General features: G+C 43.8%; 2 protein-coding genes across 2 annotated transcripts; both read right to left on the bottom strand.

Moving 5' to 3' along the window:
- Positions 1-16,630: 16,630 nt before the first annotated feature.
- On the bottom strand, positions 16,631-20,170 carry RPL37A (ribosomal protein L37a). The gene is made up of 4 exons (XM_059820470.1): positions 20,134-20,170; positions 19,320-19,448; positions 18,023-18,105; positions 16,631-16,779 (listed from the first exon to the last, which is right to left on the bottom strand). Exons 1-4 carry the CDS (start codon positions 20,134-20,136, stop codon positions 16,716-16,718), a joined length of 279 nt encoding a protein of 92 aa, XP_059676453.1. The 5' UTR covers positions 20,137-20,170; the 3' UTR covers positions 16,631-16,715.
- Positions 20,171-24,875: 4,705 nt separating this feature from the next.
- SMARCAL1 (SWI/SNF related, matrix associated, actin dependent regulator of chromatin, subfamily a like 1) lies at positions 24,876-63,131 on the bottom strand. Its single transcript, XM_059820363.1, has 16 exons — positions 62,178-63,131; positions 61,453-61,503; positions 58,193-58,453; positions 56,924-56,974; positions 52,861-53,041; positions 51,756-51,906; positions 48,818-48,976; positions 46,964-47,029; positions 39,601-39,741; positions 33,768-33,986; positions 32,896-32,966; positions 29,242-29,344; positions 27,944-28,126; positions 27,341-27,441; positions 25,704-25,800; positions 24,876-25,299 (listed from the first exon to the last, which is right to left on the bottom strand). The coding sequence occupies exons 1-16, from the start codon at positions 63,046-63,048 to the stop codon at positions 25,096-25,098; spliced, it is 2,910 nt and encodes a 969-aa protein (XP_059676346.1). The 5' UTR covers positions 63,049-63,131; the 3' UTR covers positions 24,876-25,095.
- Between the last annotated feature and the right edge of the window lie 234 nt (positions 63,132-63,365).

Below are 63,365 nucleotides of genomic sequence, written 5' to 3'. Positions count from 1 at the left end.
GAGGTTAAAGCCTTGGAGGCCTGTGCATGGGACGGCTGGCCTCCGTCCCTGGCTCACTGCAGCCCGGGCACCCCTTTTACCCTTTCCATCCCTCTGAGCCCGACAGAGAGAACCTGGCAGCAGCAGAGTGACCTGGCCCGTGGTGTTTGCGGGAGGGGGAATTACCAGTACACGGGCACATTTGTGTGTATCTGATATTCTCACTTCTTCACTGATAACCCAAAGCATGATGGCAGCAGTGAAGCCAAGCACAATGCCATCTCAGCCAGCCGTGTCCAACACTTGTGAAGCTTTACTGCAAGACCTGAAAGTGAGAGAGATCAGGCTGCTTTGTCCAATAAATGAAGGGATAAACCCAGCTTTTGACACAACTCTAATTATTTAAAGATGGCCACAAGCCCAAATGGAGCTTTGTCTTCAAGGTCTGAAAGGGGAAAGACATAAGAGTCTTTTTCATGGGATTTGTCTGAATTTTTCTTTGCAGAAATAATTTGGTCCAGGGGTCAGGGAGAGTCTGCAAGCAGAGCCAGAGATAGCAAACCCAAGCCCATGTGCTCAACAAAAACCAAGCCCTGAGAAGCAGGCATGGCGATGACCTTCAATGCCTTCTGTGGGAGGAAGATGCACAGAGTAGATGAGGACCAGAGTCCAGCCCCTGCTCCATGCACTCCTAGTGGCTTCCCAGCCCATCTCCCAGGACACCCCTCCTCACGCCCTTTCCCTTGGAGGTGAGGAAAAACTGGAGCTCGTGCACAAGCTGGGGTTTCTAACCTCTGTGCGAGTGAATCCCACTGCGGTCAAAACCCCAAGGCTTGGGTCACAGGAGCTGGCAACTAAATGAGTTGGGCTGTCCCGCTTATGGTAAGGTTGTGGCACCATCACAAGGCTGCTTGAGAGGGACCCTCCAGGCACCTGGCTTTGCTGCCACCTAAGCATGGAGGTTTTGTTCCTCTCTAAGGCTTTTAGCAGTGGTTTAATCAAGAATTAGCCAAGCTGGTCAGAAAGAAAGGTTGTTAAAATGTTGTTGTTTTTCCCTACTAAAAAATGTCATTATCCTTAACCTCTTTTTAACATGTTTCTCAGGTTTAGGATGAAGAAACAAAACCTCCAAGGCTTTCAGCAAAGGCCCATAAATTTGTTTAAAAAGAAAATAACCTCAGAGTTGGGGTTATTTGGTCAGCTTCCCACGAAAAATCTAGGAAAAAAGTCCTCAGAGAGAGATGTGTCCTGTTGAAATGCTCAGTTTCACAAAAAGAACTGGTTTTCATCGTAGATAAACAATTCATGTAAGAAAATTAGAAGCATGTCTGATGAGATAGTTCATACGGGTTTGGTTCAATAGGAGCTACTGGATCTGGTACTCTTATATTCTTACCCTGTCACACTCTTTCTGAAACTGTCAGTAAAAGAACCTGCATCCTATAACCAGGTAACTAAACAAGGTTGACACGTCTTTGCTCTTTTCATTATCGACAGGAATTTGTTGTTGTTCTTGAAGGCTTTAATTTGCAGTATTCAGTAGCTTAACAATTTCCCCACTCCTTCTGCTCATTAATTGCATCAATGAAAGGAATGCATTTGATTTGTATCCATCTACGTCAAAAACCATCATGAGTGACACTTTTTAATAGGAACAATGTATTCAGCAATAAGAGAAATGTCACAGTGCTTTCCAGGGTGACAACAAACTGATAGATCTTAGAGTTTTTAAAGCAAGGATAAGGTAAATTAATTTGGATTGTTCCTCCTGGTGCCAAGTCTGAAGCTGACGCCTTGCCAAATCTACTTTAGAAGTGGAAATTGGTGAGGAAAAGCAATGAAAGATATGAACGTGTCACTTACTTTCCTGGTACTCCAGACTGGATCTCAAACTACCTTCTCCAAAACAGCTGGCTCCATGGCACACACATCCTACCCAAAGAGAAATCCTTGATGAAAGTCTTTCACCACGGTCCACCCAAACACCCCTTTTTTCCTCAGCTCCCTTCAAGGGAGCGAGTACAGGTCTCTCCTGAGTGTGAGCTGCACATGGTGACCTCAAGGACCTTACCTATGGGTAGGAGAGTGAGAAAGGAGGAATTGGAAAGGATATCGATGCTTCTGCAGGCCAAATGAAACCTTTCAAAAGCCCAGAGATGCAGATAAAGTGACTTACTGCTATCCAAAATGTAGAGCACCCCTCCTGACGCCACATTTAAGGAAAGGACCAGAGGTGGCATTAGGTAGACAATGTCTGGTTCAAATGAACTATCTGACCATGCTTTTAGCAATCAGTCAGCCAACAAGATACCCAGATCTGCTTGCCTTTCTTTCCATAAATATTGTCACGCAGATCTGGTCACTGCAAACAGTTCCACACTGGTGGCTCTGGAAACTTCATCCACTTGTGCCCAGAGGAGAAGCTGGCCAGCTGAGCCAGCACAAGCTTCAGTCCAGCCAGGAACAGAGAAAGAGGAGGCTGTATTTTACCAGTGCCCTCTGCAGACACGTTTGTTGGGCTGCGTTTTGGAGCTAGGGCTGAAGTATATGGGAAAGAAAATGACTGAGAACAAAAGATGGAGGAGGAAGACAGGTTCAGAGATGGAACTTTAAATCTGAAAGCGTGACATGAACCATTCAGCCCGTCAAGGACACAACCCCAGGGTGACTTGGTTGAGGCAATAATTATGCACGTGGAGAAGAGAACTGGTATGACAGGGGCTCTTCAGCCTGGCAGACAGAAGCATGATGCAATCCACGGTATAGCAGCAAAACTGGCCAAATTCAGCCTAGAAATAAGCTTGGTAGAAGGAATTGCCCATTGGCACAACTCACCGACGGCTGTGATGGCTTGTGCATCACTGATGGTTAAGAACAGCTCTGCTCTTGCAGTCCTGAAAACTTCTAGCACTGTTCAGGAGACTGGATGATCAGCGTCCCCTTCATCTTACCTGAGCCACTGCTAAGCTATGTGCTGGGGACCACTTGACATGTCAGTTCATCAAAATGAACTGATGACCTACATTTCGGTGAAGGACTCTGCTTCAGCACCAGGCTCCTGAGCGATGCAGCCTGCTGGCCAGATATTTCTCTGCCTCTGCCCAGCCCATTAGCTCAGAACCTAGCCAGAAGAGACCAAAATGATCACTCAGTCTGAACTCTTGCACAAAACAGACCACAGAGCCCACCCCAGTAATTCCTGCATGAATACACTGCAGTCCTCCAGAGCCACTGGGAATACAAGGTTGGAAACAATAGCTTCGAAAAAGCAAATCGAACTTATAAAATGGAAAAAAAAAGGGGGGTGGGCAATAAAAGTCACAATGAGTCAAGGAAGTAATTATGTGTGATAGCAGGGTTTCTTTGGCTGGGGACCAGCAAGAGACACTGTCTGCATCCCACCTCAGGATGAGCATGACAGAGCAGTTTGTGCTGCAGAGAATTAAGTGTCTTCAGACAGGAGAAAGGTGAGGGAAAAGGCAGCAATCTGAGATGGGGCCGGGCCTAACTCAGACACGCACAAGTCATTAAGCTAATGTTTCTTGGCTAATTGCACACACAGAGACATATCCTGCAAGGAAAACAGCCTGAGAAACAGCCTCATGGAATGGGCATTAAACAAACGCATTAAGCAGGGGAACAGTAATCCTTTTTAGACGCCAGCAGGGTGTGAGGCATTTCTCATCCACAGGACCGCAGCCATTCAGTCACGCTCAGCCCATGGGAATCCCACAGAAGCAAGAAAATGCAAGAAGCTGCAGGCCACCCCATCATTGCTTTGTGTACAAAGGCTCAGGGCAAAGAGGAAGAGATCTGGCTGACGATACATGCGTGCTGTTAAACATACCTCACTGGAAAAGACTGCAAGCCCCAGGTTTAGATTTAGTAATAAAATCGTAAAATGGGAGCTGGGGAAGGAGGCCAAGACTTCTGGGTATTGTTTGCAGCTCTGCCTGCGTTTGCTCTGTGATTCAACCCAGTGTTACTGGGTCTTTTAGAAACAGGCCATGAGTCATCCACACCATTGGTTCCTTCCCTCTCCAGAAAACCCCCAACGCAGGAGGGTGGACACAGAGGAACAGCCTTTTTCTTGATGAAACCGTTCAGCCTCCCAGGTTCCCCTATCTTTTGTCATGCCAGGTATCTGTAAGCCTCAAGCTCCTCCAAGAAGAAATGGAGGATGCATAGCCTGATGCCCTCAGACATCAGTGCTTGAAAGATAGGACCTGCTGTTTTTTAAAGCCAAAGCAAGAAGGGACCTCAGGAGGACAGTCTGCTTTCACTCCTCCAAAGAGTGTCAGCTCTACCCGAGCCAATTCTGACAAGTGTTCGCCTAACCTCCAACTTGAAACTTCCAGAGTTGACATTACTACCATCTCATTTCATCACTATGAGGCCATCCTTATTGCGGGGAAGTTGTTCCTATCACAGAATTATAGAATGCTGAAGTTGGAAAGGACCTCTGGAGGTCTCTGCTCCAACCCCAACTCAAAGGAAGGCTAACCAGATCTACTTGGCCAAATTTGGCCAACCAACATCTAACCTGTATCTCTCTTGCTGCAGTTTCAACCATCACTTGTTGTCAGGACTGCCATGGATTCAGAGAACCTTTCACTTTACATCAAAATTGTTTGTGTATTTAAAAACAGCCTTTCCTCATAGGTCACATTTTTGAGACTGCTGATCTTTTATGCCTGCCTCCCACAGACAATTGCTAGTCGCCAGCCACTCACATCCTGGAGCTGCCAACCTCATGAAGACTACTGCAGCTGTAAACGGGAAGAGTTAGAAGCACGTGCCTCCACAGGCTTCCTCCATGGAGATGAGAAGACAGAAGAAAGGCAGGCAAAGCAGAAACAGCTCATCAGATGCTCTGAACACCAGCCTTCCCTTGGGCCTCTTCTCCTCACGTCTCCACAACCTCGAGCGTGAAGACACATAAAAACCCCAAGTGCTCAGTTCAGCTGTTGATAGCTGTGGTACTTGTTTCTGTGCCAACAATGTTGCATGCCCCAGCTCTTCCCCAGGGCTAGCAGCATGAAAGAGTGGAAAACCTAACTCATCAGATATTCCTGTTACTGTTTTCTAACAGCGCTATGCCAAAAAACCCTCCACCCAGAGGAAAGCCCTTTTGTGCCATGAACAAGCCAAACACAGTCCGACTGCTGACCGGCAGACTAGGAGGAGAGGCTGATGGTGAGATGTGTTCTTCAAGATCCAGAAAAGTTAGGACCTGGTCTCCCTTGGCTGTAAGCTCACTCTTGGATATCCTCTGCTCTGCAAATCCCTTAGCTGCATCAGCCCATCCTCTTCCTAGCTCTGCCCTGGGAGCCCTGCTTCACCATCCTTCCTTACCCATCCCCATCCCCCAGAGCATTTGTCACCTCCCCAACCACAAGAAAAACCTTCATTCGACTTCTCTTCATACTGCCCCTGTCCTGCATTCTCCCCACGTCCTCCCCCTCCCCAAACACACGCGCATTTTAGGGCTGAGGAACTCCAGTCAACAGGAGGTACTTTAGTAGAGCAGGGCTTTGAAGAGAAAGGGCCTTGCCATGTTAACTAGAAGCGCCTGCCAGCCAACAGCCCAGCCCCTGAATGCGCAAAGAATTTTGACCTCACATAATGAAATTTCCTAGAACTTTAAACCTTTGTTGTTGTTGTTGTCGTTGTCGTCGTTTCTTTGGCTCTCTCTTGCTTTTCAATTTTCCACTTGGCAACTGTGTTGAAATGATGCAAGGAAGTAGCCACTGCTTAACTGCAAATTATTAATTAGATGCCAAGGAGTCTGTGCATGACTGCACGCAGAGCAAGGGGTGCTGCGTCCTACATTGCAAAATCAATGGACCGGCTTGGCACTGCTTTTCTGCCCTGAGATATAATTTAGTGGCGAGTCTCCATTTGCTCCAGAACTGATGCCTAAAAGAGAAGGCACTTGCACAGTCTACTGAGGTGGAGAAGGGGAGGGAAAAACAAAAAAAAACCCCAGCCTTGGTGACCAAGGGCTGATCCTTTAGCTGTTGAAACTCTTTCCTAAGAGCCTCAATCACTGTTAAAACAAATACTAATTGTTCTTAGCTAGGGGCTGGCTAGGAATAGTCTGACTGAAGATGTTCTGTTGTAAAATACCAATCTGATGAAATTGAGAAAGACTTCAGGCGCTCAGGGCTACCCAGCTCTCCAGGTTTTCCTAAGACTTACTGCCACCCCAGCGGGAGCTGACACCCCTCTGCTGAGACAGCGTGTCTGGCCACACGCGTCTTCCCAGACGGCTGCAGCGCAACTGAAAGTAGGTTTGCACAAGCTGTGGCTGAAGGCGCTGCGGTTTTTGGTGCTGTACGTACACTTTGCCCTAGACACATCTCTGCTCAGAGGACCTCATAGTTTAAATACTCAAGACCAACAAACATCCCAGGGGGGATCTGTTCCAATGGGTAATTACCCTCATTGTTAAAAATTAACAACAAAACAATAATCGTAGACAGCTGGGTCTTTCGTGCCTTTTATAGCTACATTCCCACAGCTCCGCAAGAGACATTGGGATTCACAAATAAATCTTCACCCCAATTCAGGATAAATCCTTAGTCGACTGTTTCAGATGCTTTCCCAGGAGGGAATGGCCACTTCCCATGTGGCTCTAGCCATGGCATATCTTCCTGGCATGCATATCCTGAGCAGCGGGGCTGGGGGGCTTCGACGCTTGTAGGAGCTAAGCTCCAGACTGTGCTTGTGCACCCGGAGTTGCTGTATCCCTCATTTTCTGTGTGTTTTAACTCACAGCATTGCCTGGCCTTGGCACTGATGGAGGTTTGGTAGCCTTTGGTTGCATCCTTCCCTCCAAGAGAGGTTAGCTGGTGACACATGGCCCAAGGCAAAGGGATGCTCAAGGAGAAGTTTAAGCATGTAAAAAGCTGCAGCCAGCTCATCTTCAAGGAGGTAGGCAGAGGTGACCTAGTGATGGAGCAGAGAAACACCCCAGCTCCTGCAAGCCAAGCTGATAACCTAGAAGAAGACTGGCAGAGGCCTGACGGGAAGGGTGGAGGGAGGTTGGTCGGCTGTGCTGAGGTGCATCCTACGAAGCCAGAAGAGCATGCTTGACTTGGAGTTCTTCGAGTGCCAAATCCTGAGTGGTCTTGGGACTGTCATTTGAAGGCAGACCTCAGCTGCACCCTGCTCATCTTAGGCTTGGATGCCCCCTCCCTCTACCACCCGTAACAATTCGTATTTCTGTATGCCGGGAAATGCTAACCAAGATCAAGGGCGCAGGCTTGCAAGTGGCAAGAAAAACCTTCTGCAGCTCCCCTAGATGGTGCGGCTGATCGCCGTTGCTCCGCAGCCTGATGCAAAATCAAAGCAAGATAACGCAAACCATCACGTAGACCCTGTCAGGGTTAGCAGAAACAGCCAGTGCTTGGTCCTGGCCATGAGAATCAGAAAGCCTTGGTAGTCCAGACCGAGAAACATCCCTGGGGAATCTGCTTCAATGGTTAATCACCATCACCCTGTAAAATTAATAACAAAACAATAGTAGTAGACAGCTGTGCTCTTCCTGCCTTTTATAGCAACATTCTCACAGCAGAGTGAGGGACATTGTTTTGGGTTCACAAACAGCTTTTGGGCCATGTTCATGCCCTCATCTCTTTTTCCATGGGTTACCTCTCACCTGCTGGCAGCCAGCCTGCCACTTCCACTGCAATAAAACCAAGCAGCCGGCAGAAAAGCACACACATGCATGCAGAAAGCTTGGTTCTAGCCTGGGTGAAGCTTAGCATTCCTTCACATTCTGGGTTGCGGAAAGAGTTGTTCAAACCAGGCTCATGGCAACATTTTAGACATCACACTCAGAGTTATGTAAAATATTTTCCCTGCTTTGGTAGTTGGCAAACTTTGTTTTATAAGACAAATGGAATTTATTAATGCAAAATATTTATCAAGTCTTTGGTGTTTTTTTTCCAAGGGATAAAAAGAGGTTGACCAGGACTCTCATCTTTGTTGGCTTCTGTGTGTTAAAAATGCAGCTGATTTAGGGCAAGACCACAAGCCAGAGCCTCTCTCATTTCCATGCAACCCCTTTGACAAAGGTACCATCTTCCTGCAGTGATGGCAGGGAATGCTCCTGAAATGTATTCTCAAAGGCTTGGGTGATCTCCATGCTACAGATGAACAACAGAGGTAGAAGGCAGCAGGGAGGGTCCTCTGTGCTCAGCTCTCCACAGGTGGGTAAAACAAGAAGATACTCCATGCCTCAAGGACCTCACATCCTCCAGGAAGGTGCATGTAAGGTGAGAACACACCAAAAAAGGAAATATTGGGAAAGGGGAGGATAGTACAGTGGCCAAATGAAGTAGCCTGATCCCTATGTACAACCACTCTTTGGAAATGAAAGAAGTAATGTAACTGGCAGCTCTACTGCCATGTCTAATGCCTTGGATTCTCCAAGTGAGGAATGTGGAATGAGTTATCACTGCTTAAGGTTCACACTGTAAAAACCATCACTGTCTTAAGCTGCTAAGCACTGATTTGGTAATAGTAATCCAAACCAAAGCTCTTGGCAATGGCCAGACTGCTGATGGGCTTAGATCACAAACCAGCTTCTTTAGGCTTCCATACCTGTCTGACTGTTTATAGTCTTCTATCTTTTCCTTTGACTATTTTCTTCTTTGTTTTGATAGGTACCAGCATAGTCTTCATCTGAGGTTCATATGGACTACCATGGCATATAAAACAATTTTGTCAGAGGTGGACCTACTTTGGAATAAACACCTCTGCTTACTACAGGAAGTTGCATTTCTTTCTTTCTTATTCATGCACAAAGAAGAATACATCTTCAGCTGACTAAGGTTAAAGATCAGTTGTTTAATGATTATTTATTTGTTCCCCTTCTTCCCTTGCATGACTTGGGTGTACTCTGCATTTAAGGGTTTTTTAAATGTTCCCTCTACAGATTTGCCTTTTAATCTCAACTCCAATCCATTACAGTAAAAGCAGTTTCACATCCAACAGCTTGAATGGAAACAGACATGATTGATAGAGACCAAGATCCTATCTTCAAGCAATCAATTTGGCCTCACAGCCAGGGTACTGGAGACAATCTTGTTCTGCATCAAAAATTCTCCCTTCAAAGGCAAGGCCCAGTAGTAGGTGGTGACTTGTGAGAACTTTATTCAGTGAAAAAGGCAAGTGCCCTCTTGGTCCACCACTTAGCATATCCCATGAAAGATTATTTATTTGGAGGAATCGGGTCCTCTCTCCACACTTGCAAAGAACTGGAGGCATTCCAGAACTGCCTGAAGGAGAGAGCAAAGCAGCAACTTTCAGGGCATTTGTCTCAGGGTGGGAAAGGGCTGCAGAATAATATGTTCCTCTTACAAGATGAGATTTAATCAAAGAAATGGAGAGGGCTCACAGAGCAAATTCCTGGAACTAAACTCATGAGTTATAAAGAAATATTCCCTGGTGTGGACAGAGGTCTCTTTGGAAAAGCCCACTGAATCAAGGCTGAAAATACTCCATTTTGATGAACAAAAACCAAAAAAGAAGTCATCATTAACAGGAGAGCTACAAGATCCATGAAGAGCAGTTCTCCACTCTCCAGGTCAATGGGCCCATTTCACGGGAGTGGGGCAAAGTCACAACGCTTCAAGCAGAGAGAGTGTGAACAAGAAGCACCTTAGTGGAAAAGTAAGGAGTCATCACACGGCTTGGACTACCCTTCCGGTTGTCTCAAGTATGGCCTCTTCTGTGCAAAGGTCTACCCTTGGCTTTCCAGCCATTTGCTCATCCCAGGCCGTAACATGATGAATGCAGGCTCTGTGGCCCTGCAACTCAATTTCCCCTGCAGCAGCTTCCCCGCGTCCCCCGCTGAGCTCTTTCCATGAAGAGCAGGTAGGACTCTGAGCACGGGGCGGGGAATCTAACATCCCAACCCGAACCCAAACGCTCGCTCCCAAGGTGTGTCCATCAGATGACCGAAGGCCAGGAGAGTATGTCGGAGGCAGAGCAAAGCCCAGGGAATCTTTTAAAAGCACAGCCCAAAGCCTCAGCTGGTGTAATCTAGCAATATTGTGCTTGTAATTGCATAAAAATAAGAAACCCAGGCCAGCTCTCCCTCTGCTGCCACAGGGGCAAGGGGCAGCCGTGACCATGCACACCGCGGCAGAGCTGGTGAGGGCAGCTCCAACCCGTTTTGCCTCCTGAGAAAGCAGATGGAGGCACACTGCCAGCAAAGCCCCAGATATGCAGCCCCGCGGGGCTGACCGTGCTCTTCCCCCGGCTGCACACTGGGAAGCTCGGACATGTTCCCACAGAGCCACTGCTCACACTCTGGGTCAGGAGGTGAGTAAGAGAGGACAAGAGAAGACACAAGAGGTGGTCAAAGGTCAAGGGAAAGCCGGCCCTTTGGCTCTCCAAATGCTTATGCAAGATTGTCTCCCGTGAAGCTCAAGGGAGGTTTGTAGCCTGACATACCGATGGATGCCAGAGTCCTAGGAGAAGGTTCCTTTTAGGGAGACATTGGGGTTTCGGCAATGCTGCACTGGCTTCTCCCCCCTTTCTTTGCTTTTGCAAAATGCCAGAGCGGCACTGCCCTTTGCCTGGGGCAGAGGCAGAGAGGCAGCTTGGGCCTAAAGCTCTGACCTGCAGGTCTGCGGGTCCCTGCCTGGCTGTAGGCAGGGCTCCAGGGCTGCTTCTACACCAGTATAAATACTGGGGGGGAACAGGACAGCCTCATTCACTTGCTAATAGGCTACTGAAAGAAAGACATCAAATCTATGATTGCCATGCAAGGATACAGTCCAACTTGCTAAAAACAGGAAAAAGCAAGACAGGGTGAAATAGGAGAAGAAATGGATTAGGTGTTCCAGAAGCACCCCAAAACCCAAACTTCCAACTCAACAGGAGCCCCAGGAGACTGAGCAGGGCAGTGACACCAAACTGCTGAACACCAAACAAGCACTTTTTTTTAGCTCTGGTTAGAAAAATCCTTTCTTACAGAGCTGCCATAGTTCATATACTCAGAGCAACGCTGTACAGAAAGGAGAAGGATTGGGGTTTTTTTGGGAAGGGGGTGGGGGGAAAAAAAAGCACACAAACCCTGCGCTGGGAAAGCCACACCGATGAGCTTGTTAACATTTGAAGAGACTGCTTGGCGTGATTCCTTGCAAAGATTCCTGCCAAGAATTTGCAAGAGGAAAGTATATTTAGCAACCCAAGGCATGCCAAAGCCTTGTCAAGAGAAAAAAACACTTTGAATATGTGGAATAGCAATTAGATATTTTCTAAGCAGCCATTTTCAAAATGCATCCAGGCATCTAATAAGGGCACCTGAGGCATATCCACAACTCCGCCACACTCCATGCCTCAAAAGACATCCGCTAAGGATCGAATACTGGGAGGAAGGATATGTTACTGATGGCAACTGCCCACTTCCAAAGCACTGGGGCTGGTTTCAAGCAGGCGATTCTCTGTCACCCTGAGCCACTGGAAATACAGAGTCTCACGCCACTGCATATCACTTTGTAGCATCCTTTAAGGAATAATTTCTCCAAGAAAAGCTGAGCGCCATGCTGCATAGCTGGGAAGCAGAGAGGTGTTGCCTGCCCACTTCTTTCATGGCAACTGCACCACCAGCCCTGCGATGCTCTGCTTCCCCAAGCGGAGCTGCTGAACATCTAGGTGAGATGAGCAGCAGGTGGAAGCTAGGACAATATGTAAAATCAGATGGTAACTTGCAGCCCATTGAAGTGGTGCTCACATCATACCCCAGCTCTGGCTGATTGTCTCCTCCAAAGCTCTGAGCTGCAAAGCAATAAACTTCATCACTAAAGCTCCTTTCTTTCTAGGGAGAGACCTAGAAAATCTTCCTAGGACAGGGTATATCTGCCCCAGGAAGGTAACTCACCTGCATCAGTCACTGTTGTTTCTGAAGTGCCATTGGGAATCTCCCTGGGATGCAGCATGGAGGAAGAGGCATGAAGGAGCTCAGGAAGGCAATGGGCGGCACTTGATCTTGCACAGGGACAAAGGCAGCCGACGATACAGTAAGGTCAAGACATTTGCTGTTCATGTAAGTTAGAAGTCACACTAGGATATGCTCCTTAAAACATGGTGCCCATTACTTATACCTTTCAGGCTCCATTACAGTCAAATCGCCAAGAAAAACACAAAGCCAAAAGGGAGTACCTGCACATGGGCTGAGTCCACACCACCTTTAAGTCAGGATGCACAGAAAGGACAACCAACGCCTGTGGGTGAGGTTTCTCATCCCCATGAGCCCCAGGCCCCAACAGTCTTTAACACGAGGCACAACACAAACACAAATGGTGTCCCCAAGGCTTAGTATCATGATCCCCTACAGACCAAAAAGGCTGTCAGTGAGCAGGAGGGAGCAGGAAGCACAAACAGGGAAAAGCCAAAGCAATTATTTTATTTTCAAAGCAGATAAATGCTTAACAGAGAAATCAGAATGAGGAAAGTTTCCCTGAGCTCTTTCAATCTTTGGTTTCCAAGTTCCTTTGGGCTCCTAAAACACATTTGGGCACCTGAAATGCCATTTTGATTACAGCCACCATCCCCTTGGGTTATATCCCCTATCCTGAAAAAGATCCCATGGAACTCACAGATTGCTCTGAGAAAGAGGTCCCCTTCCCACCTGCTCTTCAAAAGCAACCAACATCAACCAACCTGCTCAGCCACATCTACAGAACAGTCAGTCAGATTCAAAGTCTCTGTTGTCATTAAACCCTCCTCCAATTCCCATAGCTGTAGCAATCCACATGGGTCAGACACTGCTGTAAGCTCATACCCTCCAAGACAGGTGCCAGCACTTTGCTTTCTGCTTCTGCATCACCTAAGACAACTCTATCCAAATACCTGACTAAGGCCCAACAACAAGTAGACTGAAAGCAGTAGGTAAAATTTCTAAGAATTCCTGTTTTCACCCTAGATTCCCAGAGAAAACAACAAATTTTGAGGATCACCTGGCCAAATTGTGTAGTTGCGATACAACAAAATCTCCAAGAATATATACTGGGTTCGGACAGAGCAACAACATAAATTCCGCTCTGTTACAGGCGACAAGTGACCGCAAAACCCCCGTCTCCAACCTCCCCGTTCCTATTCCTACCTCCTGATCTCTTTCGGCACAGACCCCTGTTCCAGTCTGAAACAACTCGTAGTCTATTTTAGGGGGAAAAGCATGAAATGCTACAGTAGGCGTACAGGTGAGCAGAGCCTTTCTCCTGGGTGGGAAAGGAGGCTGAGAAGATGCAGCCAAGCAGCAGCCTTGCATCACCGAGCAGCAGAGCGGCAGTGTCGCCCGCTGGCCGCTCGCAGCATTGCCAGCTGACAGTGCCCTGAGCACCCTTCCTCATTCCTGCTCTCGCTTTGGGGAAACATGCCCAATTGGCAGACCTGAAGGTTCACGGGCACAAAACGCCTCTGCTCAGGGGCAGACCAGGGTACCACAGTGCTCCTGGGAGAAAACAAGCAGCCCAGGAGCTCTGTGGGTGCAGCCCACACGGGGATGCAGGCAGGACCACACAGTCCAGATAAAAAAAAAAAAAAATAATCAACACACATCCTTATCTTCTCTTCCTATTTCCACCCTGCCCAGCTTCCACTCTCTGCAAATGTTAAACCCAAAGGTAATTCATAACCTCCTCAGCAGAAGTCACCTTAGATAAGATACCTGTGCAATCACCCTGGGATATCAACATAGCAAAACATATCCTCTGCACCCATTAAAGAATGGCTACTTCAGAGCAGTGGAGTGGGCTTTCATCAGAAACTTGCACTTTAATTACAACCTCTGCATTAATGAAGAGAGCACAGAGGTGTGCAGAGTCTTATCTCAGCACCCAGAACTGGGAGGAGAGGGGGACATGGAAACATGACCCAAGCATACTGAGTCCAGAATAAAAAGCAATATGCAGAACACCACTACCCTGCTTCTAAAGGCAGGGAGAGCCAGTAACACACACCTCCATGGCCCCTGTATCACTGCAAATCCCTGTGAAGTTTTGCTCCAGTAGGAACACCTCATGAAGGTGGTGCTGGAGTTTTGGACCTCTTCTGCAGCTTCACTGAAAACAGCATTTCCACCTCCCATCCTCAAGTCCACCACCCAGGAATCTGGGCTGCTGTTTGCAAGCTGTCAGGCCTCCCCTGCCTCAACTGGTTGCACGGTACCTCCTTGTAGAGACATGGACCACCTGAGAACAAGCCAAGCCCCTCCGAGCCCCTTCTAGAGGCAGAGCTGTACAGCCACAGCACCAGAGGAACCCACCCCCAAGCACATGGAGTGTTTTACTAAAAAAGGCTTTCGCACAATGAAGTAGCAAACAAAGTAATCAGCGCTCACGTGGTTTCATCACAATTTCCCAACAAAAGGGCTCACATGAAGACACCTTTAGCATAATGGAAGTAGTCTTTATTTTGATGCAGTTTAAGAAGTGTTGTCATTGCTCAGAAACTTTCTCGAAAGCACTTTCCCATGCACAGATGCATGGCCAGTACCTCCTGAGCTCACTCATCTCCACATGAGCTGGCAACAGGAGCGGCTCCCCTCATTTGCTTCACCCCTTTTCCTGGAGGTCCAAGCAGGACCCAGAGCTGTTTCTGGATATCCAGTCTACAGCAGCTCCCCAACCCTTCCTTCTTGCTGAGGTTTCCCTAAAGGATGGCTCAGTTACCTGCAAAGCAGCTCCAGGACTGCAGCACTTCATAAACCTACGTAGGAAGGTAAGCCAAAGTCAGGGGCAGTGACCCTTAATAAACTCACTGAGGCACGTCAGCAGCTCTTTCAGGCAGCAGCAATACCCTCATGGCAGTGTAAGCCATCTTCACGCACCATTCACCCTATCTTCAGTGGGAGCAGCAGCCAGCAGGAGAAAAGCTGGCTCCTTCAGCTGTTCCAGCTATCCACACACCAGTATGCAAGGCATCCCCAAGGGAGCAGAAACAACTTAACTGGAAAGAAAGTTCAAGGCAGCTTGGAGATGGCATCCCAAGACAGCTGGTCAGCAGTACCCAGGACTAAGCTGGGAGGTCCGACAAGTACCTAGAGAAAGCTGCTGTGGGCATGTCACGTAAGAAAAGCAGCAGCAAAAAGGAAATGGAGTTGAGGTAAGTTTCTTGAATCCACAGGTTTCCTTCATAACCCTGCTGTAACAGAAGACGCATCTGCAGAAGGCCATGATGGTGTTCACCAACATATACAATAATGAGCCATTGCTTCTAAGGAGAGTCACTCACTACCACCTCCACTTCAAGCCTGTCACACAGCTCTTTCACTCTGCACTACAGGCAGAACAACATGTGTCAACGGAGAAAGTGTGCAGTGATCTCTCTCCCAGAAAGCAGATTGTCTGAGTCCCAGGGAGTGACCCTCATCACTGGTGGGAGGTGACATGAAGGCTATGCAGGTTGGCACGAATGACACTGGATACCTGAATACATGGATTTACTTTAGTAAGGGAAGTTTAGAGCACTGAATTAAAACAAAAAACAACAAAAAAGGTTAGGAAACAAGTTCAGGGACACTGCAGTCAAACTTCTGAGCCACAGACTTTTTGCAGTTTGGGACAAGGTTCCCACTTAGGTCCAGTTTCCAAATCTTTCACAGATGTCAGGCTCATTAATGACATTATTGCCGTAGCTCATTACCACCCAAATCCATTTAAAGCTTAAGCTGGAGCAAGAGCAAGCCACCACTATGTTACCTGCTTACTATTTTTCCTCTAGCAACTATCAAGGTTACTACCAAGACTTGTCTTTTCTGCCCTGTACTAAGGACAGGAAAGGTGCTGCAGTCACCAAAAAGCCCAGACAAAAACAAACCTCAAACCAAATCAAAACTCATCTGACAGACCACAAAAAATGTTGTTGCATCTTAAGCTTGGTAGTCTAAAGGGATGATATGGAGGCAATTATTAACTCAAACAGCAGCTTTTCCTCCAACACTGAACATTCCAGGAGTTGGCTCAACATGGAAATTTATTGTTGCAACTCAGTACGGATTAGGGAGCTTGACCATACAGACATGGGAGCCTGCTATCAGACCTAGGAAGAGCAAGCCATAGAGAGCATTTGGGCAGACTAACCTCGAGATCTGCAGACAACAGAACACGCTACGGGCTGTAGTGAGCGATCTGTAGCTGGTGCTGGAAAATTAGCAGCACCAGCCAGCATCAGAGGATGATAGCTGCTCTTTTACCATTCCAATCTTGGCTCCCAAGCCAGTCATGATACTTTTTCTCTCCATCTTGCAGCACACACCCTACTCCCCTGAGCCCTCCTCAAAGGCAAATGGGAAGAGGCAGGGTGATGTTTTCCATGTTCTCTCCTTCCCCCCTTACATCCGTTCATTCCTCCACTCATGGAGCTCTACGCTATTCCTCAAGGCACAGACATGAAGGACATCTCAAGATGCGCCACGCTTCTTCAAGCTATTTAAGCTTTCCTCAGATTCACCTCAGTACATTCAAGCAACGAAATATGCAATTAACTGGAAAGGAAAAGTGGTTTTTAATGGCTTCACCGGTTAAGACGAGACACTCAACTAGTGGGTAGCACTACTAATGTCTCCATAGTTATAAATACAGCACAGCAAGACAGACAGGATTTTTTTGCAAAAAGACAAATATGATTCCACTCCATTATCACCTTTTTATTGTTAAAAGGACAGATCTTGACAGCGGAAAAAAAGGATGTTTCACAAGGAGAACAGGATGTAGCTTCTACTGGTCCTTCAATTCCTTCAGTCTTCTGATTGCAGATTTGACTGTCACTGCAGAGGTGGTACTGGAAGAAGAAGCAGAGTTATCTGCACATGGCAGCAAGAGAACAATCCGTGCCTATGTTATTTTTTGAATAAAGCACTAATCATTTCAAATAGTTATTGCCTGATTGCATTGTCAACAGGGGGCTAATTCCACTTAGATTTTCATGACCACAAAGCATAGGCCTTTGTCTACAGAAGCACACGCAACTTCACAAGCTACATCTCAACCCAAATTATCCAGTCATGCATCAACTACATGCACAAGCGCATGGGCTCAGATTCCTAGCAACTGTTACACGTGGGGCAACAGTGTCTTCTACCAGAACTGGGGGGGGGGGGGGGGGGGGGAAGTAAAGAAAGGGAGTAAGCAAGGGCACGATCACAATAAGGATTATAATCATTAAATGCTTTTAAAACAAAAGCAAAACATGGAAATCATTTTCCTTGGAGTAAACTTGGTTTTGCCTATTGCATCTGTGTCTCTGAACTGAAAAGGCTGGGGTAGTAACCACAAAAAAATGCTGCTTAGGGTTTGAAAGAAGAGGTATCCCTTAACACAATTAACATTTTTATACAGTCAGAAGAATCAAGGAAGGAAAAATAATCCCCAGCTCAGAGGCATAATTTATTAGAAGCTGTTGAAGCTCTTTTAAGAATAGGTCGGAGGGGCATCTGTCAGGTGTCATCCACACATTTGATTGTAACCTGAGATGGCTGGATGAACCAGCCATCCTCTCTGCTCCTTTTCTTCCAACATCACCAAAAAACTGGCCCAAGCACAATTCCTTGTACAAGTAACAACTGTAATTCACATCACACAGTAAGAAATGTTACTACAGCCAAGGCATGAAAGAGACTACTTAACAAATATTTGTTTCAGCATTTGCAGATGTTTCAACTTAACTTGAAAATATGCAGAGCTTGCATTTTTGAAGAATAAAACAACAGCTTTGATAAAGCCCAGAGAGATAAAGAATTTTTGGAGGGACCCATCAAAACGAGCAGCAGTAGTATGATGGATGAAATGCAATATTCTCAGAAGCTGCAGAAGAGATACTGGAAAGAACAGCAATCAAATCCAATTTGATCCATTCCAATTGAATTTTAACAATGACTGCAGAAAACCCCCCCACATACCACTAACTCGAGCCAGATCTACTTAATGGTTAATAGATTAAAATTAAAAAAAAAAAAAAAAAAAAGCTGTATTATGCCTCAGCTATGTGAGAATAAATGCTGATAGGAGCTTCTTTATTTCCTTACTTATAAGTCCACGCACCACCAGCAACTGTCTTCATGCAGGATCCACAGTGCCAGATACCCACAGCCTTCCTCTTCATTTTGGTCTGTAATAAAAGGTAAAATAAATAAACAAAAATTGGCACTCTCCATCAGCTGAAAAAGTGAAGAGAACTTCTACTATCCAAAACAACAAACTTCAGGTGAGGACATCAGCATCACACCACAGCATTACCTATGAGCCTACTTAAGACACACAAGGATCAGGGAATGTTTTTATTCAGGTTTTTCGCAACAGGGAAAGTCCTGCTGAAATACTTTCTCATTCAGATATACAGTGGATAATTTCTAAGCACATCGTCCAAAATTCAGCTCCTTTTGAAGGAAAAAAATAGTAAGGAGTTATACTGGTCATAATAACGGATATTCTCACCTGGTTTGATGACCAAGGTAACACTGCTGTTATTAGCGCTCCCTGGACATCCCAAGATTGCTCCAAATGGGACTCCCTTTGAACAGTATCTAAAGAGTGAGTGGTGGGTACTGAGCTCCTTTTACCCAGGCAAGTCTCCATCATCTTGTGAAGATGACAATGGGTTTGCCTAGACCTATACCGGATTTAGACAGCTCTGCAAATGGGGTTATCAACATTCTCACTTCACGTGAGAAAGACACGAAATATAAAAAAAAAAACCTACCAGATGGAAATCTTTTAAAATTTCCAGCCACTTAAAGATACCTAATTTTACAGATATGAATAAAAATTATCTGGGCAAAGCACAAGCTGATAGACCTCTCAAACTGTCAAAAACCAGATTTAAGAGTGAACTTTAATTATGTACACAAGCAGGTAAGACTACTTCTTATCAGTAATTCTTCCCCATCCAGAGTTATACAGCACACAAATCCAAGTAAGCACCTGCAATCAAAAGTTATAAGTGGGAAAAGCAAGCTCTCTTCCTCCCCCAGGTAAACTGTAAAATTACTGAAAGAGAGGAGGAAAAAAAAAAGGCCAAGCCATGCCTTAATTATCAGGATAACAAGTGTGTTGTTTTATTTCTGTCAGGTCTTTGTGTGGAAAGAAATACAATTTACGTTCATTTTCATTTAACTACCACTTAACATACACGTGAAATGACTACCAACTCTTTATTTTACAAGGTATTCTGACAGTAGCCTAAAGCTCACAAAAAACTAATCACTGTCTCAAAACCAGTCAAGTTATCTCTTCAGTAGAAAAATAACTGAATCATCAAATTGCATTTCTAGCATCAATAACAAAATTATTTTTAAAGGCTGTTTAGGGAAGGAGGTCTCTCACCTTGCCACAAAAGGAGCAAGTATACTTGGCATGCTGGCTAATTTCGATCTTCTTCACCATTTTCCTAAGGGACGCACCGTAACGGGTACCATATTTACCCACAATCCCAACCTTCTTGGTGCGCTTAGCCTGTTGGGAGGCAAAACAGAATGAACTTCACCTTTACCGAGATCGCTATCTCTCCGGCAGCTCTCCTGACACACGACAGCAAAGCGCTCAGCACTCAAAAGCGGCGCCGCAGCCGACCAACGCCTCTCCCGGACGGTGTAAATAGAGCGTTAGTTACGAAACGGCCAGAGGCTCACGCTGCCGCAGCCTCCCAGCTGCTGCTGGGGCACTCCGGGCGGAGTGCCGTAGTCTAGCAGCCAAGCACCAGCAAAGCCACAGCCCTCCTCAGGGGCAGCCCGCTCTCACACCAAACGCTGCAGCCGGCAGAGCCGCCCACCAGGCACCGCCACCCCCTTACCGCGCAGTCCGCTCGGAACCTGGGCCCGGCCCCTTCCTGGGACGTCTATTCGGACTTCTGGCGTCTCTCCGCCAACACCTCCCGGCCCGCCATTCCCCTCACTCGGGCCATCTCCCACAGGCTCTCCCGGGAACGAGCCCCTCTCGCAGCCGCCTCCCCCAGCGCAGGGACGGGGCCTGCGCGGGGACAGAGCCTACACAGAGCACCGGCTCGGCCCGCAGACCCTCCCCGGTCCATGCCCCGCCCGCAGCAGGCTCCGCACTGTCCCCCGCCGTGCCCCGCGGCCTCAGGGCAGTGGCCCCGGCGCGGATGGCAGCGGATGGGCCGCAGCGCCCCAGCCCCACTCACCATCTTCCTGCTCGACACCGACGATAAGAGAGGAAGTCCGCACTGCGCAGGCGCAGTATGAGCCGTCGCCGCCGGAAGTCGGGGACAGAGACGACCGAGCGTGGAGAGGAGGGGACTCGGAGCGGGTACGTCTGCACCGTGGTGGTGCGTAGCTCTATGGTCGCACTGTCTATTCTGTACATTTATCCCACAACAGTCGCTATCTAAAGCCTAAAGCACACGAACCGGAACGCAGTTGCAGCTGGATGCTGGAAGATGTATGGCTCAGGAAACTCCGTGTATCAGTGTGAAACCCAAGCAGTGCATCAGCCCCAGCAGCGCCGGACAGGAGATGCAGTGCCAGAGCTCAGGCTCCTGGATTTCCGCCCAAGGAGGTCCCATCACACCAGGAAAGGAGATGGAAGAGTTACAGTCACTCACCTAATTTTTGAAGGGAATAAGTAGTAGGTAGATGTCAGAATTACACAAGGAACAGCAAACCCCACTGGAGCTGCAGAAGGGGTAAAAAAAATAATATATATATATGTAAATCAATGTGGATGAATACTAATCTTAAAACATACCAGCCCTTAACCCAGAGGTTTCAAGATAACCCGATCCGGTGCAACCACAACATCTGCCTGATTTATTTGGGGTCATCCAGTGTTGAGACAACCAGCCATAAAAGCCTCCGTGTGCCACCGCAGAGGTGGACTCCTGGCACCCAGACGGTGCCCCCGGGCACTGGAGCCACCTCCGCCACCAGCACTGAAGTGCAGGGCCAGGGCCCGGCAGAGGCGAGAGAAACGCGTACCAACGCCACTGAGCTGCAATGCTTGTAACGGGATTAACAGCTCATTAACCTCTATTAAGAAATGTAATCCAGTTAGCCCAAGAGCTTTTTAATGTGCAGAGCCAGCTGCAGCTCATCCCCTCCCGCCAGGAGGGAGCCGGGGCTGCCCAGCCCACCTGCACAAACCATCCCTGCGTACAGTTTTGCAGGTGCTTTTCCTCCCATGACAGCCCCATACCCACCCCAGCTGCCTCAACCCACGACAGGCCTCCTCTTCATTTGCAGTCTATTTAATTAATAGGGAATTAACGACCGGAGTTTAGCTTGCTGCTATGTTATCCTTTCCCTGGCTGGGGTCTGCACTTTCAGAGATGCTCACGGACAGACGCCACATCCCCTCTTGCTTTGAGGATTTCAACACTCACATTTATAATTCCCTATTTAAGCTTCCTATTCCCCAATCATCCCTGCAAGCTCTCCTCCCATCTGAACGGGTGCTCCCAGGAGCTGGTGTTCCAGATGAGGGCTCAGCGGGGCTTTAGGCAACGGTATTTATATCTCCCTCTGTTGAGTCAAAATCTCATTCAATACATCCTAGGAATACATTTGCCCTTTTCAGATTCTCATCATGATGATGACTCACAGGATACGTCTTTGATACCAATGTATTAAGGAAAAACAAAAAAAGAAGAAAATAAAAAGTTCCTTTGGCTGCTTTCTGACTATTTGGTTAAAAAAAAAATTGTCAGCCAACAAATCCAGGACAGAGTATCTACTGCTATTCTCCAGTCTGTATCTACAGAGTTAAAGTTCGCTGTGACAGTACAGCACGTGGTCATATTCTTCATCTACCAGTATTACAAACAGATCTGCCAACAACCAAACCCAACCCCCTCAGACAATAGTCATTCCCAGCCCTGCCAAAATAAACATACATTTTCAAGTGATCGAGGAGTTGGATAGATGCAGATGGGCCAGCACAGCTCCAAAAGCCATGCCTCGACAGTCCACCACCTTGGACTCTTCCACATGCCCCAGGCTGGCCAGTTTCATGTGCCAAAGATGTAGTTCAGACTGCTCCGTTTCATTGTTCAGGTATTTTTACCTGTTTTTCCTGGTTTGGCATCCTTCCTGAGAACATGTCTTCCTCTAACATGGATGAGAGCACAGACGCAGGTGTACAAGCAGGTAACCCATCACAGTAAGATGCTCCAGGATCCAGAAAGACGGGTCCTTCCCTTTACTGTACTGGGCTTTAGATAATGCCAAAAAGTTAGTTACACCATCTTCGACGGGTAGGTGTAAGAGTCCCCAAAAGCACTGCATGATCCTGAGCCTGCCCGTGGGTCTCACTGGCAACCTGCACACTACCTCGTACAAATTCTTATCAGCAAGCCTTGGAGATCCTGTCTGAGCCTCCTAGCAGCTTCCCAACCACCTCCTCATCATATTAATGACAGACTCACGGTGTAATTGGGCTAAGGCCTGCACAGTCTTTCCAATCCCTTGATGTAATGACTAAAAGCACTTTCCTGCAAGATTCTTCTCCCCTTTTTCATCTAGTGAGGATAAAGTGAACCTCAAGTGTACCTGAAGAGCCTTTGTAACTCTGCAGCAAACCAGCTGAGATTTTACGGGCCCTAACACCTAGCACTCCTCTAACAAGGCTGGGATTTATTAATATATAGATAAGATAAATTGAGTTTATGAGAAGCAGAATTCTCCAAGGGTACTTTCAGCAGATTTCAGAAAAATACTGCTTTGAAGTAGCTGTAGCTTTAGAAGGAGGAAGAGAATTACTTCTATAGGAGATGACAATATGGGTATACAAATAATGTCTTCCATATTTTTTTTCAGTAGACAGACAGCAACGTTTCTCACCCCTTACTCAGAACAACCCTATCTGCAAGTAGAAAGATCACGTGTCCTAGAAACAGATTAAATACCCTGTGTTCAAGAAGAAAGACATTTAAAAATGTCGAAAAGTGTGTATTTATCTCTGGGACAGCTATTGGAGCAAGAGGAATGATGTTTAGCTCTCTGTCTCAAATCCAGAGATAAAGCATTTCCTCCAGCTGGCCAGTCACACAATCCTCAATCCTCAGTCCTACTCCTCTTCACATGCATACACACCAAAGCACCTTCTGCAGTCATGAATGAAAATCAAGTGTCCACCCAGCACAACTGCATACACAGCCCGTAGGGCATTTCTGTGATGACACTTGCTGAAACATGGGATAATCAAACCCTTCAATGCAGGAAAAAAAAATCCCAGTTATTATCAGGTTGATCTTGTAGCACAAACTTTTTCCTCCTCAACCATGGGAGAGAGGTCTTTTTTTCAGCGTCTGGTATCTGCACACAGACAAACATGCCACCTGCACAGCATGTTAGCTCCTGGCCTCCAGAAGCTAAATGTAAGCCTTCAGTTTCCTTTTCCCGCACTCTTTTCTACAGATTATGGCTGTAAAACACAGCTAACTTGTACCTCTGTGCAATTTTATCTTCTCCTCTACTCCCTGGTCCCATTTGCTTAACACCAGCCCGTTTCCAAGTATCTTCTAGTACTAAGACCAGAAGCGTTGAAAACATTAATTTGGGATCACGCTATGCCGCACTGGCAGTAATACACAAAAAAATGAAAGACGACCATGCAGAGATGCCTGAAAAAATTAGTTGTGAGAAACAGAGCCATTTGCCTTTACATCAAGACCACATCAAAAGTAGCCTCTAGAGTTTTTGCAGAGGCATCACTGCCATAAAGTGGAATCAGGCCCTGCCCAAGGGACAGCGAATATGTCACAAGCTCCTGAAAGGAACAAAAGAGCGGGTTTGCTCAGGTGGCACAGAGGCTGGGAGTTCAGGTCTCACAGGGATGAGAGGATGATAGGGACTACCACAAATTGGAAACAGGCATTTTAATCACTGCATCAAGCAACAGTGCTGCTTTTGGCATTCTCAGTGTAACCTGCACAGAGCTGTAATGGGAACAAATAACAGGTCCTAGGGTACCAGCCTAAAAGTCTTATGGAAGTAGCTGTTGATTCATCTATAAGCAAAGTATCATGGGATTTTCCTTTTTGAAAGTTGATGTGTCTTAGAAAGCACAAAAGGAAGTGTCCCCAAAAAGACCTATCTTTCAGCCATCGTAAATATTTAAAAAAACAGCAATGTTTCCATTGCATCACGTATTTCTCAAGCTTAAGGTCTAAATGGGAGATGAAATTCTAAAACAGAAAAAGTACCAAAAGCTTGGGAACCACGACTTAAAACAACTTTTTATTTAAACAGCTCAGTCCAGAATCGGTTTCTTACAAAACAAGAGCAAAAGTCTGCACATGTCCCCCTCTCCTCACTCATCTGTGGAAATCAGTTTTGAGTCTTGGAGAAAAAACACACACACACACACACTCTTCCTGAGCAGCCAGACTTAATCCCTGGCAGTCAGCGCAAGCTTCACCCTCTGCTGACACAAGGAGCACGTGCCATGGAGCAGGTCCTAAGGTTTAGCAGATGAGGCCAGAGATCAGCGTGCTCAGGCAGATACGTGCCTAACAGGCAACACATACCTTCTGGCAGACAGTTATACTGCTTAGTTTCAAGGTACTGACTGCTCTGCACAGGCAAAAATCTGGGGCTGTCCCTCCTCTCCCCCACCTCCACAAAACATCAAGATCTGTCTGGATCTTTTCTCTTCACTGCCAAACTGAATACCAGAGAGACAGTTTGTGAGTGACCCAATTAAGGGCCAAATTTTGCCAGTAAACTGACTCATATAAATACAGCCTAAAATTCTTGGAGATGGAAACCTGGTTGTTAAAAGCACTCTGCAGCTGCTGAGAGGTTAGTTTTCACAACAGTTCTGCCTTGTGGACAGACAACCATTATCTGCTTTTTAAACAAAACAACTGTGAAAGCTGACATGCTGAAACAAAGCAGCATGCTACTTGCCCATGGCCATTCAGTCATCAGCAAAACCAGGACTGCAAAACATGCAGGCTGCCAGGTGTGTGCTGCCTATCTGTCACACTGTCACATTGCCTTCTCATCCTTTGAGATGAAACGCACTAGAGATACAGAAAACTTAGTCTTTTATTTTTGAAAACTTAAAAAATGATACTTGATTGCTTTTGTTTTCTCTTTTTTAATTAAAAAAAATCTCTTAGCCACCGTCTCTTTTGCTGTCACCATTACACTTTAAAAAACTCCTCAATACGCCGTTTTTTGGGGGGACTCACTGAACATGTCTCTCCTTTATCTTGCAAGGCATTGCCAGAGTCAAACTTGCTGCAAGCATCAGCTGCCTCCAAAAGCAAAACTTCATCAATGTCATCTCTGCTCTCGGAGAATGTCCTCTGGAAAAGGTCGTAGATAGTCTTCTGCTTTGGATCTGGCTGAGAAATTATAACAGACAGAATCTGCATACACATTGTCATATAAAAACAAAGTGAGCAACAATCAGAGGGCACTCTCCCTGAGACAGTGCACATGCATGTGTACCTCATATGATATATATATATTTATCATACATACATATGTATACATACATATAACTTAGAGACATATATATGCTATAGAGACTATCATGTCTCCTTGCATGCAGCAGGTTTGGGAACTCTCAGTGGAGAGTCCAAGTCAAGGCATGGATTCTGGGAGGAGTTGGAGAACCTGGTCTGTGGCATTAAAGGCAGAACAGGTATAAGGTCAGACTGCCAATCACCCATAAATCTAGATGTACGCAAGCCAAAGCCCATTCAGCCTCTCCCAAGAACCATAGATATTCCTTCAGGTCAATTACCTTAGGGCAGTAATTAGTGGATTCAGCTGTTTTGGAGAAATTGGTTTCTGAAAGACCAGCTTCCCCCAGCACTTTGATTTTCTCTTGAATCATTGGCCTAGGAGAGATAAACAGATATTACTAAAGGGAAGAAAATATCATGCAAGGACACTGGCATTTACTATGTGTAGATGAAAAAAAGATATAACAGGCGTATAAAGATGGCTTTTCTACCAAAGCTTGTTAGTTCCTTAACCTGTCCTGCTCTTGTTTATGATGACTGTATGCTATCTTGGGATATCAATCAATCCAATTTAAATAAGTAACAAGAAGAGGATTTCAGGCTATAAATATTCGGATAACACACATATCCAGTAAGGTAACTAGTTGACTGAGGCAACACAATAGTATGAAGTCAGAACAAGAAGATGCAGCTAAAGGGAGTCCCAATAGCCTGTGTGTTCAGTCTCCAAGGCAAGCAATGGTAATCCTCACCAACAGACACACCGGCATTTCTAGGGTATCTCCCAATGTATTGCAGAAGGAAGAATCCATCACTGGCCCAAGAGGCTGAGAGGTCCCAACCACAGCTGCAGATTGGACACTTTGAAAGAAGCAAAGGCCACAGCACAATTAATGCATTTACCAAATAGCCTTGTCTTCTTGTTCTTTTTCTTGCCTTTAAAAAAAGATGCGCCACTGCCCTTCTTTGCAGAACTGTATTTCCTTCCCATTAAGCATTAATGACTGCATGGACAGCATTTCACAAATAAAGGCAGAATTACTGTCATTAACTTTCCATGAAACATGGGCGATGCATCAGTTTCCAGATCCCTGCATTGTAGGGTTATAATTATTTGCCATCATGATATTCTGGGAACTGCACAAGATCACTTAGTTAATTTGTTCCTTTAAACAAGGTAATAAAGATTTAATTTTTGACTTTAAATGAACCAGCTGGTGGATCATTTCTTTTCATCATTTGCAGGTCAGTTCCCTTGCAGCACTAAGGATTACTCAGATCCTCCCCTTCCCCAGGATGTCAGATTCCCCAGCCCTAAGGACCAGTGTTCACTGATAGCTCTCATTGCAGCCAAAAAGGCTGAGACCACAACTCTCCAGAGGTGGCTCAGTAGCACTTCTTTAATCCATCTGAAGGGCTCACTAAAGAGCAAGTGGAAAGCAACAGTGCAGTCCTCCTCCACAACTCCCTGTCCAAGCACTCAGCAGACAGACTGCTCCTCAGACCTGATCCACAATACATTGAACCTTCTCCATTGTCTGTTGACTTTGCTTGAAAAGTACTCAGCACTTTACAGTACCCCAGCACACGAATGCTCTGGGCTGCATCTAATACAATTCCTTCTCCTTATACAGAGGCTGTTAAGTTTTTAGATGCATCAGTTCTCCCAGAATTTCTCTCAACAGCCCTTTCTTTGTCAGATAAGAACTTTTATTCCTCCTGCTTGTCATCCACTTAGTTATGTCCACTGTGGCCAGGCCATGTCATCAGCTCAAAGCAGCCCTGATTGGCAGCTACTTCTCCTCCCCTCACAGGCTGTGGAAATCAGCACTAACATTAAGCACCTTACATCACATATCTGACAAACAGTGAAAACAGGTGGCAGGAGAACGAAAGCATCTTTCTCACTTCCTACCATAAGTAGTCATCTGCTGTGTCTTTAGCCACTAGGTAGTGAACATTAACAGAGCTGGTCTGTCCAATTCGATGTGCCCGATCTTCTGCTTGGATCAAAATCTTTATATAAAAACATAACAAAGAAAAATAAAGTGAGAGCTAAGAAATAGCATAAGCACCACAGAACAGGGAGATCTCCTTTCTTGAGCTTAGTGACTATTTCTCATCTGGAGCCCGTTAACACCTGCATCCTCAAACACAGACTAAGCCCAGAAGTAATCTGGTGCACCGGGTTCCCAAAAGGCTCTGAGCATTTTTGAAAAGAAGAGGGTCAGCACTGATGATGGGCCCTTTCAGGTCTTGGCTAGGCACGCTGTTGAGAGCTCTGTCAAGTTAAGAAACAGGAGCATGTTTCCCTTTCACACCATCTTCTCCAACTAGCAAGCTGTGTAAGCAGCCTCACTGGTTCAAGCCCAGGCACCTGGAGGTGCACAGACAAGTAGCCAGAGAAAGAAAGAGAAAAACCCTAGAGAAAGTCCCCTGCCCATTACATCTCCTCCCAAGCGCCAATGTTTCTGCTCTCCAGGGAGCATCCAACCCCTGTCCCCTCCAGGACACATACCCCTGGATTCCAGAAGAGCTCTGCAAATACCACCAGGTCCGCAGCAGACAATGTCAGGCCCATATTAGCGGCAGTGAGGGACAGGACGGCCACAACCTGCTTCTCTGAGAACTGGAACTTCTGGCACAGAGACTGCCGCTCAGCTGAAGGTGTGGAGCCATCGATACGAATGTATTCAACATGCTGTGAAAAGGCAGAAGAAGATACCTTTTAGAGGCTTTGTGTTCCCTTTCCCATATCCTCCTTCCATGTTTTAGTGGATTCTGTTTCCCGTCCCCATAGTAGAACCAGGAAAGTAAAAAGGCAACAGTTGTATTTTTAAGACCTTTCCTCAACTTTAAGGCAGAGGCACTGTAGCTCAGCATATAATGTACCTCCCCTCTGTTCACAATGCATGATTTGCTCCTATGTCCATTGCTCTCCCACCAGTCCTGAGCAACAGGAAGAACAGCAGTAAGCTGGCAACTCAAGTACAGTGGGAAGGCAACTCACTTAATATGAAGCTGAACACTGTCTGTGTGCTGATGTTACAGCTGCTACAAACTCCCCAAGTCTTCCCCTGTTTGCGATAGGAAGAGATGGGATCGCACACATCTCAGCTGCTTTGTGGTAGGCTCAGGAGAGGCATGACAAACTTGGGTGATGCAGGGCCATAACTCTTCAGTGTCCAACGTCCTTGCTCTACTGGAGGATGTTGCCACAGAGGCAGCAAAATCATCACTGCCACTGTGGTTTATAGTTTGGAATATTAACCTAAACCATCCTTCACACTGCTCCAGCATGACCCAGAACTCTTTAGGGGCATCTGTGGAAGTCTCTCACAAATAATTAGCCAAACACTTTCGAAGTCAGAGAGATGACTGGCAGGTCTATCAAGTCTCCCTACGGTATTCCAGTTCAAAAATGTAAGAGCATCACAGAGATAAAGGAAGGCAGCCATAGTTGGACTTGGGTTGTTACATTCTCCCTCTCTGAGGAAAGCCTGGAGGACAAAGCAGAGCTGGCCCCACAGGGTAACACTCCTCCAAGAATTCACAAGCTCCAGGGCAGATGATGGAGATTAAAGAACATTAAATACAACAAAAGACATTTAACTAATACAAAGTGCATCCTGTGAGGCATTCACCCTGACAGCTCAGCTCCTTCAGTGAAGGGCACATTCAGAAGCACAGCAAGTAGAAATTATCTCCGCCACTAACTTTCATAAACTATGTGATCGGCCATAACTCTGGGGAGCTCTTAAACAGCTCTGAAGCTGGAATAGTGATGAAGTTAAGACGACTCAGTCAATTACTTACTTTCTTCTCCAGCTCTGCAACTATTGCATCCAGCACTATCTTGTGATGAGCAAACACCAGGAATTTATTGTTCCCACTTTCAAGTAACTCCAGGATGTATTCTCTACGTGAAAGAGGAAAAAACCCCAAACACTATAAATTATGTGCTGAGAGAATACAGGCTTTGCTCACAAAAAAATTTAAAGAGACTGCTTATCTATACAGAGAAACTAATAAATAGGCTAGCATTTCAGTCACAACAACCACATGCAACACTACAGGCTTGGGGATGAGTGGCTGGAAAGCTCCCCTGCAGAAAAGGACCTGGGGGTGTTGACTGACAGCCGGCTGAATATGAACCAGCAGTGTGCCCAGGTGGCCAAGAAGGCCAACAGCATCCTGGCCTGTATCAGAAACAGTGTGGCCAGCAGGAGTAGGGAGGTGATCGTGCCCCTGTACTCGGCACTGGTGAGGCCACACTTCCAATACTGTGTTCAGTTTTGGGCCCCTCACTACAAGAAGGACATTGAGGTGCTGGAGCGTGTCCAGCAAAGGGCAACAAAGCTGGTGAGGGGTCTGGAGCACAAGACTTATGAGGAGTGGCCGAGGGAACTGGGGTTGTTCAGTCTGCAGAAGAGGAGGCTGAGGGGAGACCTCATCGCTCTCTACAATTACCTGAAAGGGGGTTGCAGAGAGGTGGGTGTTGGTCTCTTCTCCCAAGTGACTAGTGACAGGACAAGAAGAAATGGCCTCAAGTTGTGCCAGGGGAGGTTTAGCTTGGATATCAGGAAAAATTTCTTTACTGAGAGAGTGGTGAAGTATTGGAACAGGCTGCCGAGGGAGGTGGCAGAGTCACCCTCACTGGAGGTGTTCAAGGAACGTGTGGACATGGCATTGCGGGACATGGTTTAGTGGGCATGGTGGTGTTGGGTTGATAGTTGGACTTGATCTTACAGGTCTTTTCCATCCTTAGTGATTCTGTGATAAATAAGTTGCAGTAAAATGCAAGCAGCAAGTCAAGCCTCCTACAGATTAGAAAAAACACACTGCAGGAAAATCCACTCATTTTTCTTCACCACAGCTGGACAGCTGCCTACATTTATACTTGTGTATCAATCAATTTATTATTTCCTACTTGAAACATGACATCCCCAACCAATCAACTGGAAGTCATCTATACTTACCTGACAATCTCATTCATCCTTCTGTATTTCTAACTTTTGCACAACCACAATACACTAAACTAATCTGTATACAATTATACTTTCTATGTATACTTATGTTTACTTTGGATTGTTTTTACAACATGCATTTACAACACTGTTTTAAAACATGCATCAGAGTATCCTAAAAGTAGCTTTTCTTGCAAGGGTTCACACTGACAATTTACTACATCTTAACAATCTAAATACACCAGCTATTTCTAGGAATTATCCATATGCATATAGGCTAATAACCAATGAAAGGTAGCAAGACTCCTTTTAAACACCGTTAAACAGTGTTAATTAAATGAAAACATCTGGCTTTTGCCATGGACTAATAGCTGAGCTAGAGAACCCATTTCTGCGTAGTAACTTGTGCTACAATCAGGTCAACTGGAGTCTGAAAACCACCTAAAAGCCTAGAACTTGTAACTAAGTATAGCAACAGCTATCAGAACAGATGATACAAATGTCATCTTTTCTTTAGAATAACAAAGTTGTTGCGAAGATCAGGAATACCAAGTTCTTTGCTAAATACAACACAGCTTAGGTCAGCAGCAACTGTCAGAAAACACCAAGCAGGATTTCCAGTGCTATATTAAGACGTATCAGTGCTTTGCAGAGAGCTCCCAGGGTTCTATGATGTTCAGATCCCAGTTATGTGATAATACCATATAACAAAGAAATCTGGGAGAGAAGTGGGATTGCTGGATTTTAAAGCAAAACGAATACCAAAGTGAACATTCAGTGTAGCAAGCAGATGCACACTGCATTTAACAAATGGCTAGTCACTTCAATGGAAGCAATGGAAGACACTGTCATCAAGGGTAAGACATGGGAGGTGCTGATGATCATAGGACAGTACCATTAGCTAGATGGTACTGTACATTAGCAGCTTATAATAAGTGGTATTTTAAATGCTAATAATCCCAGAAAAAAATGGACTAGTTCCTACCAGAGAATCAAGTAAACAGCACTTCGTGGTCTTATATTCAGTTCACACTTGCAACTGAATATAAAAGGAAGAAAGTCTTCTAACTGTTCACTAACATAAAAGGAAGAAACTCTTCCACAGAAATGAGCGCTGGGACTCTGAAGCGCAGTTCTGTGCCAAACAGGCAGATTCTGCAGCAAGGTCTGAGACTGTGAAGTCACACAGTGCACATCAGCTGGTCCTCACATTCAGAGGGTTGTGGAATAGTAAACTGTTTTCAGAGAATCAGAGAATGATAGGGGTTGGAAGGGACCTCTGGAGATCATCTAGTCCAAACCCTCCTGCCAGAGGAGGTTCAGCTAGAGCAGATTGCACAGAAATGCGTCCACGTGAGTTTTGAGTATCTCCAGAGAAGGAGACTCCACAACCTCTCTAGGCAGCTTGTTCCAGTGCTCTACGACCTCAAAGTAAGGAAGTTCCTCCTCAAGTTTAGATGGAACTTCCTACGACCCAGTTTGTGCCCCTTACCTCTCGTCCTGTCACTGGGCACCACTGAAAAAAGACTGGCCCCATCCTCCTGGCACCCACCCTCTAAGTATTTATAAGCATTGATAAGATCCCCCCTCAGTCTTCTCTTCTCCAGACTAAAAAGACCCAAGCTCTTCTCCAGACTAAAAAGACCCAAGTCCCTCAGCCTTTCCTCATGAGAAAGGTGCTCCAGTCCCCTAATCATCTTTGTAGCCCTTTGCTGTGCCCTCTCCAGCAGCTCCCTGTCCTTCTTGAACCGGGGAGCCCAGAACTGGACACAGTACTCCAGGTGCAGCCTCACCAGGGCAGAGTAGAGGGGGAGGATAATGTCCCTTGACCTGCCTGCCACACTCTTCTTGAGTGTAGCATACTACTTATTAAAACGTCATGTTATATGACCTAAATCAACTCCTTGCAGTCCCACCAAAAGGCTAAAGATGAAAGGGCATGGAAAGTCACATAAGGAAGTTATTCCTAGGGAAGAGAGTTAACAGCTCACCTACGACAGAAAGCTTTTATACTGAGGTTGCGTGTGAGCTCTGAGGAAGAGCCAAGAACTTCAGTAGGGGCTCTGACATCCTTAGAGCATGCTACAACTAAAGCTTAGTCCATCTCATAAGGTTTTTGGCTCAGGGTTCCTGCTGCAGCAGGACTGCAGTGTTTGTTTTCTCAAATTCTGTTGATACTTTTAGTTTCATTATTACCCCCTCCTTAAACTGAAATAGGGTCCAGACCAGGGAACTTGATCCAAGTCCCAAACACCAAGTAATTTCAGATGGTTCAAATGACAGTTTAGATCCATATCTGGAATGAAATCAGAAGGCTTATTCAGCCTAGGAACTCCGAGAGAAGAAAACGTTTAGTGCATTGTAATTAAAATCAATTTTTTCTAAGCTGGCTTGAGGCTACGCTTCATGTCCCTGCACTGTTATCTCTAAAGCACCGTTTTCCTGTTCTCAGCTGAAAACCACATTTTACTAGGCAAGAATGAAGCAATGACATGCAGCTTACATGACTGAATGGATTTTAGCTTCTGCCGTTCTGTTGTAGAAGAGGAGAAGAGCTTCTTTCTCCTGTTGTTTCTGCAGAGAGAAAGATAAATAAGTGTGAGTCTCAGAAGTGCCTTTTCTCCTTCTTGCTTACAGATCTGGGATGTCTGAGGCTGCCAATAAACACTTTGCTAGGAAAAAATCAGCCTAAAAATGCACAACACAAGGGGACTGGAGGAGGAAGTCCCCTACTCGCCACTGGGCATGGCAGATACTCACATGCTCCTATTTATGACACCTCTCTTCCTACCTCCTACTCAACTCCTACATGTCGGATGACAAGCATATCACAAATGTAGTTTTAGTTGAGAAAGCATTTCCCAACTGAAATGGAAAGGAAAAACTCCTAAGTTCTTACAGAACTGTATTAGCAACCTAGGAGCCTAGAACATGTATCTGCCATCCATACAAGAAAAAACAAACAAAAAAATACACTCTTCACATTTTTGGCTACTGCTATGTTCACAATGCACCTTCAACAAGGCTGTGTTTGTAGGGTGAATGGGATTACAAGGCAAGACAGAAGAGTAGGTACAGAGGCAGGAGGTACAAAAGGCAATTAAAAAGGACTAACGATAGAGGAAAAAAAGAGAGGAAAAGTTCACACAAAGGGACAAAATAGACCACATAAATCAAAAGGAAAAAAAGCTGAGCTGTTTTGATTGTGCTGTACATTCATTTAAAACTGTGCCTTCAACAGCCTTCCACTGCGCCTTCACATGAGGTGTGGCTCTGACCTTCCTTGGAACTCAGGGTACTGTTTTTGCACTGATGTTTTTAAATAAAGGTAGCTGAAATACCAATGGCTCATCATGAAAATCGTTTCTCACTTACACTTTCATATCCTTTGGCCATCTTCTTTGCTTCAGCTGCCAAGACAGCTTTGCTCTTTGCACTAATGCCTTCAGGAGCCACCAAAACCATTTTGCGTTGCTTTGCTGGAAGCTGGGAAAGCACATCTGATTTCAGACGGCGGATCATGATGGACTCCTCCAGCAAAATTTTCAGTTCAGTTAAGTTGGATGATCGAGAGTAGTCCCAACCCCACGGCATCTGGGAAAGATCAAAGCAGTTATCAGTATCAAACTTACAGAAGACTGACTCTTCTGGTCTGCAGGCAATCCACGAGTAGAATAAACTTGCAAGGCAAGAACTTAATGGTCAGTAGGAAGAGAGATTTGACAAAAATGGCAATAAGATAGAAGTATGCAAACTAATCCACCCAACATGAGAAGGTTACTTATCAACTTCCCTTCTTCCTACTTACAAGTGCTCTGGGAGGCGCAGGGAAGACGACTACACAGAATGGTAGGGATTCCTACCACAGCACTGTGCCCTGGTATTCATCCTCACACAGTGAGGTATTTCTGCTCTTCACTTGGAGCTTTGGGCAGGACAACAGAACTCACTGCAGTTCTGTGCACACACATTTACCTCAGCTTTAAGCAGACACACACACAAAAAAATCTTCTCCAACAGCACGAGGACAAACATGCTTAACCCAAATGCCTTCACAGAGATGTTACACATGCCTAGGAAATGCTAGGTCAAAATTGCCTGCTTTCCACTACGACCTGTCTCTTGATCTGCTTCTTGACATACTCTGTTTCTGCCATTACCATGTTTGGCTCATACTCAAGCAAACCATAAATAAATTGCGGCCCAAAATACATCACTCCAAGCATTGTCTCTTCAAAGCATCATCATTTCAAAGCTCCTCTGGACAAACCCTTAATTTACTTCTCCTTGAAGCACTTATCTCTGAACCTGCCTTATCTTCCAAGATCCTGTGTGCAGACAATATGTATCTGTTCAGTTAATCTCAGCTCAACTTCTCCTACTGGTAACCCCACAGCTTATCATTTGTTCTCCAGGAAAGAACAAATAAGCTGACAAACACTGGCATCAAAATTGGTACATTCCCCAAAAGAAACATCTTTAAACAACTTTCTTTTGGACAGGAGACCAATAAGGTTTTTATGCTGACTTAAAGGATAAAGAGATACCTTTCTTCTGAAGTTTCACAAGTAAGTATATGAAATACAGCTACAGTAATACTGAAAACCAAGGCGGGGGGGGGGGGGGGGGGGGGGGAGGGCGGCGGAAATCTTCCTCACAGCTCTAATTCCAAGTCTTACTGTCAGTGTCACCAAAAAAAGCCAAAAATACAACCTCTGGTCTTAGAACAACAACCCAAAGTAACCCCCTACATATGTATACATACACCTTCCCGAATTGCACATAATGGAGATCTGAGGAGCCTCAGCACCAACCCATTTGATCTCCTGCTCCACATTAATTGCTAAAATAGATTTAACTTTAAAAATCCATATTTCTTTTATTTTCCTTCCCCAAGAAAAACCTGTGGCACCACAGAACTGGAAGTAAAATAGGAAAAAGCTCCAAAGTATTCACTGCACCCTCCATCCTCCTGTAGAGTGCATGAGACAAAAAATAAGTCATACCAGCCATGAGGTTAGTCACGTTACTGACTGCATTAAGGGATGGTGCTTTGACAGAACAGGGATGAGAACATGCTACGAGACAGAAAGAGGAGTAATCAAACAGCTCATAGGTAATTAAGACCTCTCTGATATCTGAAGTGAGCACTCCTACTTTGGGTTGAGGCATAACAGGACAATTTGCAATTCTATTGCTATGTTGTATTGACGTGAACCATTAACTGACTTCAGATTCTGGCACCTATGGCCACCATTAAAACTCATTTGACTTAATCTACTCCTACATAATTATGGTACCATCTGATTATCTATAGTTGGTTCATTAAAGCAGGAAACAATTCAAAACCTAGACATACAAAGCCAGTTTGGATCCTGTAGAGTTAAAACTTTGGCTCTGTCAACAGCACACTGGTATACAGCTAGAAGTAATAAGCCCACCTGGATCTAAGCCAAGCCCTCAAAAAGCCAACATAGGTATTACTGCTCTGCTTCCATGAAACCAGGAGTGCAATGCAGATACATCCCTCAGGTCCACGAAAAGCTGGCTCAAGTCTAGCTGGGTTTATTAGCTTTAGGCATACTGCATGAAAGCTGACATTTCTGAGCCCCAGTCTTTGTGCCCCCTTTCTGCATTTCTTCAGGCTCTGTGGACCCAGCAGAGCAGATGTACAGAACCAAGAAGGGCCCACCTGGTGCTGCACCCAGCCTCATAAGCCCTCTGCCCACACTGCCCAGCGCACTGGTAGCTAGGTAGCAGGGATCAAGACTGACTAGGCTGTTGAGCAAGACCTGCTACAGGGCCTGGACATTCTCCTCAGGCTACCTCATTCTACTCATGCAGCCCATGTTTTTCCACTTTCCACTTCCATAAAAGCAAGTGATGCGTATGTTTTGTGTCCACATAGCACAAATCATTTCATAAGAGTAACATCATCATAACTGAAAGAACAAGGCACCAACAGAGCCAATATATTATCTACTGTCATATTAAAAAGCATATACAGGCAGAATCCCTACAGTGTGTTCAGATTACCGTATTTCTTTTATGGTGACTGTTGCTGGAGCAACTCGCAAACAAGGCAACATGCTAGTTCTGTGCTGCACCTAGCTAGTGATAAAAAAGGTGATTATTTTTGGAATTATTAAAATATAGTTTAGTATATCCTGTTGTGGAAAAGAAGAGAGAGAAAAAAGAGGGACATTTATTTTGCCAAAATACACATCTGGCTTTGATCCATAACATTCCAGAACAAATGCTTCCAACAGTGATTTTCTTACCAAAGTGTTACAGCATCTTACATGAGTCAGTAAACTTATTACAGTGTTAGCAGGAGCTGCCAAACTCTTATGAATTTAGAGCATGTGCTCAGATAAAAATTATTTAATATTGGCCAACATCACCCAGTTTGAAAAATGAATTCACAGCATGTATTTTGGGAAACAGACTTGCGATAGTTTGTAAATAAGCAGGTGACATTTCACTTGCTGTATTTTTAAGAGTACAGATGCTGGGAGGTTGAATTATAAAATGATAAACTTTTATTTTATATCTTTTCTAATCACATCTGCCCCATATTTTAATTTTCTGTCATAAAATCTATTATCTTCAAACAGAAACCACTCAGGTTTTAGTTTTAAATCAAATGGCTCAGGTTTGTCAATTTGTCTTTAATCTTATAATGCAATCAGATTTATTATTAATACCAAAACATTTTTACACAGCACCTTTCATCCTGACAGATCTCCAAAATTCTTGCAAAACCTCTCTGGTTCTGTGCAATTCCATCCCCACTCATAATGCTGCCACTTTCAGGACAGAAAGAAGAACCTATTTAAGGAATGAGAGCAAAAGTACCAAAACAGTTCTTCAGAGAGGATGTAACTTCTAACACAACTTCAGGTTAGAGCTGCAAAAAAGAACATGAGGGACATACTACAGTCATGAGGGAACAACTACAATCATCAAAACACCTTATAATTTACCCATTGCTGAGTGGATCTATGGCAACACAATATTCAGCAGTCCCATTTTTTCCTCTAATACTATCCACATCGCTTCCTTCCAGCAGCCCCACTTCTCTAAATAACCAAATTATTTCTAGGTTCACTCTATCATTTACTGACATTAACTGTAGCAAAATGTCCCAGGCGAACACTAAGATGACCAGTAATGTTCAACTGCTTAGTAGAGGCGGGTCAAACAGAGAACTAAAGTTGTACTAGAAACCCTGCAGAGGTTTTGAAGGGAAGCTGATACAGGCTGTGACCTCCATGCTGAGTTTTACTGTAGGTTAAAAACTCATTTACACAGAATACCCTGTTACAACCTGGATCGTCCAGAACAATTTTATTTCTTTTATCCAATTCAACATCTTACCTGAGGTCCGTACGCCTCATAATTGAAGGAACAGCTAGTCATGCAGAACTTCACCCTCACAGGGCTTATGCAACTCCAAACCTATTTAGACTCATACGTTGCAAATCAACTTTCCTTTTTACTACGGAAAACCAATGAGATTAAACCGCATCTCTTCATTTCCCTCTAGGAAGCATTCTGGACACTGCTCAGAAAGGAATCTTTCAACAAAGATAATGAAGCTCAGCAGAAGATGTGGCCCTCTCACTCCGTATGATTGCTACTATGGATGGAGAAACAATGTTTATCTTCTGCTGGGAAAGGAGTGCTTTGCTCACATGAATGCTGTCGTCTTCCAGAACTCAAGCTCTGTATCTGTGATTCTGCATGCTAAATGGCCTTACTTTAATCAATGGCATCAACATATGAGTACCAAAACCAACGAATTGCTCATCTGTCTTGCACATTTGGACATACATAGAACAGCACTGCACTAGCTATGAAAGTAAAAGTGGGCATTCAGATCTAAGAAAAAGGGGATTTGAGAACTTTATATGAGACTGCAATATGAATCTTCTTGATGGAAATTTGGCATGTGTTAGCTACACCAAACAGAGATAAGAAAACAAACACAAAAGCCCTACAAATAGCTGTAACTATTTTATGGCATACACTGATGATGTTAAGTTCTTTTGTAAATATTTTTGAGCATTGAAATGGTCATCTGGTGTTTCCAACCACTCTGCTGAAAGTTATTGCCCAGTCTTACGGAAAATGAGGCACAAGAATTGAAATGGATTTCTTGAGAACAAAGCAGAGCAAGCAAGTTCATGCACTACAGGTCCATGGCTCACACTGCCAAGCCATTCTGTGCTACATGCTAACTGCTATGGGATTGTCCTGGAGGAACTGGAGGGCAAGCCAGATTAGAGGGCTCTTGTTCCAAATCAGAACTCAGGGGAACTTTGGTCCCCCTTTTTGTGTCTATGCAACCAACACAGAAGATCCTAGAGCCTCCTTGTACAACAGGCAGCAGCAAGAGGTCTTCTCTTAGCAGTGTGTTCCAACACACACAACAGCCCTAGAGATGGTAAATCCAAGCACAGCTGAGTTGCCCATACATTGAGAGCAAGGCAGACACCTGCCATCATGGCTGCAAATGCTGGCTTCCTGCAAAGTCAAGATCTTGCAGTGGTTGGACTCAATGACTCCGCTGAAACAACTGCTGAGCAGCTAGCAGAGATAGGAGCAGTTAATTTATTTTCAAAATACGCTGAGGACCACATCCATTTCCTGAATTAGAAGAGGGTGGGAAACAAAGACAGACTATAAGTCTTCATTTTTTACCTACCTGGAGGTATAAAATCCAAAATCCCAAGCAACAGAGGCCTTACTTTGACAGTCACTAAAGCAGACTAGAAACTGTGTTTTTTGGTTTGTGGTTTTTTTTTTTTTTTAATCAATTAGCCCAAACCTGCAGCTGCTTAAAGGCCCCATAGTTACTCTGCACATTTAAAACACTCTGGGGGCAAGTTTTTATTAGAATAGGCTCATTTCCCCAGCTATAGCCACTTTTTTTCTTTTTTCTTTTTTAGCTTTTTACTTCCATGCTTTCAGGGCAGATTTTGACAAGAAGCATTACTGCCTCCATGTCTCAGACCTGCCATTGCAGCACCTAGAGCTTCTCAGGTTGAGAGCTTTCAAAATGTTACTCTGGAGTGAGACTTTCTCAAAAAAGATGTAACATCAGACAGAAGGAAGGAAAGAAAAAGCCTCCACTTTGTTTGAGAAAAATAAAATAAAATGCTGTTTGCAGAGTCCCAGTCTGCCACTTCCCCCACTGAAGTACCTTCCTGCCATCACAGTAGCGTAGTCCAAAGGAGTGGAACTGCGGGAAGAAGGCTGGCTGGACAGCTGCGATTTGTGTGTAGAGCTCTGCGGGCCGTGACATGGCAGGGGTTCCTGAAAGCAAGATCACTCTCTTGGCAGCCTGGGAAAGCAAAATGGAGCATTGTTATCATACAGCTTACAACATAAGCAGAACCCGCTAAGAAGTCAACCCCAGTACCAAAAGAAAATCCCAGAGCCATTGTCCAAGCACCCTAAATGGAAAGGTACTTCACCTTCCACAGATACTTTCAGCCTTCACTGCCTGAAGGCACTCAAGGACAGTGCTTAAAACTCCTAGGAAGCAGGACAAACCATATTGTTTCTTATTCATCATCCACATGCTGTAAGGGAAGGGACCATAAATTTTTATGACAGTACTTTCTGAATTGGCATTTACCCACTAGACACGTTAATATCTTATGCCTGGCTCAACATTTCATTTGGCATCAGATGTCAGAGGAAAATGACACACCCTCTCAGGTACAGCCTCACCTCCAAAATAAATTCTCTTGTAATAAACCTGCCATAGCAAGTCTTAAATAGACTGTCTTCCTCACAAAAGCAGAAGAGATCCAGAGAAGTAGGATTTTTTCTTACTTTTTGTTCATTTTTTTTTTTCTTTTTAAATTCTACTAGTAAGGAGAGAAAGATGAAGCTGCCTGAAGCAGGACCAGAAGATGCCCACCTGATAGCCACAGTAAGTCTAGGCACAGCTGGCTGGATGCTAGAACATGAGTTAATAAATACAAATCGTGTAAGAAGACTGTAAAACATGTGTTGTAGGGGAGACAGGAAGGGGGTGGGGTGGGAAACCTGTATCTAAAGTAGGTACTCCCAAAAAGTGTGTGTGTGGGGAAATCACAATATAGACATAAAAGCCTCCAAGATGCATTTCTACCCTCATACCTAATTCCATTATTAGATGAGAGCTATGAATTTCTACTGCTGTAAATTCACATAGTTGTTAAATTACAAATGCCTTGTAATTTCCTGCATGGTTTAATGCAGGTTCATTAAAATAACAAAGAGATTCTTGAGTGACATCTGTACCAACAGCTCATTCACATTTAAATGAAAAAGAAAATGAAATTCTTTTATCGTTTCCCTAAGATCTACCAGTCACCCAAATCTATTCACCTGATTCATCCACTCACCAGTCAAATCTGGTGGAAAAAGAGTTCACAGATCAGCTACCGGAAATTAATTTCAGGACTCTGTATCAGATATTCATATATAGGTTGTAATCAAGGTGGGACTTGCCTTCTCCCTCCATCCCTATTAAACAGATCAGAAGGAAATGTGATCACCACCAGGATCAGACAATTCCCATAAACATTTAAAAAAGCAGGATATTTATTGAACTAAGTAAGAGGAGAGGTCAAACCTTTGGACATGTCAGAAGGTGAGAGTTAGTTCGCACAAGACAGAGGTGCCTATGCTACTCAAAAGAGGGAGGGGTCACAGAGGCCAAAGATACCAGATCCCATGAGGAAACAAAGTGATAAAACAGAAATTTTGAATAGATTTTGAATAGATGCCAATAAAGACTTGCTCCTACAGAGAAGTCTCTCCTGATCACTGCTTAATTCCTGTTTCCTGCTGAACCTTCTGTGCTGTCAAGAGTGAGAGCTTACCCTCCTTTCTTCCAAGGTCTATAAGAATAATATGGAACAACAGCACAGAAAATAAGATTGCAATGACCAGCAAGGACTTTCTAGCAAAACCAGATCCGTAATCAATTGATACATATTTCCACATAGGAGAACTAACATTAGCTGCTCATTAGCATTTAGACATGAAGTTTAATTTTCTCCAAAAGCACCCCTCTCTCTCATGTGTCCTTGTGACTGTTCTTATAGCTACTTTCTTGTGACATCGCTTAAGGGAACTCTGACAATGACTTGACTAGTGGAGACCTGTTCTGTAGCCCTCATTTACTAACGTAAGACAGTTGTGGCTTTGAAGCATTACACTTGCACACACAGTACACCAGCAAAAATTAATTCCACAGCTGGGACAACATTTACGAAAGTCACCTTTGAAAGTCAAAGAATAATTTATGAAATGACAACCCCCAATGGCACATACTTTAGAGGTCAAAAAGCAGCACCCAACTGATTCAAAGGAAAGTAGGTGAGGAGGGGAGGTTATACCATGAAGAAATAATTGAACATGCAAGGAGCTTCATTAACATACAATGACTGTCTCTGTGTTAAACGAATTTCACAGCATGAGCTCTGCCATATGCTACCCAACATACTTTAAGTAAGTGTGGCTGGTTCTGGCTGTACAAGTACTTGTGTCTCCAGTTTTTGCTTAGTCTGGCATTTCAAACTGCTTAGCGTAAGAATACCTTATCCTATGAAATGAAAAATCCGAGAGTTGCCATAATATAATAGAGATAATCACCTGATGAAATAGAAGATTTGATAAAGGGAAAGGGTTGTAGCTGTTTTGAGGAGTCTGTTTCTGTACTTGGGTATGACAGATAGGGCTCTGCATTTCATAAGATGATCCTACAGTGGTTATTCCAAAAAATATAAATGCCTTTCCCTATTCTTAAGTGACATCTAGACAGAGAATGTGTGTCAAATGGCGATGATCAGCTATGACTGAAGCAAATTACACTACCTCCCTATTTCAAGAAGGAAGGGAAAAGCAAATCTGAAGATGCAGCCTTGAGGCCCCGCAGCTTCTCCAGTTTCAAGATGAAGTTCCTTCTCTCAGCAGGTGACAACAAGCAAAGGCTTATTTATCCAATGTATATGGATTTGTAATGCCTAAAGAGAGCTGCTATTTATTTCCCACTACAAAGGAAGATTTTTGCGTTCCCTCCTCACCTCCTACCTTCAGCATTGACTCTATTTCCTCTATTATTTTTAAGCATCTCTTTATTAAAACAAGCAGAAAGAGTATTAGATTCCAGCCACACAATGTATTTGGACTTCCATAATAGAAACAAAGACCTTTAACCCTGCAAACATCAGGATGTGCATCAGGCTATTAACCTGAACAGCAGCTCAATAGGAACAATCACATTAGTAATACTACACAAATGTTGTGGAACAAAGCCCATAGGGAGCACAACAGGAATAAGACCATTTTATGCCACTGGAATCTTTGATTAGATACTATTTTTTATTTCTCAGTTTCTAACCCAGTTCTTCACTAAAAACTTACTGTTGTGCTTCCAAAAAACTCATCCATGTTCCATTAGGATCTTCCCCAGTTTCCACTGCCTTGCAATATTCCATGCAATTACAGAAGAACACAGACCATGCCAGCACTTTGGCTGATCGAAGGATGGGGAATCCTTTTCACTCTGGTTCCCAAGAGACCCCACCACAGATAAGTGAAAAACTTCCGTTTTGTTGTTTCTTCTTCATCTACACCCCTAGGGCTTTGCTGTTTTATGGATATTGGTAGCATGTACACTCCCTCTCTTATGTTCATGTGTCTGGGCCGGTCCAATCTTGGAAGGAAAAAAGAAAATGCTTACAAAAGGCATAACACCATGACACTTTCTGCCTCTGAGGAAGGCAGATGCAGGGCAGAGGCGAAGGAAACAACCAGTATTGTCAGTATGCTCAGGAGAACTTAGTCCCAATCATGAGACTAAATAAAACAGCAAGGTGTCAAATGGGTCCTATTACTGATTGCCACAGCTCTGGATGAGGGACAGGGACAAGCCAGGCCTGACAATGGTGACTCAACCAAAGCCCAACAGTATGAGGCTATTCTCACTTTGATGTGTGTGGCAACAAGACAAAGACCACTTTGAAGACATGGTACTCAAGAGGACTAGAAGTTCCTAAGAGATGCTGAAAGTGGGGACAGGTCTCACGCAGCTGCTGGCACAGACTGGCCAGCGTGAAAGCTGGCTGAGCTTGAAAGCAGGATTTTTGCCACGTGCCAAAACATCAAAGGACTGTTTTCTACTACAGCTTTCAATCCATCCACCTCCATAATTTTTCAGGGATGCACACAGATTGTGTACAAACCCTGCCACCTGGTTCCATCTAGGCAGATGAAGCGTTTTCCCCCATGTACAAGTCTGCACACCCACAAGTTTGCACATCCATTGGGACCGTGAAGGGAATAACAAATCTAGCCCAAACATTTTGCTGCTGCTATTTCAGCTCACCCTATCTTAGTGTTTGTGTGGAATTATAAAGTCCTCTGAAAGTTTTGTCCAATAACAACAAATTGGGCACAACATGTCTATATACTTACTCTAAACTAATGACAACCTGGGGCAAGCTACCAGGTAGCGAGTATGGTCATTGCATACAGCCAGCAATTACAAAACTGCAGTAAAAAGTCTTTCTGGTCACACTTCCCACTGTCCCAAGCAAAACTTTCCTAAATCTCGGTCAGGGTAGCAGCTAAGTATGTCACAAAAGATACTGACTACTACACACACCGAATACTGCACACACACAGAGTTTGTGGGGTTTTTTAATATTTAAAAAATGTCTAGAAGTTCCCAGCTGACAAACTTAGGCCACATGTTTAATACACGGTTCTGCTTGACAATTCCATACCACACTTGCTCCACAATGTATACAAGAGAGCAGGAAAGGATGGATTATTACTGCGTGGCTAAAAATACCATTTCATTTTGAAGACCAGTCAATGTCAGATACTAAAACTAAAAGGAGGCTTTAAATGCTGTAACCATGGGTTAAATATTTCAGAGGTGGAGATTCAGCTTGGCTGTCTAACAAGGCAGATTCGAAATTAATATCCAAGGTAAGTCATCTTTATTATGAAGGTATTTATTTAATCTGATTATTGTGCAGTTCTGTCTAAATGGTCGCAACAGTTTTTATATTTTACTTAGTATTCAAATGGAGAAGTCACAGCAGCAGATTCTATCAAGATAAAAAAAATTCCATTAAGTACGGATGGAAGTGACAGAAACATTTCAGGCTCAGAAACATTTTAGCTTAAATCTGTCATCCAGTGTCATTATGGACTCATAAATCTTTGTTGCATCTAAGGACCAAGGATCACATTTCTGAGGTTGTGGTGTTTTTTTCTTTTCTGTCCCCAAAAGCCAGTTCAAGGCTAAGCTTTCATGCTTCAGGATGTCGGGAACCTCGTAAGAAATATAAACAACTACGGCAATTTCAGAAAGTTTAAAGGCACGAGTTGGCTCCAGGGGCTCTGGTTACAGCACTGTCATGGCTTCGCACTGTGACCTTAAGGTAGGGACTGAGGCACTAGAAGCAGTGTACTTATCAAGGGTTTGCCTATGGATACAGGATTTTTGGTGTCTTCTAAGACCCCCAGTACTGCTCTAATCCTTTTAACATAAAGGTGGCAAGAGCAAGAATATTATCCTCAGCAGCATGTTTATCAATGCCTCTTATTCAATAATCTCAAAGTATCACGTCAAATACTGACAATACTTCCATTTTTACCCCATTGACTATTTACTATAAAGATGACACAGTATAGTTGTTAAATCCAGTATTCAAGGGATGAAAACTCCTCATATTTTGGCAGTTCTTTCAAATACGAAAGCATTACTGTGACGGGCTGTGCCAGTAGTGAACACAGCACCACTCACTAGTAGTTGAAGACAAAGCTGTCAAAGGGGCTAGGTTTTCACAGAATCACTACGGTTGGAAAAGACCTGTAAGATCATCAAGTCCAACCATCAACCAACACCACCATGCCCACTAAATCACGTCCCACAACGCCATGTCCACACGTTCTTTGAACACCTCCAGTGAGGGTGACTCCACCACCTCCCTAGGCAGCCTGTTCCAGTGCTTCACCACTCTCTCAGTAAAGAAATTTTTCCTAATATCCAGCCTAGTTTTAGAGCAAAACGAGCAAAAAATATCCAGTTTTAGAGCAAAACGCCTGAGTTGGAAAGCAAGGAGGGCAGAAGAGTGGCTATCACAGCAAACACTTGCTTCAGAAGTTGTAGCCAGCAAGCAAGACAGTAAAATTTACCCGAACATCTAACATGAAACATTTGGTACTGTATGTTCTTTGCAGGTGAGATAATGCATGATATGAACATGAAACTCCTAACACTTTCACAAGACTGAAATTCAGTTTCAGAAGCATCAGTTCTCAATTCCTGAAGACCAGTGATGTGACAGCATAAAACTGTAAATTCTCAGTAAGTGCATACAGGCAATTAACCTCCGCTTAACAGCTACCATCTTTCACTCTCCTATCTTGTAGCCTCCAAATAATTTTGACAAGCTGATCCTTACAAAAGCTACAAGTAGGAAAGGATAAGACTGCTTTTTGAGCATTTTACAATGAGGTAAATTTGCAATTTTCCACCATGTTCAGACATACACCCTAATTATTGTACTTCAAACTGCTCATAAAATTGGACCTCCTACTTAGTTTCCAAACATTAAAAGCCTGAAGTGATTTGAAAGCCAAGAGAAGACAAGGGTCAGGCCTTTAAGAAGAACAATGAAGTTATTCAAGGACAACCACCTTCGGCTTGCCATGAAGAATCTTGCATATAAAAGTTGGTTGCTTATAAAGCTATCGCAGACTGAATCTTCTCTTTATACACACTTGCTGATAATTGCTGAAGAGGAACTGCATTTACCTTGTTCTAAATCTAGAGCAGTGTCTAGAAACTACTCGTAACTTTAACCTGCTAGGGGCTACCAGAGAGAGTTTGATTCTTTGATCCCAGGACAACAGGCAGACATTAAAATTTACATTTCTCCTGTTATCGCATAATTGAATATTGCCTCCCTTCCGTGGGCCACTTGTCTTGCTAACCTCACATTCTGCCATTTCCTACTAGTTCTGTACATTTAACCAGCAGGAATGCTCCCGAACCCCAGCCACACAAATACATTAGAAGTTTGCAGTAACAGAGTAGAGCCCAAAACCAAAGCCAAGGAAGGGACCTAGGTAATGCCATTTTGATATAGAGCAGCAATTTGTGTGCCAAGAAGTAACTGATAACGATTATTTCCATTAAACAAGCTATGGTGACACTACTATATTCTTTCTACTCTCCCTGAATACATTCAGTAAGTTTTGACACTCCCTTTTTCACTTAACCATAAAACTCATCAGTGGCAGGCAGTACCACAATTAGATCAAGGGAGCTTCTGAAGTTCTTTTGTTAGATCTTACCATCTAACATTTGTATGGAAACAAGTGGCTAAGCCAGAGACAAATTTTGTTCTTGAATCTACAATGTTACCTGGATTTCCACTTGCACAACAACAGAATTCAGCTGCTGGCTCCTAAACCTGGTAAATGGAGCAACACCGCTTTGGAAGCCTGACCTTAGCTGCTCGAGGTTTGGCACCCAGCACACGCACCTTGAGTAGAGGCATGGCAGCTCGGCATCGTGCAGTTTTTATGTTCTTTAGGAAATGAGATTCATCCTGAAACAAAACAACCATAAAAGTGAAGACAGTTCTGATCCATAGTCCAACTGCAGGCTACAGAACAAATTCCCAGTATTCTCAGCTATCTAACGTTACAAGCCTATCATCCCAGAAGATATTTCAAGCACTGGGAAAGTCACATCAAATTCTAAATGAAAAGACAGCATGGAGAGTAGCAGGCTTCCTACATTCAAACCTGCAAGCAAATGGAACAGGAATCAAATCTTAAAGCCATGAATCTCAAACGACCACAAACAAGTGAGCAGAGGGGGCTGGAGAGGGAAGGAGAAAGAGGAAGATTATTTCCACCACCGATACTCATTTGCCCCTGTGTGTCCTCTAAATGCAGCAAACATAGGAGGCCTATAAACTGCCACTTCCCTAAATAAGGGGTTAATGAAAACGATAAGGAAAAAGAGAAATCTAATTAGGATCCAACTGTTCTGCTGATAGGGCTCACCAGGTGGATAATAGCCTTCTACTTGAGACATCACCCCCAAATAGGCTTCATTTCTACTACTGTAGCAAGGCAGAACTTAGACACAAAAATAATTGGCATCCTCCAAGAGTACATTCTCATCTTTCCGCATGTGGATGAGCAAGCAACCATGCATGCAAAGACAATACAACTGCTTAGCCTCTCAGGCACAGCCTTCTCCCTCCTGATTAACACATAAGCTACATTAATGTTCCCAGCCATCAAAAGAAGATTGGAAGAAAAAGCAGGGAAGCTCAGCACTAAGTAGGACTACTCTCATCTGTAAAAACATATACAGGGTCCAAATTTGAACATATAAACACACAAAAAGAACATCTGCCAGCTCAACGCTGGTAAAAGGTTCCAGGGCAGTAGCCCTAGAGCCCAAGTCCCTTTACCCCAAGCATCAGCATACAAAAGTGACAATGTGCATTTCCACCCTGACAGAATGTCTTGTCAGAGAGGGGGCAGGGGAAAAAAAATACAAATAAAAAAATCAATTCTCCCATGAGTAGTCTGGTCTCCGAAGAACTCCATCTATTCTTACATTCCCATCTGATGCTGAAAAACAAAAGGATTATCATGTTCCAATTGCCATGATCTTAGGGACAGGTGCATATGTGTGCTGAAAACTAGACCGAGAACATCAAACACTCATAGTAAGCTACGTAGACACTTTTGGCCTCTATTGATCCAAGCTGGATTTGAAACACTATATGTTTTGAGTTTTTAGTAACTGAAATCTAGAAAAATGTCTTTTACCATGGCTCTGTTAAAGGTTAAAAAATGCATTTTGAAGTAATTTACAAAAGAAATTATACAAGTGATCAAAGAAGGCTTAATGCAGATTGTCAGTGGAAAACAAGCAAAGGGAGATTTTTTTTGATGCTTTACCCACATACTTGATGTTGAGAGGTTATCTGGTTTACTGGATAAACACTAACACCACCCTGCAGTCCAACCCCCTTAAAAAGATACAGTTCCAAGACTACTGTATTGACACATCACATGAAACACCTTGCTCTCCAGCGGAAGACACGCCCAACCACAATGAAATCAGAGAGGCACCATAACCAGTAAAAGATAAAACACAGCTTCAGGAATCAAAAAGGAATTCAACTCTACTAGTTATCTCAAAAGGTTTCAGATAAACCCACTGCTTCTACTCCTGAAAAGAGCTGTGATCACAGCCACAATTACAAGACAGTTTCATTCCTAAGTAAGGCCCACTTCACACTGCTGTACAACACAAAGGTTACCCCACATGAAACATACAATTAACTTCAAAATTTTAGTGTACCACTTACAATAATAACTACTTGGAAAGTGCTCTTAAGTTGCTTGTCCATCTTGCTGAGAAGGTCAAAGCTGATGATGTTGATCAAGCTTGCTGTTAGGTTGTCTTTGCCAGTCACTATGACATTGGTGCTACCTGGACTCAAGGATGGAAGCCACCTGTGAAATGCCTGGAGAAAGAGGAAAGCAATTAACAACATTCTGGTCCTTATGTCCTCTGTCAGGATCCCAAAGCACCTCACAGAGCATCCTTGTGAATGCTTAGAACATGGAGCCACGCCACCCGCATTAGACATCAGCTGGGAGCACAGCAAGGGTAAGCAGCCTTCCCAAGGCAACAAACCTATTAAGGGGAAGATCAAGAACAGAACTCAGGCTGTAAGGCCAAATCTACCTTCCACAGCTAGGAAGGCTCAAACATGCTCTATTCTTGCTTCTTACTGAAAAAAAAACCAAACCCAAAACCAAACCTGATCTGTAGCAGAAATGTGCATAACCTCCTGACAACGTTACCTGCTGTTACGCAGTGACCACTACTGACAGGGAAATTTAGTCTTCCCACTCAACAAGAACCCTCAGGCTATGAAACACAGACTTCTAACCAATAAACATCTTTCACCATTGCTATGTTTACTCCTCAGTGAGGATGAAGTAAAACTCATCCAGATCAACAAAAACTCTTCCACGACCTCTCCTTAAAAAGTTTAAAAAAAACAAAAAACACCCCCAAACAAAGAAACAAACTGAAAAGATCAAGTTGACAACACACCAGCTGCTCTATGACAGCAGCTGAAATACATGTGGTGATAGTCATTCAAATCAACCTCTTGAAATGCTCCACACACCAGAGCAAGATATCCTCCCCCAAACCCATCTGTTAGCTACTGAGCACCCACCATTTCCCTTGTTATTGTGTCCCCAGTGACACCAACCTCTCTGCAACATTTGAGCAACAAGGATCTGGTCCCTACAGAAACATCTCCAAGGAGTGGTGATGGGAAATGGCATCTCTGCCTCTAGGCCCTTCACTTGTGGAAATTCCCCAAGCCTCATTCCTCTCCTCTGTTCAGCAACCACGCGCAGCAGCCAGAGGAGTTAAATATGAGCTTCTCACGTTTCTCAGTATGTGAGAAACTAACAATTAACTATCCTTCACTACTTATGACAAGCACCACAATCAAAACGGGCCAACATGCGAGCAAGGTTAGATCCCAACCAAAAAATATGTGGCTGACACTAAGCCAAAACTTAGACAAAAGGGGCAGCAGTGGGAAAGTATCTGGAAGCTCCCAGTTGTACTGCCCTCACCTTTTATAAAGGGCATGTGACTAATTCACACTGTAAAAGTGATCCTATATTTCTCACTTGATGCTGACCTTTGTCCACAAGAAGGGCTTTGAAACTGCCCTGACTGTTAATTATTTAAGTTTAAATGCTGAACTCCAAAGGCACGTGGCTGCAGTACTTCTCACCAAAGAGTACCTTGCATCTTCCTGCTAGCTTCCTATGGCACCCTGAATACAAAGGCATTCAGTGGCCTGAGCCCAGAAAGCCAAAATAAAACACCAACAACTCTGAGATGAAGACAATTTCTGGCAATTCAGCTCCAGAGACACCACAAAAGCTTCTACCATTACAGTAAAACACATCTGTGCAAGAATGAACTGAGTAGATTACAGACCATAATAAACTCCACCTTCTTCCACTTTCTGTGACACATTTTTCTTAGAACTGCATCCTTCACATACCCACAAAGCAACACAGATCATTCTAAAGCAAATATCCTAACACAACATCTCCTACAACAGCCTCCTGGGGAGTCAGGAGTAGGGGAAGGAAAGGGAAATCGAGCACTCAAAGGAAAAAAAAAAAACCAAACCACCCTCATATTGCTTAAATCTCTTGAAGCAGGATGTAGGAGTTTAGTTGCAGGTGCCCAGTACTTCAGGAAGCCAGGATACAAATTGTTCCCAGTAGGTAACCCACAAAAGCCATGGATTCAGGATAGGTGTTGACCCAGCGGTCTACAGGCCTTTGAAGTATCAAACATGATGAACCTCACTCCCTTGTTCAGTAAACAATTCTATTTTCTTTTCACCCAACATTTTATTGCACTACTGGATGTGAAAACACAAGCCAAGATGCTCTAACAACCCGGTTACAGCACAAAACCAGCAAATCCCAACTAATACAATTCTCATCAATGCAATATTCCAGGGGAAGCTAAACTCTTATTCTCTCCTGCTCAGGCATGAAATTACTGATCTAAAACCTCTGGCTCACCTTTTTCTCCCACAGTGAACATTTCACTAGCCTATGGCAACCCAACAGTCTCAGTACACAAGCCACAACAGTGATTTATTTCAAGATACGTTTCCCAACAATACTAGCTTTCTTGGGCTTCTGATCAACACTAATAAACGACTCAGAGGAGTCAGCAGCATACAGTGGACAGGCCAAAAGACGTATTATGACAGACACTTAATGATGATAATGAGGCCTCTTGAACAGAGCGGAGTATCCCAGCATCTGGGCTATTCCAGCCAAGGGACTGGCAAATACTGCCATGAAGGGCTTGAATACAATAGACAATTGCTTGAATGCAACCATTGTCTTCGACACTGATGAGTAAAATGCCCCCTTGGAGCCAGCTGACTTGCAGCAACAAAGTTAACAGAGGGTCAAAGGAGATATTTTCTCTAGATCTCCTTCTTTCCAACAGATCAGCTGGACCACAAAAAGAAAATAGCCAGTAAAAGAAAATAGGCATTTATCATATAGTCAATGCCAAGCAATTCCCCCGCCTCAAGTTTCTAAATGAGTACAAATTTTAGTTTCTTCCCCTTAATACACATCTTTTTAAAATTTTAACTTCTACAGAGTGCACCACAGCATAACGGTCACGCATGCCCTCTGCTGGCCACCTGCACATGCCCAAGCTCACAGTACCTCTGCCCACGTAAATCTCACTGAAGAAGGAGTCACCACCAGTAAGGGCCATTCCTTTCGGTAATACGCAGCAATGCAGATCGCCTGGATGGTCTTGCCCAAGCCCATGTCATCCGCAAGAAGTAAACGTCCATTTCTCAAAATTGCGAAACTGGGGAAAACAGAGAGGGGAAATAAGTAAGAGTCAAGAAATGGGTTACTATCTGTCCTGGCAGCCAAGATGAGCACAACTCATCACCAAGCCTATAATGTGGGTCACCTGGAAGTGATCTGGCTTCTTCAGTAAGACTAAGGGAGAAGATCCAGGTTTAACACAAGCGAGCAACTCTCACAAACCTCTCACAGCTTGGAAGCTCCTGAACAGAGTGGTTCAGCCCAGTCCTCAGAGACTTTGATTTCGTATGAGGAGTAGTCTCAAGACCTTACAATTATTTAAAGCACATTCTTTCCACAATATTACGCACATTCTGTCCCAGAGTTCATCCTGGCTGAGCTAAGAAAATATTATTAATAACAATTCTGCTTTATCACCAGTAAGTACAGACTTTCCTGGATCGCATCTTGAAGTCAACAACTAATGACCATATATGATGGGGACAGGGACATTTAAAAGTTTAGCTCTACATACAATTAGTCATTTTAAATCTTTCAGGGCCTGGGTCCCATTTCCTGGCACTTTCCCACGTGTAGTTAATATTTAAAAAACAACAACAAGAAGAGATACACTTGGGGAAAAAAAAAAATGACCTTACAAAATAAAGATTCATATGACAATTAGGCACATACTGAATCACAAGAGGGAGATCAGAGATGTATCATTCGAACAATTTTATGAGACTAGCAAAATGCTACTTTTGTCCTGAGTCATAATGAAGAATTCTAGCTAGAAACAGAATAGATGTGTCACTCAAAAAAAAAAATTTCCACAAAAAAACCCCCAAAACAAAACAAACCATACCAAACAACCAAGAGCCCAGAGTGTAACAGCCCAAGACTCCAGAGAAATGTGGAGCCCTCCAAGGAAGAGAATGCAGCCTGGGCACCAATCTAAAGTACACAATTCTAGGCAACAACTAGCTTTTAACAGCATGCAAAAAGGACATACTTCACACCTTCCCGCTGAAAGGGCATGAGGCTTGTCACAATTTTGGAGTCCACTACTGAAAGGTCAGCATCAGGAATGTCTGTCTGTGACGTAGATCTCTGTATTTGAGCAGCAAAGGTCTGTATTATTGCCTCGGGCAGTGGCTCCACTTCTACTGACACAAGGCTCTGTAACACTTCCACTGCAAAGAACAGAGCAGTTTATTATCAGAAGGGGCAAGATACACACAACTTACATCATGGATATCAGGGTACAACCCTCGACCTCATCAACAATATTATTTCCTATCCTGAAACAGCTCAAGAAAGCACTGCATCATGCACAGGTGTTGGCCTGGTCTCTTCCCTGAAGTCTATTTCAGAACCACATGATGAATCACATCTCCTCCCCTTGTATTTAGACTTGGTTATAAAAAACTCAAAAGTCTGATGCCATCGTTCAGAGATGATTGCTACTAATACAGCTGGAGCTAGATTATTCATGCTGAGGGCATCTTAGGGCACACTTTACTCAGAAATAAAAGTATGGATTTGAACAAAAGAGCTCCTGAAGCCTAGAAGGCAGGGGCACCTTTATCTTGACCTTGGCATTCTGCATTAAACACCTCTGAGGTCTCCATCATCCCTAAGTGATCAGGAGTGACCTGAGACACAGTTACCTAAAGAAGATCATACAACTTCAGCTTTGAAAACTCTCTTCTCCTCCTGTTCTCCAAATTCACACAGTTTTGGCTCTGTCTCCACTTTATCACCCCTTATTTACCATGTTGGGATAAGAAAATAGGAAGCACCTCAGGACTCAGAGAAACTGCTCTTGTACCACCATCAGCAGCGCTCTGACAGCCATCCTTCAGGGACATGGTATGAACAGCAACTCCCTGCTCAGCTGGTGTCCAGTGCTGTTCTCCTGAACAGAAGTAGCTTGCAGGCGAGAACCATCCCACAGGCAGCAACTTCAGTCCCTCACCACTACTGTTGTTTTACCCACAAACCCTCTCAACTTTACCTGCAGCTTAAAACCTTTCCAGTTGAACTAAAGGGATTTCCAGCCTCCATTATGCAAAGACCTCGTGGCCTTCATCTTTTCAACCCATGCATCACAACAAGCAAAGCATCAGGGCAATTCTCCTCCTAGACAACCTTATTTCAGTCCCCTCCAGTGGCCTCTCTATCCCATCCCAAAAAGATACAAGTATTTCTTTTTAGTCCAACAGTAAGTTCCTATGAAAACAAATACCAGTTTAAAACATGCAGTGAGCTGGAACCAGGAAAAATGTTTAGTAATCGATCTTTGACCACTGACTGAGAAACAAGAGGCACCTCTACACTAGGAACACAATGCTTGTGCACAGATCCTTTATTGCAGGAAGCATCTGTTTTTTATTTAGTGGTTGGTTTGTATATGAAGTCAGAAAGACATAAAAAAACCCCCTCTTTTTGCAAAAATAACCAGAGCTATGCAAACTGAAATAAGAACTCACTATAACAGCAGTAAACGCACCTACAGAATTCAGTTAGGTATTTTCATTTCAGTTATCTCCAAGAGGAAAGCAGCAGAATGGACCCCTGCCATATGACGGGGGAAAGCAATTCCAAGAAATATACATATGAAAAGATTTCCATTTGTGGTTGGGCAATGACCAAACTTTTTAAACTCTCCAGTTTAATTTATACTTCTTCAATAGCAGGAACTCTCTCCACCCGAAGTACAGCCCAAGCTTGTTATTACACTCACAGACTGAGCTATGTGTTAGCATAATTGCTACAATTTGCTCACTGATAATTCTGTTGCTATTGTTCTGTACATGAGCTGGGAGAGTGATTAAGATATATCTGCCACCAGCATGATTCATCCAACAGACATTTTTTACTGAAGTGACCTTTATATAAAGATGACTGAGCAACTAGGCAAAGAGACATTAACCTCTATAAACAGTTCCCAGCTAACAGATATCTCTGCTGGAAATGGCAACCAGCCTTTTAAAATTCTTTTTTTTTTTATTTTGACGCAGGTAAATGAAAAAGGCACAAAGCGAATGCTGTTCCTCAAAAAGGCACGTGCTAGAACCCTCAAATGCCCTCGCAAATTACACCCTGCAAGAACATTTACGGAGAACTTTTTTTTTTGCTTTCCTTAAATCTGTGGGATTCTGAATACTTCATGTGATGTATACAACTGCCAGCCAGCATGGCTAAGAGAGTAACAGACTAGGAGACGATGTGTTTGTTAGACTGCCTAGCATGTGCTACAGGATCAGGCCCCTTGCATGTACAAAAGGCCCTTTTAGCAAATTGAGAGAGACCATCAGCTCTCACTGAAATCAGGGCCTGTCAATATCATGAAACTCCAGGATTGGGATGGTCTCCCCCAAGACACACTCACTTGTTTTCATGAACTGGCATTCCTACAAGGCTCCACAACTGGCTTTCAGACCTACAACTATTACTAATGTTATTAAGATATGCATCATAGGAGCATGCAGATACTCAATTATTAAACGTACTTCGGTATCCCATGGAAGCAGGAGCCCATGATGGAGAAAAACTACTCTGAGCAACAGCATTTCAGCTCTGAAACACTCAGTCACACTTTCTAAGGACATGTGTAGAGCACCTTGTTTATTATCTTTCTGAAGCTTACCCCAATCAAATTCCACAGCCACATACCCTCACACGAGTACCAAGGCAAACCCAGCAGGCCGACTGGGATGATAAATAATAATTATAACACTTAGGACTTGCGTAATGCTATTCATCTCAAAGCACTCTATAAACTTAACTAAACATGAACACTAAGAAGCAGATGTGCTAGGAGCATGCTGCTGAGGCTGGATTATTCTGCAAAGTGGCATTCATTTAAAAAGAACCAACCAACAAAACACAACCAACCACAGTTCTACATTTCAGTTCAGTGAGTCACAGTTTCACAAGCTTTACACACATGCATAAAGGCAGAAGTCTACTGGTCAACCTCTATCAAGAAATGAACATTGTAGCGACACTATGTGCTTAGATTCCACTTGCAAGAGAAAATACCATGCTCTCAAAAATATTTTTTTGCTAAGTTTCTTTTAAGCATCCATCAACCAGCACCGAAGCATTTTAGTAGAGTAAGAAATTCTGTTTCAAGAAGAATGCTTCTGCTTCAAGCAGATCTGCACACTTCTGCAAGAGAAAAAAGCAGTTCTTGTTTGCCTCACAATCAACTTAGCTACGGAAGCAACCTGAATTCTAACCTGCCTCATATATCAATTAAAAACGTAACAGTTGTGTGCTGCCTGCAAAGCCATTATTACTAGCAGTAACATATGAGACTGAACAAATTCAGCTAGACAGCCACCACCCAGACTGTAACGGTGGATGAACCGGTTGTTACAGAAATCATCAGCTGACTTGAAAACCTAGCACTCTGACCTGAAAAACAAAATTTGCTGGGTGTGAAATGAAATAGCACAACACCGTGCACACTACTCAAAAAACGGTAAGTAAAACAGCCTGATAAGTGTTTGTTTTCTAAGCAAGAGGCAGCTGTGCCAGTTTACAAATTGATATACGCACAAAAGGGAGCAAGGCAGGCTGGCACTGAGGACAAGGGGAGCACAGCTAAAAAGAGTCAGTAAGACAGAATTTCTGTAAGGACAGGGAGGCCTGGCAGCCACTATGCCAACCTCTTCAAATTTGGCAAGTGGGAACAGAGGAATCCATTCTCCTGCTACTCCTTAGTTCAAGTAGAGCTGCTCTATGTTATAAGCAATAAAAATAACTTTGTGATAGTAAATACATCCATATGCTCTAAAAAATTATACAGAAATTCAGTGCAGAATCTGACAAAACAGAGCCACCCTCCCAATGGGCCCCTAAAGGACTGCCATGAATAACACACATTTATAAAATTCTGGGTCTGGACAAACAGTGTAAATGCCTGACAAAACAGGAAGACACCTGCTTCGCAGTTTGCTAGCAACTTATCTCCCCAGAGTGAAAAGGCTTAGCCCAAGAAATGAAGTTAGAATTCATTTGCCTCCCCAGAAAATAGCCCTAGCCAGGAAAACACAGCTACTCACTTAGTTTGGGATAGTCCTCCAGCAGGAAATTCCACTTTCTGGTGTTCGCATCTGCAATAGTTACAACAAACACTGTCGTAAGTCTCTTTTTACAAGACTGACCTCTCTCTCCGTAAGAACATGGCTATCTATCCATACCCTCTGCATTTCAGAGCTGCTTTAAAAGAATTCTTACCTTGCCCAGCAATCAATTCTCCTCTGTTTGCTTTCAAGTTAAGCAAACAGTTTGAAGACGACTTAAAAGTATGAGCACACATCTAGAAGCAACGGTATCACTGGAGCAAGCCAAGGTCAGCTCCCCTAATGAACCATTGCAATGAACCCACCTGCTCAAGGATTTCAGCAACCACTTTCTCTTCACTGCAAGAAGGGATGAAGAATGTGCATGAAGGTTCCTATTTGTTAACCAACAAACTCTGACTTCAGCCAGTAACACAATCACTTTCAATTACACCTCTGTACCCTACAGACGATGTGCTCAGGATGGTACACAGCAAATTCCCCAATTCATCAATACCCAAAATGTAACATGAATGCCAGATTTGTCTGGCAGGTTTATCCCTGGGTAGCACCTGCCTACAACTTTCAGGGAAGGTTAGAGTGAATTCAGAGTTAGCTGAAGACACGATGAGCCAGGTGGGGCCCTGCCTAAAGAACAAGGGCTCCAGGATTTGTTCCCCATGCCGTCAGTGACCTGCTGTGACACTGCGCAGGTCGCCTCATCACTCTGTGCCTCATTTCCCACATTACAAGTGGGAAAAACTGTTATTTACCATTGAAATCTGAATGCCAACATAAAAAGTGCTCTACAGTTCCACTTGCCTCAAAAAACATCAGTAAAGCTGCTGGTAAACTCAATCTGCTCAGGCAGTTGTAGCCATTATACACTACAGTAAAGCAGGAGAAATATGAGAACATCCAACTGCATTTGATAATAAAGACAAGAACTTATGCATGGCCCCTGTACTGCTGGCAAACTGTCAGCACATCCCATCTCAACAGCAAATGTAAACATGCCAAGTCCTGAAATACCACCTTGGCTAACAGGCCCAGAAAAGGACACATTCTGGCACAGAGTAAAGAGCAGGACACAGATACAGCACTGTATCAGAACTACAGGAGCTCTCAAAATCTTCACCAAAGTACATCCTCTCATGCTATTTCAGAAGGATGTACTCTCACAATTTCTCTCCTCTGAAGCATTCACAGCACTCCAAGAGCAGCCCCAACAACGTCATTAGAATAAAGCAGAAATAACCACAGACTCACCATAATTTCTGGAATCCATCTGTTTGAATACCCCAATCACTTCTGTAGAATACCCAATATCAACCTCAAACCGCAAGCGAGAGATCAGCACACACTTCCCTTTGACAAGGGCTGAGGGTTTCTTCCAGTTCTTACACATCTTCAAGAGGGATTTCACATCAACCCTACTGCCAACAAAATGAGAGCCTGATGCCAAGCCAACTGCATTTTCTCCTTCCAGTGGTGTCAGAATTACTGATGAAAGTTGATTTGCTGCTTCCACTAGAGAGAAAAGCATGAGATACAGAGAAAAGAATTAATAGCAAAGAACACAGATAAAGTAAAGGTGCACAGAATGCTTTGGGAAGAGAAGGGACAAGAGGATGACAAACAAACCATGCACCTTCAAGTTTAAAAGGAATGGTGATTCTCTGCTTTCACGCACAGGGACAAAGAATAGAGAAGGTGATGGCCTGGAGGAGCAGGTTGATGGGATTTTCCACAGAGAATACAGCAGGGGCAGAGGGAACACGTGACAGTAGTTGAACAAGGGCCTGTCCAGCATTGTCACTGCATTAGGCTCCCTCTCTGTCACAGGATCCCAAAACATGGCTCACTAGGCCAAGGCAGGCAATCTGCAGAACCACATTCAGCAGTAAATTGCACACAATCATACAGTGTTTTCACTTACAAAGTTAAAGGGACAGGGGCATGGTGATCAATGCTATGTGCCTGAAAAGATGTGAAGGTACTTCTGCAAGCAGCAGAGAAAGATCTAAAAAATATCTGCCTCCTGCCTCACGTCAGTGTCTGATATACAATCTCATCTAGGAGGAATGCTGCATATTCACAGTACTGTAGGAAGTATATCTGGAAGGAGTCTAGCCCAAACCACTAAATCTCCTTTGTTACAATTTAAGTCCATCACCCTTTATTCTACTGTGCCTTACAGTTAGACTTGTACTTCCCCACAGCCATCTGCACTCCTATCTTACTAATCACTAGCAACCACCTCTGTCACGATGCCAGGGCATGGGGAGAGAATGGACATGGCATTTTTACAGCTGTTAGCCTGAGACCACAGCTATCCACACTAATAAACATTCCACTTTTCCCTGTGTCTCTCTGCCAATCTATACCCATGTGTCATCTTTATTATTATAGCTGAACTGTGATGGCTAAGGATGGTTCAGGAACAAGAACCATTTTTTCTTGTATTTTTACAGCACCTAAATAAAGAATTTCGTCCCCAAGACTCCAACTCGTAGGTACTACAGTAACACAAGGATTCACTAGCATCTCCAGAGTTCGTTAGACTCAAAAGCAGGGGGCCACTAAGCACATTCTGTGCTTATATATTTGTAAAGAGAGGCAACCTCCCCTATCCAAGAGTGGTTTAGAGTAAGCCCAGGTGAATCTAGTCTTTTGAGGGTTAAGTTGCACATCATGATCCATGCTGCTTCTTTTTAAATAGTCCAGCTTACTGATACGCAACAACAACTTAAATTTAAGTTTAGTGGTTAAGATTGAAAAGGGAAAAAAAGGGAAAAAGAAACAAATTCAGACACTTTTTTCCTAAGCAGTTAGTAAGCCATCTGGATTTCATCCACCTTTATTTTAAAATAAGTGACCTCCAGAATAAACCCAAGCATTTGAGATTTCCTCTCCAAAGAGAAAGTTTAAGAGCATCAGGTGAAAGTAATTTTTAAAGTAGAGGACTAGGAAACCACCAATTTAGACTCTCTCCTCCCAGTGCACCAAGCAAAAGTGTTTAGATGCTACTGTTTTAGCACTGCATAGTTAAAGCTCATCTCTATAACTAATACTGAAAGAAATTGAAAAAACCCACCATACTTTACTCTCTTATTTCAATAGCTGTTTCTAGGCTTGACTGCATGTTTAATTTATAGTACAAAGAAAGAAATGTAATACAGGACAACATTACTCAGAAGAACAAAATTAACACTGGGAACTTTTAAAATAATTTTTACACTTAAAGACTTCAAACCAAGGCCCTTTTAAGTCAGTTCCTTTTTCTCAGGGTACTTTTTCCCCTGCTGCCATTGTCTAATTATGATCACATATTGTCCTCCCTTGTCAAAAGGAACTTTCTACAGAGAACTCATATATTTGATAGCTTTAAGGAAAAAAGCCTGATTTCTAAAAACCATCCTCTTCATTTGCAAGCTCCTTGGTGCAGAGACTCTGCTCTCATCTGTACTTGATACACTTCAAGCAAACCGGCAGCATTTAAATTATAAATGTGTGGCAACCCACATGGGAAGCTAAAATACCAGCACTCAACTATGGGTTTTTCAAAGCGCTCAACACAGGCCTAATTCTGTTCCCACTGAAATCAATAGTGATTTATCATTCGCTTCAATACAATGTGCTTTTCAAAAGCTTACCTGAAGTGTTTGCCTCTATCATCTCTCAATCTTTCCAGAACAAAATGACAGGAGAGAAAAAAAAAAGATAAAGCCATCCTTTTTATGCCAAAAAAGGCAAATCCATTTTCAGTCTCACTCAAAGACCTAGAGAATTACCCTTTTTCCTTTTCTGACACCCAAAATTAACAAGAAAAAAATGTAAAAAAAACCAAACCAAAACAAAAGAGCTGTTTAAAAAGAAAATACATGAATGGACCTAGAAATTAAGCATTAGCCAGTGGAACACACTCATTTCTCAATACAGACTTACATGAAGTACCTGCACAGCAGATATTTTTCCTATGATCAGGCTTGTTAGTTGCTGAAAAATTCAGCAACAGCAGAACTTGTTAAACCTATGCTTGGCATTTAGATTACGTGAAAAATCAAGTAATTTCTAATCAACTACAAAGTGTCAGAAAAATGTTATGAGCTAGATGCCTAAAAGATGGGTGTTATGTTTGAATAGCACTACTTTTATGACACCAGACAATAACAAAGCTAAATAATAATCACAGAATCATAGAATTGTTTGGGTTGGAAAGGACCTTAAAGATCATCTAGTGCCAACCCCCCGCCATGGGCAGGGACACCTTCCACTAGACCAGGTTGCTAAAAGCCCCATCCAACCTAGCCTTGAATACTTCCAGGGTTGGCAAGTGTTCCACAACTTCTCTGGGCAACCTGTTCCAGTGCCTCACCACCCTCATGGTAAAGAATTTCTTCCTAGTATCTAATCTAAATCTACCCTTTTTCAGCTTAAAGCCATTACCCCTTGTCCTATTATGGAAGGCAGGGGAAGGGGGTCAAGATTTGGATTATTTTTTATCATTCAACAACCCATTTACTTACTGAAACTGCTGTAATCTTCCAGGCTGAAATTCCATTTTTTCATAGCAGGATCTAAAATAGGGCAGAATATGAATCATTTAGAGTAGAAAAAAAAGTGCTGTTGTGAAATGTTCATGTGAGGTAAGAGAGAATTCCATCTACTCACACAAACTTTTCGACACACATCTGAAAACCAGCATGCCCAAGTTCACAGCTACATGACACCAAAAAACCACAGGGCACATCAATACTAAGGCAAGAAGAATGCCACAGACATTCACAGGGAGCAGCAACACATGGGGCAGGGAGACAAAAGTAGAACATAACAAATAAAGGCAGGGAGAAAAGATCAGAAGCAAGCCAAAAGGTGGAGACTCCACTGCTCTCAGTAACCCAGTTAACAGAATCAGCTCTGAACTACAGCTGAAGTCACCCATTTTCCCACACCAATTTATGAATAACTTCTCTCCCTTCATTCCCAAAAGACTCTGACCAGCTGCCATCACTAAACTTCTCAAAAAAAGCAGGGCTTCTGATTCCTTGGCTAAATCCAAGCTCAAGCTATTTATGCCCACAATTTCTTTCCAATTTCAGCTGTCTTTACTTTTCCAATCCCCCATTAATACCACATATTCCACCCCAGCAATAGCTGCACTACCAAGAGCATATAGCAACTACAGTTCCAGCAGACACTGAAACTTTGATCCTATGTAAAACAGAGATAACAGCAAACAATCAATTCTTACCATAGCTTTTGCTCGGGATCTTCTTAAACACAGCAATGAGTTCAGCATTATACCCTATTTCGACCTGGAATCGGTCTTCCCCATATTTCACGCATTTTCCTTTTGTAACACTATTTGCTTTCTTGCAAGAGGCAGCTTCAAAGGTAGAGCCTGCACCAGCAGAGTTGGTCAGCTTCTGCATCCTACCACCGGCCTGAGAGGCACCACTTCCCTGTTCTCCTTCCGTTGGTCTGCTTGTGTTTATCAGCATTTCTGAATCACTCGGGGTGGCGCTGCTTGGTGGTGAAACATATTTTATGGCAAATTTGTTCTGACTTTGTAAATCTTTACTACCATCAGGGTGCCCATTATCAATTAATCTAGGATAAGATGGTTCTGTAGGGTTTTTGAAAGCTGGATAGCATTTGGGATGCTGGAATGTACCAAGATTAATTAAAGCTTGTTGTCCATGTTCCTGACCACCAGCATCCAAGTAATGTTTATGGGAATAACTCAGAGAATTTGGGATCGTTGTAGGGAAATGCTTAATGCCACTTGCTTGTTCCAAGTCCTCTGAACAATTCTTTTGTTGCTCCCTATGTGAACCAGCCATCTGTTGGTTTGCAGTGTAATGATTACAATCTTTCTGAAGATAGCTCTTCTGCTCCACAGGACTGTTTGGATTCTGTTGGTGCTGGCTAATGAACCTGACATGATTGTTTTCTTCCTTCAAGTTTCCCCGATTGCCTGGACTCTGTTCTTTCACCCGCGGTCCAGAGATCCCCACCTGCCCACCTCTCTGAGCTGCTAGCCTCTCTGCTCTCCTAGCCAAAGCCTTCTGGCGGTTCTCTTCAATTCTTCTCTTTTGTTCCTCTGTAAGGCCTGATGACATCTTCAACAATTCAAGCTATAAATCTGAATCAAAACTGCATTGGGAATTAATCACAGAGGCACCTGCTTCTTTACAGGAATGGAGACCAGTCTAAAAAAAAAAACAAAAAGAGACAGGAAGTTTCAACTCTGTTCCCCCTCAAAATACTTATTGTATTGATAACTCAGTATTATTAGAGATTGAGTATTGCTGTAACTGATGCTACACAAAAACCTAGTAGTACAGCAAAGCTGTCAGACCAATGCTGAGCCATTATCAGCAAGCAGACACTGTCAACTACTGCTGTGGCTTTGCATGCCAGTCCCACATAGATAAAA

This window comes from Gavia stellata, chromosome 8 (assembly GCF_030936135.1).
Source record: "Gavia stellata isolate bGavSte3 chromosome 8, bGavSte3.hap2, whole genome shotgun sequence".
Lineage (NCBI taxonomy): Eukaryota > Metazoa > Chordata > Aves > Gaviiformes > Gaviidae > Gavia > Gavia stellata.
The sequence above is the reverse complement of the archived record's forward strand: the minus strand, read 5'-3'. Positions and strand labels throughout refer to the sequence as shown.

Coding starts and splice junctions, on each gene's coding strand:
- RPL37A (XM_059820470.1), bottom strand. Junction 18,106..19,319: donor CTTGCTCCTTTTGTGGCAAG/GTGAGAGACCTC, acceptor CTTTTATTACAG/ACCAAAATGAAGAGGAAGGC. Junction 16,780..18,022: donor GGTGGTGCGTGGACTTATAA/GTAAGGAAATAA, acceptor TTCTTCTTCCAG/TACCACCTCTGCAGTGACAG.
- SMARCAL1 (XM_059820363.1), bottom strand. CDS start 63,048: ATGTCATCAGGCCTTACAGAGGAACAAAAGAGAAGAATTGAAGAGAAC. Junction 53,042..56,923: donor GGAGGACTATCCCAAACTAA/GTGAGTAGCTGT, acceptor TGTTCTTTGCAG/TGGAAGTGTTACAGAGCCTT. Junction 28,127..29,241: donor TTGCAGAGCTGGAGAAGAAA/GTAAGTAATTGA, acceptor GCCTTTTCACAG/CATGTTGAATACATTCGTAT.